Genomic DNA, 72,089 nt, shown 5'->3' on the forward strand with positions numbered 1-72,089 from the left:
AGATCTGTGAGGTGTAAAGTACGGTTCTCATGACTTATTTTGGAGGGGTGTGGTTTAAATGTGCTTTAAGGTACACAGCCTGGGATGGAAGTTTACGATGTAGCACCCCAGAGTGCTTACGATGTAGCACTGAAGTGTGAATGCCTGCTCAGACATTATCTAGAGTATGTACAGTATTTGGATTCCTTTGCTGAACATTCCTATTATATTTGGTATTAAACATTTGTGACCTCCTGGCCCCCAGCCTATTCTGAAGCCAGATAATAATAATAATTTATTATTATTAACTAGATGTTTCTAGTTTTGCTTGTTGAAAGGCTTATGGACTGCTGGAGGTTTTGGCAAGCCCAAAAGGACTACTCTATTGTCTCAGCAGCAGCAGCAGCATGTGAGGGGGATGGTGGAGAACACTCAAAATTACTGCCTGAGGCAGCCACTTCACTCTGCCTAATGGTGGGGCTGGCTCTGATTGCAATGCAATTAACTGATGTGAGGCCTTAAAAAATTGTGCTACGCTACACAATTGTTGTTGTTTATACATATATGTTTTAATTATTTGGAGTGTGTATATTCCCCCACCCATCCATGTGAGAGTCAGCTTGGGAGAGTAACCCCTATTCAGTGATAATGGCACAATGGCATCTATGTATTTAACAGATCGCAAGGCACAGGGCAAGGCACACTCTTAAGTGCTCAGAGGATGAAATAGACTAACGGCAAATTCTCAGGGCTTTCCATCACAGAAACTCTAGAAACAGCTGTTCGTTGAGTGTGCTGACAATTCTGAGACACCCCTGTTCCGAAGGGTTCTCAATGTCCTCTGGAGAGAGGGAAACAGTTTATCCAACAACTGCAGCTTGTATCAGCCCCAGCCAGCATGGCCAAAGGTCAAAGGTGATGGCAGTTGGAGCCCATCTGAAGAGTCACAGGCTCTCCCCTTGCCCTAGACTGTGCAGAAAAGACCAATTGGTCCAGGGGGTGGGGTGGGAATCTTGCATTAGTGCAAAGGGCAAGAACATGAGAGTTGCCATGCTGGATCAGACATGTGGTGAAGTAAGTCCCATGCCCAAGAGTCCATCTCATTTCATTGTCTTTTAAGGACAATTCATGGAAGCCTTAAGTTGGTGTATTTTTCTTAAGCAGCGATGGAGAATCTGTAGTTGTCCAGAAGATGTTGGACTTAACTCCCATCAGCCCCAGCCAGCAATGACCAATGGCCAGAACTGCAGTCCAGAAATGTTCGGAGGACCACAGTTTCCCCATCTCCACTCTTAAGGATCAGACCATTTGAAAATAATCATGTGCAAGCCTTGGTGTAGAATTAACAGTCACAATGAGTTAACTGCTCACCCTTGGGTTTGAAGAAGAAGAGGAGTTTGGATTTGATATCCCACTTTATCACTACCCTAAGGAGTCTCAAAGCGGCTAACAATCTCCTTTCCCTTCCTCCCCAACAAACACTCTGTGAGGTGAATGGGGCTGAGAGACTTCAGAGCCCAAGATCACCCAGCAGCTGCATGTGGAGGAGCGGATACGCGAACCCGGTTCACCAGATTACGAGTCCACCACTCTTAACCACTACACCACTTGGGTTACCTTACCTTACCTTACTATATGATGTTGCACTATATAGGCAGACTCAACAAACACAGAATGGTGACACTTATAACAAGGAACACATGTATAAAGATTAAATAAAACCACAAGACAGCATATTGGCAGCATACATTGTCATACAAATAATGCAGAGGAAAATTACAACAGGGATCCATCGGTACGTCGGAGAGTAAACAAGAGGATCTAGTATGATAAGGAGGAAAACGTTCACAAATCACTTTTCATAGCACCAAAAGCCTATTTTATAAAATACACAGTTAAATCATAGGTATTAATATTTATTATTTTATACAGTGCCATTTGGGGGGCGGGGGGTGAATGGCAGTTTTAACAGACAATTCAAATGATAAAACAGCTTCCTGCCCCCCCCCCCCAGGGACCCTACTGTTTAGAACAGGTTTGGAAGGGATGGAGTTGACTGGGCGAGAGTCAGCAAAGAGCTACATCCAATTGTTCCCTTACCTTCTGCTTACATAAGCGAATACCTAGGCTGCCCTTCCACTGCTCTTAATTTTCTACCTCCGGTTTACAACGGGCAAGATGATGTCCATACATAAGAGTTCTTTTGCTTTTTGCTTTTCATCCTTGCTTGGCTGTTTCTTTCTCACGTGTAATAAAATCTCTCTTGTCAAAAGTACATAGATAGATATGGATATATTAGACAGAGAGACAATCACTTTCTGTTTATGGAAAATATAACAGTCAGGCTTTTTCTCATTGCCATTAAAAAGAGAAAGAGAGAGAGAAGCCAAGAGATGTTATGGACTGAAATTCATGGGGTTGGAAAATTACATTCTGAAGTATATTGCTTAAAAAGGCTAACCAGTTTGTCTCTCTTCCAAAAATACTATCTTTTTCTGCTTTGAAAATTAACTTTAAAGTACATTTAGATTGTGTCATAGGATCATACTTTAATTCTGGATCAGCTTCAAATCTCAACTGCAAAGGTCATAGCTTTTGAATAAGGCTATTTTTAAGGAAGTGCTAATGCACTTTTGTCCTTATCTGATCATGTTGTTGTTGCTTAATATGTAAATATTAATAAAGTGGCTTGCTGGTAGGATTGCCAGCTTTTTTTCTTTCTTCTTTTAACAACACCTGGTCTTGTGTCTTTAAAGAACAGACTGATTGGCAAACACAATCAGGGGACAATGTTCATCTCCATGCCATGAAGAAACATGTCACCTGCTGATTTTTGCAGATCGACTGTCTACTGAAGGCACAGGAGCAATCAAGCCAGGTGCTACCCGCCCCCTCCTGGATCAGATGTCAATCTTGATGGAATTCAGACATTGCACCATTCAAAATCTGATCAGCATGAATTAAAAGGAAAAGAATGAAATGTTGATTGTGGCACCGAGCCAATCCTGGTGCTAACTCTGAAGCGGTTATCCTATGCACAAAGTTCATGAATAAATCCCATTCACTTCCATGGGAATTATTCAGCTATAACTGCCCATAGGGTCAAGGCCTTAATATGTGACTATGATTGTAATTCTATGCATATTTGATCCATACATGTGATTAAACCCTATAGAGCTCAGAGGGCCTGGAGTCTGAGCTAAAATGTATAGACTTGGCCAAAAATAATGATATATTCTCTCTCTCTCTCTCTCTCTCTCTCTCTCTCTCTCTCACACACACACACACACACACACACACAATGGGAGAATGTCTTAGGCCTCGTGAGATGTCTAGAAATGCATGTATCGACATATTCTTTTAATATATCTCATTTGGTTTTTGGTTACACTCGCTTTACGTATTCAAGCTTTGGCTAAATCTCATCGGAAAGACTCTCCTGTAATCTCATGACTCCTGGAGTTGGATCTGTGAGGGGGAGGAAACACTAGATAATACAAGACTCACGACAAAACAGTGAGCGTTGGAAACACTGTTGATATAATTCCAGAGAAACTCCAGCCTAGAGGAGTTAACAGCAGAGATAAGCAGGAATGATAGACAAGACTAGAATTTGACCCATAGTTAAGATTTTGCAGAATCTAGGCTATGTAATGCTGTGATCAAATGCATCTCCTAAGGACGTGGCTCTGAATGGATCATGCGGATACAATTCTGGACCTGGGTCCTGCAAGCACTTATGCACACATCATCTAGTGTTCTGAACAAAACAAGGACACGGTTACTCATGAGTGGTGCGTGAGCACAAAAGTGCTTGCAAATGCTAGAGATTTAAATTCTCACCTTAAGTACAAAAGATGGAAACAGACAGATTCAGTGCCATTTGATGGAATGTCCTCTGCAAGGCAGACAACAATTGTAAATCTCCAGAGCTATAAACGTGTATGAGCTTTTAACAGTCTTGATCTATTTAATATTTATTTTTTTCCCCCTGGGGAAATTAAAGATATTCCCTCCCCACCCCCGTCACAGTGTACATGATTTAAATTTGCCTGTCTATACTTCGGGGAGAGTGCTTGTGCACAACCGGCCTTCTATAGCTTTGCTGGCCTTTGCTATAGAAATCATAAAGCACTTCCACTCACTAATATGTACACGGGATGTAATTAAAGGAGACAGATGTAGTTCTCTTGGGTGCTATCATGTTCCGGTGCCAGTTTTTTCCTCATGGAGACAGAGCATTTCAGGTCTGCGGGAGGGGCTCTGTCACTTTGCTGATGCTCCTGCCGCCGTCGTCACTGCCGTCACCTGGGGGCTCCTGAGGGAAAAAGCAACAGAGACAACCCGCTAGCGTGATTCAGTTTTTTAGGTTTTCTATTGGACAGGGAAGGTAATGGGATGCAATGTCCCTGCAAGCTAAGGTGTGTAAAATACAGTGGTACCTCGGGTTACAGACGCTTCAGGTTACAGACACTTCAGGTTACAGACTCCGCTAACTCAGAAATAGTACCTCGGGTACTTCAGGATGAGAACAGAAATTGCGCGGCGGCGGCAGCGGGAGGCCCCATTAGCTAAAGTGGTACCTCAGGTTAAGAACAGTTTCAGGTTAAGAACGGACCTCCAGAATGAATTAAGTTCTTAACCCGAGGTACCACTGTACTTTAACACCTCAACACTCCATTAACACTTATAAATAAATGTTAATACCAAATCTCTGTCTGTCTGTCTGTCTGTCTGTGTATCTATATCCACACTCAATGCCAATCAATATAGGGCTGACAATATACTCTTACCATACGAAGAATCTATTATTGTCATTATTATCCATGTTATATCCATTTTTCATAAATTCAATCAATGGTGGCCATTAACTTCTAACATTTCCCCTCTTTTTTTCTTCCATCACATAGTCAAACCAACTCTGTTAGTTGATGCATTTCTGCCACTTTCTAAACTTGAACTAGCCAGTAGTTTTGTTCTTCCAGTTTTGGGCTACTAACATATGGGCAGGTTTTCAGTTCCATACCAATTCCTTAAGTTTAATTTGGCCATGTAAATAAACCCCAGGAAATTATTAAAGGGTCCCAAGTTATAACACAACGTCATTATACATTAACATATATTAGGGCTGCCATATGTCCAGAATTTCCTGGACATAGCCGGGATTTGTCCGTCAAAAACGGTGTCCAGGTGGAATTTTCAAAAGTGTTGGTTTTTGGGTGAATTGTTGCAAACTTTGGCAAAAAAAACTTAACAACTTTTGTTCCTGGATTTTCACTTTTCTAATTATGGCAACCCTATCATATATCACAGCGTGATTAATCTAGTCACTTCTTCCCAGCATTCCATTATTATCTAATGTCTTTTTTTCCTCATGGGGAAGGAGGGGTGAAGTTGGCCTGTGACTTAAGATCTGCTTTAGAGATCATCTTTTGGGCGGCCCTACGATCTAAGGCTGACCATGGTCCATGACTGAGGAGGACATCTCAGTTGTGGCACCACACTTGTGGCAAAGGGCTGCCTGACAGGAAAACCTATTCTTTCATTCATTCCTATCCCCACCCGCCGGCCCGGCTTTTAAACTTAAATATAATTTAAAGTTACATTTCTTTTTGTTGGGTGGTTTTTAATGCTGCCTTAATTTAGTTAATATTATGTTTCTCATGGCTTTCACATAAGAATGTAAGAAAAGCCCTGCTGGATTGGATCAAAGATCCACATAGTCTAGCAGTCTCTTCTGTGGTAAACTTTCCTTTTTTCTTAAATTGAAAGTTGGTATAAAACACTCTTAAAGCAAACAACATACTCTCCAATATTTCTCTGATGAAAATAGGAATAATAATAATAATAATACCCCACCCATCTGACTGGGTTGCCTCAACCTTCAGATGTCTTCTAAAGGTTGTATAGTTACCTATCTTCTTGGGTCAGGGGTTGCATAACTCCATACCCTCCAACATTTATCCCATGAAAATAGTGGAACACCCTCCCCTTCAGATGTCAAAGCGGGACATTCTGAGATCGAATCAGAAACCGGGACTTCTGTAAATCCGGGATTGTCCCTGGAAAATAGGGATAGTTAGAGGGTCTGAAACAAGGGTCTGCTACTGTTTTCAAAGAGAAATTCCCAAACTGTGAACTCAATCCATTAACAGCGCAGTCCTACACACGTCTACTCAGAAGCAAGACCCATTATATCTGTGGTGTTTTTTCTCCCAGATAAGCGGATAAAAGTTTGCAACTGTTTCCAGTGGCCTTCTCTAGATTTAGCACAGCTCATGTCCTATTTTACTCCTTCATAGTGAAATGCAGAATGTTACAAGTTCAGCTGGCCGATTTCTAGCATGGGAAGGAATGGCTTTAATCAACACATCATATATCTACAAATCATGAGGGCAAGTTTATTATTAATTCAAGCGAGAATATTTCCTTTTGGAAGGGAACTGGTGTGTGTGTGTGTGTGTGTGTGTGTGGTGAGGAGGAGGATTAAGGAACTCGCTGAGTCAATTAAAACTACAGGTTGATTGTTTTATTATATTTGGAGACTCTGGGATCCCTTGGGGGCTGTTGGCAAGAGATTTGCACAAGGGGAGAAATGGAATTTTCCATGCTGCGTCTCTCTGTGAAATGAGAAGATTGATGCTGTGTAATTTCTGGTCATTAACCCGCTTTCTCTGTTCAGGAGGACAGAACAGGAAGTGCGTAGCTACCCACGCGCCACACAAAAAATTAACATCTTTTTAGTGACTCTTAAAACAAACAAAAAAAAAAAAAAACCATTTCTAGAAATTTGAAAGCTGTCCCTGGATATTTGCCCCCCATATTTCAAATATATGCTTGCTTCCTGGTCTATACCCTTTGATTACCTTCCCCCCCTCTATTTAATCCATTTGCTGCCAAACATTGGGGAGCCTTCCATTGGGGAGTCGTTAAGAGTCGTCAACAGGCTCATCTCAGCTATCTGCCAATCTCCCATTCCCACCACCCTTCTGAGTAATACCCCTCCCCACCTTCTCACTATATAGAAGGATCTGGCAACTTCTGTTTCAGTGTATCTGAAGAAGTGTGCATGCACACGAAAGCTCATACCAAGAACTAACTTAGTTGGTCTTTAAGGTGCTACTGGAAGGAATTTTTTTATTTTAAACATTGGGGAATTAATCTTAGTCCAAGCTGACAGTTTATATTAAAGGCTTCTCAGATATACGATATTGCTCTGAGCAGACGAAGCCAGTTCACATTCCTGCCCTGGTATCACTGCAGAAAACCTTCCTTCCTTCCTTCCTTCCTTCCTTCCTTCCTTCCTTCCTTCCTTCCCTTTAAGAGGATGTCTGGGCGGGGGGGGGGGGAACGACCCATTGACGTAAGCTATTGAGCTCTGCTTTAATTGAGGAAGCCCAACCTATTCATGCTGGCTATGGGTCTGGTTTTTTACACCCCACCTTTTTCTCTAAGGAGCTTACACTGGCACACATGGTTCTTCCCCTCCTCTTTCAATCCCCACAAGACCCCTGTGAGGTAGGTAAGACTGAGAGGGTGCGCTTGGCCCCAGGTCACCCAGTGAGCTTCATGGCCGAGTGGAGATTCGAACCCTGATCCCTCAGGCTCTGGTCTGGCATGCCAACCACAATCCACATTGGCTCTCTATGGTTTTTTAAACTGCAGGGCCAACTCGCGGTGTATTTATCATTATGACTGAAATGCAGTGAGTGCAGGATTTCCATGGATGCCAATCAATAATTGACTGTCGGATGATCATGCTCATCCACTCATCTTAAACTTATGTCCTGCATAAATTAGCAATGAAGAGGGTGAAACTAATAATAATAATAATAATAATAATAATAATAATAATAATAAATAATTTATTATTTATTATTTATACCCAGCCACTCTGGGCGGCTTCCAACAAAATATTAAAATACAATAGTATTTCCCTAGACAGGGCTGCATTCAGAGGTCTTCTAAAAGTCTGGTAGTTGTTGTTCTCTTTGACATCTGGTGGGAGGGTGTTCCACAGGGCGGGTGCCACTACCGAGAAGGCCCTCTGCCTGGTTCTCTGTAACTTGGCTTCTTGCAGTGAGGGAACCGCAAGAAGGCAATTTGCAAGGTAAATCTAAATCTGCTGGGGGGGGGAGCAGCTGAGGAGAGTTTCAGGGGGGAACAGGCTGGCTTTTCCTGAGAGAAAGGCTTTGCACATGCATTTGTGTGTAACATGTAAAAAGGTAAAGGTAAAGGACCCCTGACAGTTAAGTCCAATCACGAATGACTCTGGGGTTGCGGCGCTCATCTCGCTTTACTGGCCGAGAGAACCAACGTTTGTCCACAGAGTTTTTCTGGGTCATGTGGCCAACTTGACTAAGCCGCTTCTGGCGAAACCAGAGCAGTGCACGGAAACACCATTTTCCTTCCCGCTGGAGCAGTACCTATTTATCTACTTGCACTTTGATGTGCTTTCAAACTGCTAGGTTAGCAGGAGCTGGAACCAAGCAACGGGAGCTCACCCCATCAAGCAGATTCGAACCGCCGACCTTCCAATCGGCAAGGCTAGTAGTTTGCCCTTAATTCCTCACAACCATTCTTTTGTGTCCGCCACCGTACAGTTCTTGGCAAATGTTCTGCAATCCAAACAAAGAACGCAAATTGGTATATTTATGCAATGCCATTTGCATGCTTTGTTTAATTTGCAGAATTTGGGTTTGCAGGTCAAACAGAAACAGCTATTTTTAGTTTAGATTCTAAGTACAAGCCTGAAGGCACTTGAATGTGACATTCTCTTACATGCCACAATCCCTCTATTATATGCAACCCATCCTGACTCTCACTTTTTAGTTTTGTTCTTACTTGTAAATGGCGTTTCTTCAAAGGAAAGCAAAATGGGTACACACAGCAGAAAGCTGATCCCCCAAACCACCCATAACTGATGTGTCTAAACTTGAGTCCTGGTGGAGTATTGATTATAACATCATTAGCAGACCCTCCAAGTATCCCTATTTCCCAGGGGCAGTCCCAGATTTACAGATGCCGTCCCAGTTCCTGATTTGACCCCAGATTCTCCTGCTTTTCCTTAGGATATCCCTGTTTTCCTTGGAGAATTGTTGGAGGTAATAATAATAATAATTTATTATTTATACCCCGCCCATCTGGCTGGGTTTCCCCAGCCACTCTGGGCCGCTTCCAACAGAATTTTAAAATACAATAGTCTATTAAACATTAAAAGCTTCCCTAAAGAGGGCTGCCTGCAGATGTCTTCTAAAAATCTGGTAAAGGTAAAGGTAAAGGTACCCCTGCCCGAACGGGCCAGTCTTGACAGACTCTGGGGTTTGTGCGCCCATCTCACATCTATAGGCCGGGGGCCAGCGCTGTCCGGAGACACTTCCGGGTCACGTGGCCAGCGTGACATCACTGCTCTGGCGAGCCAGAGCCGCACACGGAACGCCGTTTACCTTCCCGCTGGTAAGCGGTACCTATTTATCTACTTGCCCCCGGGGGTGCTTTCGAACTGCTAGGTTGGCAGGCGCTGGGACCGAGCAGCGGGAGCGCACCCCGCCGCGGGGATTCGAACCGCCGACCTTTCGATCGGCAAGCCCTAGGCGCTGAGGCTTTTACCCACAGCGCCACCCGCGTCCCCAAAAATCTGGTAGGATGTCCCTATTTTCATCAGAGAAATGTTGGAGGGTATGGAGTTATGCCCAAGCCAAGGAGATAAGTAACTATACCACCTTTATTAAACATCTGAAGGGAAGTGTAAAAAAAATGTTTTATTATATTTTTATATATGTTGGAAGTCACCCAGAGTGGCTGGGGCAACCTAGTCAGATGGGAGGGGTATAAATAATAAAGTTGTTGTTGTTGTTGTTGTTGTTGTTGAATAGGACGTTCCTATTTTCATCAGAGAAATGTTGGAGGGTATGCAGTAGGTTAACTATTTATTCTTCCCTTTAATTGGGGTTCTCAGCTTATGCTGTACTTGACTGAGGAAAGATGATTAAAAACACAACTGTCTTAGGGCCCCACAGGATTTCTTTTTCATTCATGGTGATTTGCATACGATTTGCCCATGACGGCACAGGGACACGTTTATATCCCATCCCATAACCCAAGCCATCTCTTGAGGATGCCCTAGCTTGGGACCTCCTGCAAAAAGCTATCCATTGAATAAGATGGTCTACAAATCCCCCTAATCCCAATAAACAGTGTAAATGCAAACTGGGTTTGTTTTATTAAATGAAGTGGTGGTCAATCAATCAATCAATCAATAAATCAGTCAATCTAAAAGTGTTGTAGGAGTTATGAATATCAGGCACCGGTCCAAATTTCAAAATGCTGTGCCTAATAATTAGATAATTTTGTGAACCATATGTGGTTCCAACCGAGATTGACGACTTGGATGACCATACTTGCTCTTGTCTCATGACAGGGTAGTGAAGCAAAAGAAAAAGAAAAAAAGGAGAGTGCCTGCATATATATTGGCTTTCTATAGGGTTGGTTTTTAAAGCAAAGAGCCCATCAGAAATGGCAAGCTGCCCTTGGACAGTAAATCAATAACAGTCCTGCAAACCAACATGACTACATAAAAGTGCTTTGGAGGGAGTGGGTGGAATGGAATGAACAACAACCTACGCAAAAAATGAAACAGAAGAGCTCAGTAAGAAATACATCACCCTGATCTTTTATTCCAGGGGTGCCCAAACTTTTTTCAAAGAGGGCCAGATTTGATGAAGTGAACATGCGTGAGGGCCGACCAAAGCTGTTGAAGTTGCTGAGGGTTTTTTTTACGATTTTACCCCAGGACATATACTACCATGGGGGCTGGATTTTAGATCGACTGGTGGGCCAGATTAGAAGAAGAAGAAGAAGAGTTTGGATTTGATATCCCGCTTTATCACTACCCGAAGGAGTCTCAAAGCAGCTAACATTCTCCTTTCCCTTCCTCCCCCACAACAAACACTCTGTGGGGTGAATGGGGCTGAGAGACTTCAGAGAAGTGTGACTAGCCCAAGGTCACCCAGCAGCCGCATGTGGAGGAGCGGGGAATCGAACCCGGTTCCCCAGATTACGAGTCCACTGCTCTTAACCACTACACCACACTGGCTCTCAGTGGCCCCTGAGATGGACTTTGGACATGCCTGTTTTATTCCCTGTCACTTAAGGAGGCCCACTTTACACCCTCTCTATTTATTGATCACAAATCAATCATCAGCTTAGCTTTTGGATGATTGGCTTTGCCAGTCCAGAGCATGGATGCACATCCCTTGTCTGTGAATCCTCTTCAGCCCACTCTCTGTGGTTAGCAGCTCTGGGGGATGTGGTGATGCGCACTAGTACATGCAGCATTGCTAGCCAATAGACAGGATGTCATGTGTGGTCAGAATATGCCTGGGATGCGGAATTTTGTGGCGGAGTTGATAACCGCGTGGAAACATGTGATGCGAATTGACCTGATCCTAGCTGGATTCAAACCAGGGCTTTATATGAGAACAATTTTCAAATTGCTAATACAGGCTCCCTGGAGCCTTCTTGTTCCCATCCATACAAAGGTCCTCCTGGCCACAGCCATTCGGGAGAGCTTTTGATGTTAATCTGCTTCCTCTTTGTGTTGAAACTATATACAGGATGTGGTGAGGACCCCAAGGATTGTGTCTGCATATTAAGCACATTCATGTATGGAAACGCTCCCCCCCCCCAGCCTTACAGGGATAAGTGAGAAATCAGGTTTAACTGGATAGTTACTAATGCTACACAGCTTTTTAAGCTTCCCTGATGGTTCCTTCAAGATGTTGTTGTTGACTCACTCACTTGTTTTGGCTGTACAATCTGTTATTGCATTTGCAGAAGACAAGATCGGGGACACATGGGGAAGGAGAACAAAACAAGCGATCACTTTTGAATTCCTTTGAGCCACTAAATCTCCTCTCCTTGCAAAAAAAAATACGGAGGGAATTCTGCTGCTGAAGGAATGTAACAGGAGCTCAGATCCTATCTGGATAAGATAGGAATGACTGGAGTGCTTTGGGGACGTGGCAGAGAACTCTTGACCAAAAGCTACCTTCATCCTAGAGACTAACACTTAAGGCAGGCATAGGCAAACTCGGCCCTCCAGATGTTTTGGGATTACAACTCCCATCATCCCTGACCACTGGTCCTGTTAGCTAGGGATGATGAGAGTTGTAGTCCCCAAACATCTGGAGGGCTGAGTTTGCCTATGCCCGACTTAAGGTTATAGAGTCACTGACTTGAGAAATTGTGTCCTCCTCCAAATCATGGAGAGCCACGTGTTGCAGTGAGATCACCAAACTGCCTTCTTGTTGCTGGGGTGGGCCCATTTGCATGACCTCCTTGCCTCATTGGTCGCCCCTTTGTTACTGGGGCAGATTTCTGTCGGTTGGGTTTTGATTGGCACATAAGGGGCTATTTAAGGGGCTGCATGTGGTGAAGCACTTCATCTTTTGCATCGTGCAGCGGATCTCCCACCCTCCCTCCCTATAATTTTAGGTTGTGTTTTTGACCTTGCTATGCCTGTCTAGGGGTCGTCTGTTTTTGGAGCAGGGGCCCAGTAGGAATTCTGCCATTTGGTGATTGGCTGGTGCCATTTGGTTTTTGCCTACCGTGTAGCAAATCGTCACAACTTCGTAAGGTTGGCAGTTAGGCATTGGTTCATTCTTTGGTGGAGGGGATTACGGATTGTCTGTGCCTGCCCCTCAATTTTTTTGCTGCTGCTAGGGAATTCCGTTAAAGGAATCCAGGGGCTCGATTTACTCTGTCTGATCCCCTCTCAGGGGTAGGGCCATGCCAGAGTTCCTGGGAACATCTGGGGTGAACTAAGAGGCAGAAATCCGCCTCTGTGCTCCCCCAGTATGTTCTCCCTTACTGACCTCTGGAGGTGCCAGTAGTCAGTCCTGTTCCTGCCAGGGCAGGTTCAGGTAGTCCGAACCAATGCCTAAGCAACCACTCACATGCTGTAAACAATAAAGTTGTGGCCAAATTAATGCCAAAAATCCTAAACAAATATTCTGTTTCCTGTGTGATTTATTTTGGAGGGGGTTTGGGGGTCTTCACACGCAAAAGGGTCAAAATGGCCATATACCTCATGCTGCCTTCAAGTTCATCCGTAACAATCCTAAGAACACAGGAAGTTTTGCTGGACCAGACCAAAGGCTCATCTACTTCAGAGCTCTGTTCCCAGGACTGTATCATATTGCTTCCTATACTGGACGTATTTATTTCTGATAGATTTTTTTTTACATAAAAAACCCATATACCGCTTGATTGTGAAACAGCAACAACCTCAAAGCAGTACACAGCCATCATGACTAGTTGCCATTGATAGAATTCTCCTCCATGAATTTCTCTAAATTCCTTTTTAAGGCCACCCAAATTGGTGGACATCACAGCCTCCCGTAGGAATGAGTTCCACAGTTTAACTGTGTGCTGGGGAAAGAAGTACTATCTAGTGTCTGTCTCGAATCTTACAACATTCAGCTTTGTTTGGGTTCTAGTATAATGAGAGATAGGGGCGGATTTGTCTATTTTATCAATATCTAGCTTTCCCTTCCTAAATTATAAAGGCCCAAATGTTGCTAACACTTCCTCATGGGGGAAAGAGATTCAACACGTGTTTCTGACCATTTTGACCAAAGAAAGGAACAAAATGGAAAACAGGATCTTTACAGCAACCTCTCGAGAAGCAGGAAAGAGCCTCATTCCTCTGAAAGGGGAAAGGGGAAACGGGATGGTGACAAACTTCTAGTGCACATTTGCACTTGGCTCCCTTTCTGAACATTCCCGAGACCTGTCTACAAATGGGCAAAGCCTGGGGTGTGAGTGAGTTGCACTAGGGCAGATTCCCACTCCTTGCATTCACTGTTCCTCTGATCTTTGTTCCACAGGGATTTCTCTGGTACTAACTTGGAATTTTGAGACATACATTGCTTGCATGCCCATCTGTTACTGCCTACAAAATCCATCTCGACATTCTGAAGCCTCTTTTTCATTTCTTCCCAGTGCACTTCTGCAAGGGACAAGGTGCAAGGAAAGGTGAATCGGGTTCCTTTTTCTATTTTCTTTCTTTTCTTTTCTTTTTCAGCTGAGGTGCTGATGAATAATATGTGAAAACAGATGGCGGTTGCCATGACTTGTCTAGTGGAGTTGGGAGGGGCAGAGGCTAATTTTGAAACCACAAAATTAGATTACTGCTTGATGCAAGGAGTTCTATGAGCACCAGAGGAGTCATCCTCGTTAGGTGAGGACTGAACCACAAGACCATAACCCCAGAGGGGCTACAAAGTATAATCTGACTCCTTTCCCTGGATCTCCAGCTAAGTCTACAGCCTTTTGTTTTTCAGAAATATAACCTAATATCAGTATTTCCCACCTTGCCCAATACACAGAAAGATATTGGGATGATTGGCATGTTCTCATTTTTCTAATTTTTTTAATGGCTTTTCATTCAATTGGGATTATTTAATACATTGCTATGACATTCAGGGCTCAGCCACACTTTTGATTATATCTGCTTTGTAGGCATGGATATGAGAGGTTTTTAATAATAATAATAATAATAATAATAATAATAATAATAATAATAATAATAATACTTTACTTATACCCTGCCCTGTGGGTGGCTCTCAACAGAATATTAAAAACATGATAAAACATCAAACATTAAAAACTTCCCTAAAAAGGGCTGCCTTCAGATGTCTTCTAAAAGTCTGGTTGTTGTTTATTTCTTTGGCATCTGATGGGAGTGGGCGCCACTACCAAGAAGGCCCTCTGCCTGGTTCCCTGTTATCTCACTTCTCGTAGGGAGGGAACCACCAAAGGCCCTCGGTGCTGGATCTCAGTGTCTGGGCTGAACGATGGGGGTGGAGACGCTCCTTCAGGTATACAGGACCCAGGCCGTTTAGGGCCTTAAAGGTCAGCACCAACACTTTGAATTGTGCTCGGAAACATACTGGGAGCCAATTTAGGCAGTTTAGGGCTTTATGTGGCCAGAGGGCTCTTGGACCCTGTCGGAGCATTGGCCTCCCTCTCTAAGCCAAGCAGAATCCTCTCAGGCTTTAGGAAGGAGGCACCAGGGGAACATTTAGGGGACTCGACTAGTCCCTCTATTCCACTGACTGCAACCACTACAGGGAAGTGTACTTCATCAACCTAAATTAGCCAAAGCATGCTGTATGCTAGATTGGCAAAGTGTTAAGGGGTCACTGAACACACTGTGGCACCCACATTGTGCTCTGCTTCAACTGTTCCCTATCCAGGGCTGTCTTAAGCATATGCAGCACTGGGGTCTAAAGATCCATCCAGCGCCCCCCACAGTTGCCCAGTCCCAGGCACTCAGGAGGGTGGAGCCGGCCAGCCGGCGCCTCAGCATCTCACTGGCTCAGTCGCCCCAGAACTCGTGGCATAGAGCCATCTGCAGCAGAAGAGCCCGCCGCGGCGCTATGACTCACAGGTGGGCTCTTCCCCGGACTCAACTCTTGGGTCCCAGACTCTCAGCCTGGCATCCCTGAGAGCCCACCGCCTGGGTGACCCGCACCCCTACTGCCTATGGGTAAGACGGCCCTGTCCTTATCTCCAACTCTATTGATCTTAACGAATACTTCCAACAACATGGGATATGTTTTGTTATGGCTTTTTGTGTGTGTGTCCCAGTTCATGACAACAAAAAGCAGTGTTACAGTGCACGGAGGATGCTTCATTTAGTATGCAGTTCATGTACAGAGGCTGTCATAGAGATCTGGGGGATTTCGGCAGAGCAAGAAAAGGCGTGTATATGTTTGCAGAGGCAGGGTGAATATCACTGGACTAGGTACCACACCACTGCGCACAACACATCACCAGTTACATTTCCATCATATTGCTCCTTCTTGGTATGAAATGTGCTTTAGCAGGTTCTACTACAATTAGGAATGAACCAAATATGTGTAAAAAATAATAAAAATGCCTCGCTGGGCAACTGGAGATGGACAGTGAACAGAGGTAAAAAGAATTTGCCCACTAAGAGTAAGGGCAGGAAGCAATGCCCTCACCCCGAACTGGCATTGTGGAATCATCATGTAGCTTGATCTGGTTAGCTACATGCCACTCCTGGCTAGAGGGACGCGGGTGGAGCTGTGAGTTAAATCACAGAGCCTAGGACTTGCTGATCAGAAGGCCGGCGGTTCGAATCCCCGTGACGGGGTGAGCTCCTGTTGCCCGGTCCCTGCTCCTGCCAACCTAGCAGTTCAAAAGCACGTCAAAGTGCAAGTAAATAACTCCGGCGGGAAGGTAAACAGCGTTTCCGTGCGCTGCTCTGGTTCACCAGAAGCGCCTTAGTCATGCTGGCCACATGACCCGGAAGCTGTACGCTGGCTACCTCGGCCAATAAAGCGAGATGAGCACCGCAACCCCAGAGTCTGTCACAGCTGGACCTAATGGTCAGGGGTCCCTTTATCTTTACTCCTGGCTAGCTACATGTCAGTGCAGGAAGAAGTGGCTGCCAGGCATTTTGGGGGTGTGGGGGTGTTATGACATCATTACATCAACTCCATGAACCCTGACTGGCTGGGATTGTGTAAAAATGGCACTAAAGAAACCATTGGTCATGCAGCAAACAGCCCTCAAACAAGAGCAAACAAATGAGGGTGGGGGAAACACATTACTTATATTTTTTAGTGCTGCCAACCTTTTCATTGTTTGTTTAAAAGCAGCTGCAATGTGTGAAAATATCCCAACCAAAGGAACAGGGTTTTGAAAACCCATGCAAAGCAATAAGGACAGCCTCTTTCAATGGATGCCAGACAGAACCTGGATATTAGCAATCCTGATGGCTGTCAACAATCACAGTTTGTGTATGCGTATGAAGGTTCTTAAAAAAGACGACTACCTATTTAACTACTCATTTCTAACAAAGTAAGATACTTCACCATCTCAGTACAGGTGATGTTTTGAGGAAATGTCTCAGCTAAGTAATTTGTCTCAGCAGGTAAGTAATTTTAGTTGCATTGCTGGAATTGAGTCACAGCACTGAACACCTGTTCAGAGGTGACAGTTCTGACTGAAAGCTGATTTGGAAGCCACCTTTTCCATTCGTAAATTCATGATGAGTGATCAATATTCAGCTCTGAAGATCAAGAGGGGGAAAGCTATAATGGGGATCTGCTTATAATTTTCAGCAACACGGATTGTTAAGCACTTTGCACAATAAAAATGCTCTGTAATTAATAAATGCAGGCATCCTTCAAGTTCTCTGACAGCAGTTTCATGGGGTACCAGACTTTTTGGCATTTTAACTCTAAAATTAAAGTTGTAGTTGTTTGTTTAAGTGTTTTGTTTACTTACTAGATCTATGTATCACTTTTTAAGCTTGGACAGTTTTCAAAAAGTGTATATTATACAGTTTCAATTATTAACATATCTGAAAAACATAAATAAAAGTAGATGTAAAAGCAAATCAAGCCACACAGGGAAAAAGAAAAAAAGCAGAACAAGCCATATCCTTAAAACTCCTAATCTCCGAAGGTCTGGTGAAAGAAAAACATACAACAATAATAATAATAATACGCACAAGGACATGACAGAGTCCAGAGGCTTTTGCTGAAAAAGTATTGCACTTTGAAGAAGACAACCTAGTGAAATTGTTGTCTGCATATCTCAGTGAATGGATCAAAATCAGTATTTTGAGCTGGGCTCAGAAATAAAACAGTAACCAGGGCAGATGTTCTAGATTCAGGTAGGTAGCTGTGTTGGTTCGACACGGTCTAAATAAATAAATACATAAATAGTCCAGTAGCACCTTAGAGACCAACTAAGTTTGTTCTTGGTATAAGCTTTTGTGTGCATGCACACGAAAGCTTATACCAAGGGCAGATGTTGAATATGATTCTAGTACCTAGTGCCCATCAATAGTCAACCAGCTTATCAGGGAACAACAGGTGACCTGTTGACCAATTTGTGAATCATGAATTCCCTAGAATATGTTACAAAATATGACAGAGTGGCTGAGGTTTTCTAAGGGATGCATAGAAAGTTGTTGGCAGATGAGTTAGGGCTGAAAGTGCTGAGAGTTTTAAAACCCGTTATGACATACCATTCTATAAGAGCTGCCAAATACTAAATCTTCTCTCATCTCATCTAATGCTGCCATATGTCAACCGTCAATTTCAAAGATTGAGATCAGATCTCTTTGGGCATCAAAGACACACAGGAAACATGTGGGGAATATATGGAAAACATTTGAGAATTCAAAGAGTTGGAATCCATCTGTCTCGAGAGACAACGGAGTCTGCCTCTGAGGGCGAAACCAAACCGGTGGAGAATCACAGCACCCGCTGTGGCTGCAGAGATCGGTAACTCATAATTGCTGACTCACATGTTATTTTTGCTGCATTAGCTGCACTGAAGTGATCTCTCTGGGATGCAAGCCTGGGCAGTGTGTATAGAGGTTCTGGGCTGCCCAGATGGCAAGACCACACACACACACACGCCTCACCAATGTGGTCCAAAGGAAAGCAGAGCAATACATTTGGCACCAGCTTGGCTGCCGGAATTGCTGGAAAGAGGCATACAAGGCACCGTCCGACTGTCCACTCCAGATTCATGTAGGGTTTACTCATTAGCCTTTTCTTCTCCCCAAGATATCCCGCAATTACAATTTCCAATTTAGCTAGGATTATATGCGCATGGTTCCTACCTTGGTCATGGCTGAACTGAATGAACGAAAACCCAACTTTGTTTTGCACAGTTAAAACACTAAAGAGAGTGTTCTCTAGCCTCCCGAGTGCAGTAATTTGCTTGAGTAATCACAGCCTATGGGTTCTTGGACAATCCAATTAGTTCAAGTCAAAGTGTGTTAGATTCATGCCACGAGAACTATGCAAGGCATTAAGCAGAGTAAACATGGCATGATGCAATCTATGACTTATCTACCGAGCACAGAGTGAAACAGAAGAGATAAATGGAATCTGGTTTCCAAGAATTTTCATTTTGAAATGTCTGTTGCTTATGATATGAGAAAGAGTAAGAGAAAGGGCTTAGGATCCAGATATTAGACCTGTATGAAACATGGAGCAGCTGTCTCTCACTGTGTGCGCTAAGGGAGTACCACAACTTGCGCCAAGGTTTTTTCGTCGTTTTTGCTCTTCCCCCCTACTTTTAATTCCACTGGGGTTTTTAAAAAATGCATTCCAATTTTTCAGTTTGACTTTTGTGTTTTCTTGATAAATCTGTGAATAAGTCATAAGTCTTTCAGACAGATTTGGAAAGGGAGGAGAACAGAAAAGAGGACAGCCCTTAATTTTCACCACACACACACACACACACACACACACACACACACACCAATTTTAATTTTGATAATGTAATATTTACAAACATGTTTTTGTACATGCATATGTTTTATCTTAGTGGTATCCTAGTGGCATGTGTTTTGCTTATTAGGTTGATACACAAGGGATGGCAGCTGTAGACATCTGGATTCTATTTAGTAACAATTAAGTCTGTAAAGTAATAAACCAGTATTATCATTTTTTTATAATGTGTTTTTGAAGGCTAGAATTTGCTGTAGCAACTTGGCCAGAAACAGAAAAAAAACAAAATGGTCAAGTCTGACAGGCTTACAATTATTTTTCTCCACCTGACTATTTATCTAATTCTGATGCCAATGTGCCTAATTTTTGAGATTCCTTGACGTCTCTCAGGCACCAAGTTTAAGTGGTAACAGATAATGTTGTTGCTATGTGTGCCTAACTGGTCAGCTGTGATGAATTCCTAAGTTTAATTTCAATGCTCTTATGTGGGAGCTTTCTATCCACAAATAAGCTGGCTAAACCGTACTACTGAAATGGACTTAGCAGTGCTTTGAAGCCATCTCAGAAACTTCAACTGGTACAGCCACCAGGATGCTAACAGAGGGCAGAAGGTCTGAATCCATGATACCAGTTTTGTGCTAGTTGCATTTGGCTATATCAGAATGCTGATACAAGCTTTGAAGGCCCTAAATGGTTTGGTTCTGGATTACCCAAGGGAACACCTGCAGCCATATAACCCTGCCCATAATCTAAGAACCTCATCTGAGGTCCTGCTTGTGTGTCCCCCGGTATAGTCAGTTAGGCTGGTAAGCACATGGGGCAGGGTCTTTTCATTAGTGGCCCAGTAATTGTGGAACTCTTCCAGTTCACATTTGTTCTGTCATTCAAGAAGGTATTAAAAATTACAATTTTCTTATTTCCTTAAAGAATGTTGGCGATCTAATTCAGTACCTCTCTTGCCTGTATCTACTCCATGTTCCATACACTGCCTGAGGTTCTGTTGTTCTGCGTATGGCTTTGTGGGGGCTCAGCCTGAAAAGCGATTAATAAATAACTGGAATTGTAAATACCGTAAAGAATGTTCAAATGACTTGGTCATAGGGCCCATTGGGCAGGTCATTCCCACAAAACCAGCCCCCTCCTTCTAGTGCATTGCTAATTCCATGGGAAAGACCTACACAGTTGTTCCCCTCAAATACAGCTGGGTCTCACATCTAATGGGTACCCAAATCTCAGCTACTCTTGGATTCTGGAACCCTGCTGAAAAGCTACAGGGGTCTTCTGGCAACACTCAATATTCTCTTTACTTAAAACTTAACATGTCAATAACTTCCCGGGTGATGGATGAAATGTCTTGGAGGTCCTACATGTCAAGATAAACTTAGTGTGTGAACATTTGAGGGAGCCTGCAGAGATCCTTGATATCCCGTTGTTTCAAACCCTTCTATCCCTGCTGTGAGTTTGGATGGAATTATAACAGGTTTTCACTCCACAGTTTTTCTTGGAAACATCTCAGCAGTGCAAACAAATATTCCATGAGAATATGGCGTTGGTTCAGAAGCTCACTGAGATTCCCAACTAAATCCCCATAATGTTTTGGGCTGGGATCCTTTGCCCTTCTCTTAGTTCTTTATGGATTCTCTTGATATAAGCCTGGATTGGATAGTCTTTGAAGGAGTTGTTCTTGCGTCTGAAGATTGCAACTCTGCCTTTTAACTGGTGGCAGAGAACCCTAGAAAAGGACAGTCCCTATTTGCACTGGAGTCCATCGTTAGCTAAGTCAAGATGTTTAGAATTCCAGATGGCTTGCTGTCAGGGTTCAGGTTTTCTCAGAGAATGAGCAAGGGGAGCAGGACTATCTCCACACTGCCAGTGACTCTGAACAGCCAATGGACCCAGATATCCCTGCCCTAACATTGAAGGTTCCCATACTACCTGCCAGGGTTCCTGGACATGTCCCGCCTTCTCTCCCATAGTCACAGGAGCAGAGGTGATGAGGAGCCAAGCAGAAGCTTCAGCACCAACACCAAAGTGCCCCGCATGTGAAGCTATTCAGGAGGAAGAAAGGAATCACTTGTCTGGATAAGGGCCTGGCTAAGAGCCAGGAAGGGGTGGAGCCTCCACTTCCCACTCGTGAGCTGCTTCCTTGCTGAAACAACAGCTCTCATCCAACAGATCACCTTCAGAACCCAGGGGAATGGACAGTTGAACACAGCTTTTCATTCTTTTTCATATACAGGAATATAAAAATGGCAAAGCGAGGTCTTCTGCATCAGTATTCTGTTTGCTGTGATGGTCACTTACACATTGCCAAAATAGAAGAAAGGCATTGCCAGAAAAAGAGGGAGGACAGAGATTTGCATAAATAGAATATATGCATTGCCAAAAAAGGGAGGGGGGGACAAAGGAGGACAGAGATTTGCATAAAATTTGCATTTGCTAATGTGCAAATTTAGAAATAATTACTATAATTTGAATAAAAATGAGATGACAAATCTGTGTTGTTAAGAACATAGGAAGAGCTGTGCTGGAGGCAGACCAAGGGCCTATCTAGTCTTAGCATCCTGTTTCTCACAGTGGCCAACAAGAGGTCTATGGGAAGCCTCTGGGCAAGACAACAGGACTCCAGACCCCAGGACCAGGTATTCAGAGACATGCTGCTTCTGATTCTGGAGGCAATACAAGGACCTCATGAATGGTAGCCACTGGTAGCTTTGTCCTCCACAAACTTTTGATGAAGGAGCACTCAGGCATGTGAACCCCTGACCCATCTGCCACCTGCAGTGACATACCACCCAAATACAGATTTTCCTCTTCATAAGCTGTTTGAAATAAAAATAAAAACAGCTTATGAAACAGCTGTCTTTCAGTTGTCAAATTTACTTTAATAATCTCCTGAGGACTGGAAATTTACTTAGAATTAAAAGATGGCATTTACTTCCCTCAAGAAAATCAGGAGAACCTTCATAAATACCCTGAAGACTGCATGCTCCATATTTTTGCCTGAACTGGGAGAGGCAAAATCTTTCATAAATATTCTCTCAGAACTGCTGGCTGAAATCAGTTGTGGTGTTAATGACTTAAGTTAGGAATTTCTGGCTCTTTGCCTCATAGAGAAGAGAGCACTTCCAGATATCATTGCTTCATTTATCACAGACTTCCATATCGTTCTGAATTGGAGCGCATGCCCTATTCTGGCTCAATGTCCTTCAGCTCACTAGACTATTTTATGTAAGCTAGCACTGGCCTCTCAGTGCCCTTGTCAGGCTGAAATTGTAAAGCTGCCTTTTTCTTCCTCTTCCTGCAGTTGCTCCCTGCTATGCCCAAGCTCCTCTAAGAGAACCATTTCCTTCCAGGGATACGACACCGACAAATGCTCACTATACGACCGCTACTTTGCAATCTAGACACTGGATCTAAATTTTCAAGGTTGCCTTCAGATGACCCGTTTGTTCAACATTCATCCTGATTCATTTGCACAAAGTTTGCAGGGTGGTTAGATGATGTTGACCAGTTATTGAGCATTCAGCCGGATTTGTTTGTAGAGAGGTTATAAGATGTTGCGTCAACACAAACTTTCCAGTGCATTTTCCCATCACAGAACAAGTCCACTAATTTGCGGAAGCGTTTTCTGAGTGTGCAAAACCCTTCCGAGCATTTTAGTCTATAATGCATCCTTGATAGCATAACTATGAAAGCCAGTTTGTTTCTGTACTAGCAAAAGGGGATGAGATCAGTGGATTCCAACCAGATTGATGGTATGGTTCCTTCTGACTTGAGCTGCTCTTGAAGCAACCCAGGTCAGTGGAAACACTTCACACTTCCATTAGATGATGCCTTGGAAGCAAGCACCATGTTTCCATGCACTCAGTGTCAGCCTGCAAGGTCAGCCGGACTTAGGTCACTTGAGGCGCTTTGAGTGGACAAAAGTTAATGCAAGTGGAACAGTCCCCACACTCTTAGTTAATCTGCTGGAAGGACATTCTGTCAAACATTTGTCCTTCTGTTGCCTGTTTTGCTGCTAGAGATATAATTACAGTAAACAACCTTTCTTCCCTACTACTTTATCCATCCAGATCAATATTTGTATGAATGTTGATGAGGATTATGGTCATTGACCATAATAAAACGACTTGTACTTGTATGCCACTCAACTGTAAATAAAACCCTGTGTGTGTGTGTCATTAAAATAGTTAATTAAGGTCAAGGTTAAATCAAGGTGTGTTTTTTAAAAAATAATAAATATATGAATAAAAACAACCGCTAAAATATATATTATAAACTAAAATTACAGATTAAAATGCACTTTAGCTTTATGGGTTATATTCAACACTCAACACAGTATGACTTATTTATTATTAATATTAATATGCCTTTTCTCCTGGGTGGGACTGAAGCAAAAATATTTTGGGGCAAAGGTAGAGAGAACCAAGGGTTCTTTATCTCCATAGAGAAAAAAAGCCCGTTGTTCTGTACATTCTCTCCAAGGTATTACTGCTTTGCACACATCTTTGTAGCATAACCGTGTAACATGTGAACTCGGAAGTAAGTCCTACTGTGTTGAGTGCTGTTTACTTCCAAGTAAGTGCAGACAGGACTGCAGCCTTAATCTAGCTTTGGCTGTGAGTAAGGAATGGCAGGATTGTTATTCAAGACATAATAACCCAACTAATGTAGTAGATGCAGAAACGCAGAAACACTATTTTGGTATCTCCTGCTTGTGTGACAATGTCTGTGTGCATTCAAGGTATCCTTGCCATTCCTATAGAACTGTAAGAACAAGCAACACCTTATTGCCTTGCTGTCTTTTTTTACTTTGGACTCATCCACACTTCTTCTTGTCCCTCCTCTTTCCCCATGGAAAACCCGCAGTTTACCACTGAATCACAGCAAACATCATCCAGGTTTTCTGCAGAACGATGTCTGTCCTGATTCAACAGTAAAAAGCAGATTTCCTGTGGAAAACGGGGGGGGGGGGGCAAATGAAAAACCTCTCAGACCCATGCTAGACTTCCTTTAAAGCCTAGCACTTACTCACCCATATTATAGTACAATGAAATGCCTTGCATGCTCATTTTATTGTTCCCGGGGAGGGGAGATAGTGCTTCACTATTACAGTGGTACCTCAGGTTAAGTACTTAATTCGTTTCGGAGGTCTGTTCTTAACCTGAAACTGGTCTTAACCTGAAGCACCACTTTAGCCAATGGGGCCTCCAGGGGCCGCCGTGCCGCCAGAGCACGATTTCTGTTCTCATCCTGAAGCAAAGTTCTTAACCCGAGGTACTATTTCTGGGTTAGCGGAGTCTGTAACCTGAAGCATCTGTAACCCGAGGTACCACTGTATTGCTAAGGGAATGGCAGTCTTGTGTGGCCATCTGGTTCTGTCAACAAGTAAACAGAAGAGACTTCTGTTGGGTCGTTAAGTTGGCAGCAATTGCTCTCTTACAGCACAACATCTACACAGATATTGGTGAAGGAAGTCTCCTGGCCTGTGATTTCCTTCCCTTGGAATCAGCCAGAAAATGACACACACCACCATTACAAACTTCGTCCCTAATTCCTGCAGCTGCTTTACATACTTGCCTGGCTAAACACCGAGTTTGCCTACTATGAGCTGCTGAGTCATTGCTGAGGCTGGGTTGCCTCTGGGAGAATATCCAGAGCCTTGGCAAATCCCTTTCTGCATCAATCTGTCTGACTAAGCCTTTGTTCTAACCCAGTATGAATCAAGATCGGAGAGGGAATCCCAGCACGCTCTTCTAATATCCCTGAGCTCTTTATGAAAATAGGCCAGAACTGACACTCTTCGCCACCTAGACAGAGAGCTGAGGTGAATCACAGGCTTCAACAATTATGCAAGCAAATCACCGCCAATGAAGAAGAACAAAAATATCTCTGGGCTTGGAGAGAGACGAGGCTGGATGATTCAACAACGTGCAGGAGCTGCCTTATTATCTATGATTTACAGGCTAGGAGGAGTTTTGCTGTTGTTGAAAGGATGATTTAATATTGAGCTAGGGATCTATCAGAGGAAAACTCAAGAATTTTAGCATCAACCTAGGTATGATTTATATGCTTTCTTCATAATTAGAGACCAGAGACAGCACTTCCTCCTGGGTAGCCTGTGATCAGTGGAAGCCTCGCAAGATGTTTTAGTGGTACCGTGCCTGAGCTTTGGAAGCTCTGCAACTCTGTGGGATCAAACTGAAACCGAAGAGGGCCGTAGCTTACTGCTGGGACATCTGCCTTGCACGCAAAATGTCCTAAGTTCAATTCCCAGCATCTCCGCATACGACTAGGAGAGATTCCACCTGAAATCCTATAGAGCTGCTGTCGCTGAGTGCAGACAATACTGTGGTAGATGGACGATGGTCTGACTCTGTTTGAGGCAGCTTCCTATTGTGGCAGCTTCCAAGGGGTAGCTATGCTGCTGAGGATGCAGACGGGAGCCCACAAATGTTTATGCTGCAATAAATCTGTTTGTCCTTAAGGTGCCACAAGACTCCTTCTTGTTTTATGGATTTGGACATCCTAGCAGCTTGCCATCAATAGCAAAATGGTGGGGTCTAAAAGCCACCGCTGCACTACAGCTTCCCAGTCTGTTGACGTGCCTTCCCAGTGCTATACTAAGTGCTGATTTCGTACAGCAGTGGGAAAGCTGAAGCACAGAGAACATATGGAAAGAGTCCCTCATTAAAACAGTTCAAATATCAGAAGGGACAGTGAGGGAAACTGGCTAGCCTCCCTATGAGGACTGCCAAGGATGAAAGGTTAAGCATCATACTCCTCAGAGCATGTGCAGTTCACAGTCCTTGGGAGTGCATCAAAGCACTTCTGAATTCTTTAGATAACTGCATGCCTTATGGGTAGTCAGTACCAGATTACGTTCAATCTTCTGCAATTAGGTTGCTCACAGGCGAGTTAGACCACATTGTCAAATCATCTCTGAACTACAAAGTGTTTCCCCAACTTTCCCCTCTTCCCCTTATTGCTGTGGCAGAATCCTCATCGTTAAGACTACCGAGCCTAGGCTTACGAATCTACTGGGAGCGCAGAGAGGGGTGGCATGTAGTGAGAGCGCAAAGCCTCAGAGGAAACCCCAAGCCCTCCCCAGCCCTGTTTCCCTGGTCTGCTCACATGGTGGAGTTTGGATACTGCACCCAGCCCACCTCCTTGTACGCGGCAGTCACGTGAGTGCAGATGAGGCTCTTCATCTTGGCCCAGGCTCTCTGGACCTCTGGGGAGGTGAATTCATTGGCGTAGTCTTCGGCAAGCACTTCCAGTATGACACCAATGAGAATCTGGGAGGAGAAGAAGTGGCAGTAATAAGTTAAGACAGAGTCCCCCATATTTTCCCCTAACAAGAAACTAGTATCTATCTTTGTTGTGTCTCCCTGCCAGCACAATTCCAATTTCTTCATTGGGGTCTATGCTGTCCTTCCATATGTTGCTGACCAGGGCATCTTACCACATTTTTATTTCTTGTTTGCTTATTATTTGTTTTGCTGATCATGTGTTCATTTATTAATTGCCTTCCACATGCACATTGCAAAGCGCTGTACAAAATATAATAAAATGAGCAAATAGATCGTTCTGGCTCACTTCCATTCTGCCTCTCAAATACCTCCCACCTTGATACCTCAAGTGAATTCATCTTAATCTATGTATGCATCCATGTATACAAAGTGGAAGGGACCACCTCTGAAGATGAAAGCAGGACAGTTCAAAACAGGCACAACTGGCATGAAAATAAGAACTTAGTGTCCAAAGTCCATGTGAACATTTAAAAAGGAAATAGCTCCTGAGCGTTAGTGGAGAGAAACCTTAATCAAATGCTGATGACCACAGAACATAATTATAAATTTCTTCCATGATTGGAACTAGAATGGAATTTTGGAACCCCAAAAGAGTTAGATCAACAAACTGGGACTATCCCAAATTCTTATGCTTCTGAGAACCCACAACAGACTGTATCTGTGAATTTGTCTCAGTTGTTTTTGATTTGTATCTTCAGATGCAGTGTTGCACTGAGTCCTATTTTTATGTTTCTTCTACAAGTGTTTTTCTTCAATTTTTATGTTTATATTTAATTATTGAATTTATTACATTTTTCTATATGTATACCTTTATTGAGGCATGCTCTTTGCAATACAAGTATTTCTATAAATACATTTCCCCTGCCTATTTGCCAGAATTTTATATAGGCCACATCTGCACAGCAGTTTAATGTGCATTCAGAGCTCACTTGTGCCTGTATGCTTTTTCCTGGAGTTCACATGATATCCTCCTCATCCACATGCCAGCGCACTTTTTTTTTTTTTGGCCACTGAATTAGCATTTCCCAATCGCTGATAATACGACAAGGGAAATAAAGTCTTGCAGAATTTCACACTTTGCCCAATGGTGGACATTAACAAGCACATTGTGGCTTCAGATGAACTCATGAAGGGATGGAATGTCCTGGCTGTCGACATAAGAACATAAAAAAGCCTGTGGGGTCAGGCCAGTGGTTCACCAGGTCAGGCATCCTGTTCACACTGAAGCCAGCCAGATACCTGCCGGAAACCCACAAGCAAGTTCCAAGCATAAGAGCACTCTCCCCACCTATGGTCTCCAGCAGCTGGCATTCAAAAGCATTATTCCTCTAGCTGTGGAAGCAGAGCAGAGCCAACGTGGCTAGTAGCCACTGATGACCTTCTCCTTCATTACCACAACCACCACCACTACTACTACTACTAATAATTTTTATTTATACCCCTCCCCCCCGGCCAAAGGGCAGCTAACACCAGTAAAATTACAATGGAAACATAATGGGGGGGGGGTGGACACAAATAAAAAAACCTCAATTTAAAATACTGGTTAAAATACAATTTAAAAAGCAGCCTCATTTAAAAAGTAGCCCATAAATCAAAACTGTAAGGGGAGGGAAGACATAATAATAATAATAATAATAATAATAATAATAATAATAAATTTTATTTATATCCCGCCCTCCCCAGCCGAAGCCGGGCTCAGGGCGGCTAACAACACTAAAATAGTGCAACATTATAAAAACATCATAAGAATTAATTAAAATCAGAATTGATGGCAACCATAAACTAAAGTATTGTAAGGATTGCCAAAGGAGGGAGTCAGGCTGTGCCCTAACCAAAGGCCTGGTGGAACAGCTCTGTCTTGCAGGCCCTGCGGAAAGATGTCAAGTCCTGCAGGGCCCTTGTCTCTTGTGACAGAGCGTTCCACCAGGTTGGAGCCGCAGCCGAAAAAGCCCTGGCTCTAGTTGAGGCCAGCCTAACCTCTCTGAGGCCTGGGACCTTCAAGATGTTTTTATTTGAGGACCGTAAGTTCCTCTGTGGGGCATACCAGGAGAGGCGGTCCCGTAGATACGAGGGTCCTAGGCCGTATAGGGCTTTGAAGGTTAAAACCAGCACCTTAAACCTGATCCTGTACTCCACCGGGAGCCAGTGCAGCTGGTATAGCACCGGATGAATGTGATCTCGCAGCGAGGACCCCGTAAGGAGTCTCGCTGCGGCATTCTGCACCCGCTGGAGTTTCTGGGTCAGTCTCAAGGGCAGCCCCACGTAGAGCGAGTTACAATAATCCAGTCTGGAGGTGACCGTCGCATGGATCACAGTGGCTAGGTCAGGGCGAGAGAGGTAAGGGGCCAACTGCTTAGCTTGGCGGAGATGAAAAAATGCCGCCTTTGTTATAGCTATAATCTGCGCCTCCATAGAGAGGGAGGTATCGAAGATTACACCCAAACTCTTGACGGACGGTGCTGGCACTAATTGCACCCCCGCAAGAGATGGGAGTTGCCCCCCCAATCCCATATCGTCCCGTCCCAGCCAGAGGACCTCTGTCTTCGAAGGATTTAACTTCAACCGGCTCCCACGTAACCATCCAGCCACAGCTTCCAAGCATCTGATCAGTGTGTCTGGGGCCGAGTCAGGATGGCCATCCATCAACAGATAGAGTTGGGTGTCATCAGCATACTGATGGCAGCCCAGCCCAAAACTCCGGACAAGCTGGGCGAGGGAGCGCATAAAGATGTTAAAAAGCATCGGGGAGAGAATCGCACCCTGAGGCACTCCACACACCAAGGAGTGGCGGGATGACAGTTCCCCCCCCAAGCGCCACCCTCTGTCCCCGACCAGAGAGAAACGAGCGCAGCCATTGAAGGACTGTGCCCTGGATCCCCACGTCGGCGAGGCGGTGGTCCAGAAGTTCGTGATCGACCATGTCAAAAGCTGCTGACAGATCTAGAAGAATCAGCAGCCCCGACCCGCCTCGATCCAGCTGTCTACGAAGATCATCTGTTAGGGCGACCAGAGCCGTCTCGGTCCCATGACCAGCGCGGAAGCCGGACTGGAATGGATCCAGAGCCGATGTTTCATCCAGAAACCTACCAAGCTGTTCAGCAACCGCTCTCTCAATCACCTTACCCAGGAATGGAAGATTCGAAACTGGGCGGTAATTGGATAGATCTAAGGGATCTAATGATGTTTTCTTTAAGATGTCTCAACATCTTTTTTTAAAGCCATCACGGCCTCTGGTGTGAGTGGGCTTCATCGTTTAAGTATGCACTTTATTTTTCAATTTTTATTTATGTAAATTTGATCCTTTGCAAATGGATGTATTTAATTTAAAAACAAAAAAGGTGTGTTTGTGTGTGTGTGGGGGGGGAATCACGAGCTGGCCAGAATCATAGCTGTCCACTTTCCCCCCTTTTAAAGGGAAATTCCCTTATTTCGAATAGGATTCCTCGCAAGAAAAGGGAAAAGTTGACAGCTATGGCCAGAATGGGCAACCGGCACAGAATCACTGCTTTTTATCTGCCCTATTTGAAGTATTTCCCTGTTATCCATGAATGAACAAAGACTTGGCTTTCTCTTTACCTTAAAGTAGAATGGTTCGACTTTGTGCTTGACAGCATGCGCCTTGCCCACCAAGGCTAGAACGGAGGAGACCTTTTCTGGGTCGTAGATGTTCTCCACCACACTATTAATAGCCCCCATGACCCGCATGCCATGTTTACGCAGCTGCGGACTCCTCTCCATCTCTAGCGGGTCCTCCATGTGCTTGAATTGGCTGAAGTACTGCTTGGCAGATGGGAAGTTGACAAAAAACCTGCACGGCGCAGTTAAGAAGAGAAAGAAAATGGGAAAGCTAAGTCAACCTAAGAGAGATATGTTGAGTGTAATTGGGCCCCGTCAGCACTATATGCTTAAAGCAGTATCATATCCGTTTAAACAGTCATGGCTTCCCCTCAAAGAATCCCAGGAACTGTTGTCTATTAATGGGACTACCTGCATACCAGGGCAGTGCACCGTATTTTTCGCTCTATAGAACACACCCGACCATAAGACGTGCCTAGTTTTAGAGGGGGAGAACAAGAAAAAAAATCTCTCCCTCTCTGCGCAGCGCCCCTTCAGCAAAGCGACAGGAGAAATGGAGCCCCTTCCATTTCTCCTCCCACTTTGCTGAAGGGGCGCTGCGCAGAGAAGGAAAGCTGCGCAGCGCCTCTCCAGCAAAGTGAAGCCAGGAGAGCAAGAGGGATCGGTGCTCACTGATCCCACTTGCTCTCCTGGCTTCAGGGATAGCTGCCTAAAGTCTCCGGAGCACAGCGTTGGTTTCGCTGAAGCCATGGAGCCTGCATTTGCTCCATAAGACGCACATTTCCCCTTAATTTTGGGAGGGGGAAAAGTGTGTCTTACAGAGCGAAAAATACGGTATTTCAAAAACACATATAGCAGAAATTTCAATGCATATCACTTATTTCATTACCTTTTAGAACAAAGAAAAAGAGAACAAAAAAGAGGAAAACATATACTAAGAATCCACAAGTACATGGACATATAACATCAAAATAAATATAAACATTTAGCTCAATTTATCTCTCTCTTTGTGTATGTCTGTCTACTCAATAGAGAGATTTAGAATATAATTGACATAACCAAGGGAGGCAGTTATGAGTAAATAAATGATTTATAAATAAATGATATACTGGGATACAATTTTTATTTAAATCACTTATCATATGATTAATAAATGGCTACCTCAACATCAGCTTTACTTCTTTGTACTTTTAAGTGATATGTGTCCCCCCGATACCGCTATAAATAAAAGCTTTTTATACTGTTCATCTAGAGTGAGATGATGTGCATCCTTCCAATTCTGAGTAATAACCAAACATGCAGCAACAAACATGAAAAGAACTAAACCCTTTGGGCATAAATTACATGTTTGGCCAGAAGATAGAGAAAAGAAACACATCCCAGGTTCATAAGGGACACCAGGCCCCCAAATAATATTCATTTCTCATAAAACCCATTTCTAGTATTTCGCCATCAGGAGTAAAACCACCATAGATGCAGAACTCTGTAGAAATATAACCGGATTTTGAGGCCAGTAGGAGTCAGGTGAAAAGAGAATTCAACAGGTGTTTTTAGAGAGTCCTAAGAGTCACCTAACTCAGAGACTAACTCAGTCGCAAGTGTGTGTTCATGTGTGCATAATTATTTCTACTGCCATTACATGAGATAAAAAGTTATAACAAACAAATTAGCATTATGACCCTTGTCCCATCCTTTTTCCAGAGGGTCCAAAGTCTTATTTATTTATTATATGACTCTGGGCTTTCTGGAAATGGCTTTATAGCTGCCTTACATATCACTACTGTATTTGGGTATATTTTTAGTGCATTTTATCAAGCACTTGTTGCACATAACAGACTTATAGTCGCTGTAAGTCTGAAGGCAGTACGTATGCAAAATTGCCCAGGATCCAATATGAAAGAACCACAGCTCAGTAGCTATTTAATCACATATTGGCAACTTTGGATTGCACATTTAAAGTTGATTGGGAGGTTTTGTGCAACAAACCTGCTTCCCCGAAAGACTGGACTTGTTGTGATAAGGGAATTGATGGGGAAATGCGTTTGAAAGTGTGGGAGAGCACTGGCTTCGATGCAAAGTCCTCCCCACACAAACAAATCAAGAGGAAAGCTCAATAAGCAGGTCACATTGAAGTGCCTATCGCCTAACCATCTAATCACAATCAATGCTGAATAAACAGGTCTCCTCTGGAGGAGCCCTGTGTGTTGCATAGGAAGGCAACCCAGAAAATGTTAACCATTTGTCCCCTGAAACCTGCACTGTTTGCACATCAAACACCTGCCTCAGCTCGTTTCACCCTGGCACAGACCGAAACAGATGTCTACACAGGCCATGAATCACCCTTCCAATGTCACCTCAGCCCTCTGAGATCCTGGCTCACTGCTCCAGCCCCCTTGTACACACACAACACTACCGAGAAGCAGACTCATTCCCCCTTTTCTTCTGCTCTTCCCACTTGGCTGAATCTCACGCAGGAGGTTGCCAGGAAAACCGTGTGAAGCCGCGAATGGAATAACCATCATCCTTGCTGCCTTCCCTAGACATCTGGGATTTATCAGCCAGCCTAAAATAGGTTTTGATGTGTGAAGAGTGTGTGGCAACAAAAAAAGGAAGAAAAAGTCTAGAGGGGGGGTGGGGAGGAGGAAGTCATTTGTAAGATGAAACAGAAAGGGAACCACTTCTTTTCCATCTTCTTTTCCCTCTTGTGTTCTCTTTAGCCTTTCTCAAATTAAATCCAAATGCCAAGTCTACCAAGTTTGCTTTTGACAGGGAAATGGGTGCATGCGTTAAGAGTCTGTTTGCTCTTGGGCTGCTTTTAAACTCCCAGGTGCTTCTACATGGGGGCAAAGTGCTCAGTACAAGCCTGCCCAGTAAACAGCCTGGGAGACTTTGGTCAACAGGCGGTCTAGAAAAAAAATTACCGATTAATCATATCCTGCAAGCAAGGACTCCAGTTCGACAGCCTACCTCAGGGAGCTAGGCAGCCCTGATTCGGAACCCTCAGAGTTGGCCATTATTCAGGGGGAAACAGGTAACCAAGCAATACAGTGGTACCTCAGGTTACATACGCTTCAGTTTACGGACTCCGCTAACCCAGAAATAGTACCTCAGGTTAAGAACTTTGTTTCAGGATGAGAACAGAAATCGTGCTCTGTCGGCGCGGCGGCAGCAGGAGGCCCCATTAGCTAAAGCGGTGCTTCAGGTTAAGAACAGTTTCAGGTTAAGAACAGACCTCCGGAACGAATTAAGTACTTAACCCAAGGTACCACTGTATAGGCATACTCCTTCACAAAATGAATGCCTAATTTATACCTTTCTGAGAACCAAAAGGGCATTAAAAGAATGAGCAGTGGGCGGGAAGATGCCTTTCTTCACTATTGAGGATGGGCATAAACAATTCTGGATTGAAGAAAAACTGCATCTTTGTGCTACAAATGGGTCATTGCGTATGTAGTTTATGAGAGGTGGTGGGTGGATGTGTTCTAATTGTCTACAACTGAGACCTGGAACAAAACGCTGCAGCACGGGAGATGTTGACCACTCCATTCCATTCCTGCTCTCTCCTTGCTTCCAGTTTTCCATTTCCCTCCTAAATAGCTAGCCAGCATTCTGTGTCTAGTGAGCATACGTGGTCCCTATTGAGCTGCTTTGAGGGCTCCATCCTTACGAGTTATGTGAATTTGGTAGCACTCCCAAGCCTCCTAATACCCCTCCTCCCCTTGTGCTGGGGTTATTTTGGATACATAAGCACTCATGGCCTGAATGGTGGAAATCTGACCCCTTCATCAGAATCCTTGCTGTACAGGCATACTTTGCAATAATAATAATAATGGCTTTTCATTCAATTGGGATTATTTAATACATTGCCATGACATTCAGGGCTCATCCACACTTTTGCTTATCTCTGCTTTCTAGGCATGGGTATGAGAGGTTCTTCTTCTTCTTCATCATCATCATCATCATTATCATCACTATCACTATCACCATCACCATCACCATCACCATCACCATCACCATCATTTATTTATACCCTGCCCATCTGGCTGGGTTTCCCCAGCCACTCTGAGTGGCTTTCAACAGAACATTAAAAACAGAATAAAACTTCAAACATTAAAAACTTCCCTAAACAGGGTTGCCTTCAGATGTCTTCTAAAAGTCTGATAGTTGTTTATTTCCTTGACATCTGATGGGAGGGCGTTCCATAGGGAGGGCGCCACTAGCGAGAAGGCCCTCTGCCTGGTTCCCTGTAACTTGGCTTCTCGCAGTGAGAGAACCACCAGAAGGCCCTCGGAGCTGGACCTCAGTGTCCAGGCTGAATGATGGGGGTATACCTTCAGGTATACTGGACCGAGGCCGTTTACGGCTTTAAAGGTCAGCACCAACACTTTGAATTGTGCTAGGAAACATACTGGGAGCCAATGTAGATCTTTCAGGACCAGTGTTATGTGGTCTTGGCGGCTGCTTCCAGTCACCAGTCTAGCTGCCGCATTCTGATTTTGCTCTTCCTGAAGCCCAGATATATCTGCATCAGCATGCTGAATGATGGCCATGTTGATTTCAACTTGGGGTGGATAGGAGGCTTTTAAAAAAAGAATAATCTCATGGTGGGAGAAAACAGCCACGTGAAATCAAGCTTCAGAAAAAATATATTATTGTATATTGCTGCAAGCTTTTGCAAATCTAATATTTGCTATGGCATAACATGCACAGTTTAAACTGATAAAAAGCAGATGCCGGAATACTGATTCCACTGAATTCTTTCTCTGATTAATTCCATTCTAAGCCTCCTCTTTTGTGTTTCAGGACATACATCTGGACAAACATGGACAATATGTCCTTTAAGGCTATTCTGACTTCCCCTGGGCCCTTTCCTCTCTAAGCATTTTGGGAACGTGATTTTTAGGCCCAGTCCATTGAGAAACTCTTTGACCAAGGCACTTTGAAATGAATGGGGCTTAAAGAAAAACTTTGCTGTTGCACAACAAGAGTGTATGTGTGAGGGGGATTTGTTCAGGAGATGTAGATTTGTGGACTATGCTCCTAATCAACAGCAGAAGTTGGGAAATAATCTCATTAAGGTGCAAGATTGCCGCAGGCATTGGGAATGTGTTACGGGGTTCTCTTTTTGAATCAGATATTTGTTCAATATGCTGGAGGAGTGAACTCATTATCTAATGTTTTGTCAGGGACTGTAGTTTGACATCACAATCATCTCTCCAGCATTATCCCAACGCTTCCAAGTTTATAAATGGGTGAACTATATTTGGCAATCTTGTTTCTTCTGTCAGTGCATCTGGAACCATTTAGGATGGATCCTAACAAGTGTGTAACCTGAGGAAAATTTAATCCATGAGGCTTTCAAAACAAAGGTCCATAAAACATTTTCAAAAGCTGGAGGCATTTTATGATTCTGACCGCTATGTGGAACTGGGCACTTGTTACAAAATAAAACGTCTGAACATATTAGCTTTAATAGATAGATACAGTGCTTTTTTCCTTAAAAAATATGTTTAGGGGTACTCTCATCTTCACTCAAGAAAATCACCATCTTATAGTTCAAATCGGGGAAAATAAATACAGTAAATGGACAAAAGTACAAAGATTCACAAAATGTTTAGGGGTATGCGTACCCCTGCATCCGCCCAGAAAAAAAGCACTGGATGGATAGATAGATAGAAGATAGATAGAGTAGATAGATGATAAATAGATAGATAGATATAGATAGATAACAAGTTTCTAGTCCATAAAGGACTGTGAAGATAACTTTGGCAATGCCTGGTGAAATCATAGAGCATGGGATATATGTATACACAGAGCTGGCTTTCTAGTGGTCAGGGGTAAGTCTTTCGTGATTTGCAAATTTCTTATCAAGGCTTTTCGAGACTTGTCCATGAATAAAATTTTGCAAAACAAAGAAATAGATGCACATTGGTTAATTAGTTATCACAAAATTCAGCTCCCTCTTTGGCACAAAATCTGAGTAACGTTGGCACAGAACTGTTGCTTTGTTTATTGATTTATATTTAGCATCACAACCCTGCCTATATCAAGCTAACAGGACATGTGTGTCGTGAAAAACTTATCCAGCTTCAGATACACTGCTGGGATAAGCCTCCAGGATGCTACAATAGCTTTATTACTGGCAACTCTAAATCAAGGTAGTCAGAAAAAAGATCTAGAACTACTGGTAGATTTCTAGGTGATTGCCAGCAGATTGCCAGGGATTTTTTCCCCACAATGAATTGACAGCTGCAACAAACTGACCCCCTCCAAAAAAACCACAAAAAACCCCTGTAATGATGTTAGTGTGCATTAAACTGCTTTTGTAAACCACCTTGTGAGGGCAATATGCCCCTTAAAAGAGGGCAAGTAATAGGTTCCATTAACTATTCTGGAGGATCCGATTTTGGAAAGCACAGCATAGATTTTCCAGGTTATAGTGAGAAAGCCCACTGACCTTTGGGAGTTGGTGCCAGTCTAAGCACCCATTTCTTACCTCTCCCATAGATGCCAAGTTAAGGTGTACCCTTGTCATTTGTTTGAGCCACATTTACCTGTTCTGTTGGGTACCTATCCAAGTGCATTCGGTACTTAAAATTGAAAAAGCAGAGCGATGGTATCCCATCTAATCCATCCACCCACCCACCATCTTTCCTAGTATGAATGCATAAGCTTGCTCTACCTCTTGCTGTGTGATATGTGGAAGTGAAGTACCTAACTTGCCTTTTAATGTGGATTTTCTAGGGACCCGCTAGCCAGTCTGAATATACGACAAAGTGCAATGGATTCTCCCTTGCATCCCCATCCTTCCTCTGTCTATCCATCTCTTGTGTGAGCTCTCCTAAAGCCTGGCACCAAAGAAAAATGTGGACCGTCTAGCAACAGAAGGGCTGTTTCTGTTTCTGCCAGAGTGCTAAGCCATTTCAGTTGACCTATTCTAGACAGATGTTCGTCCTTTTCATAACACTGTTATCGTGATTTCAGCAGCCTGGGCTGCTTTGATTTATCAAAGGCTTTCAGAGACGCTCGTCTCAAAGAGCAGAGGCCACCGCTGTGCTCTGAAGTAATTACCAGCCTTACAGAATTTTGTCCTGTGTAGTCATTTCACCACCATGGGCAACACATCCCACTAGACAGCATAATGGCCCTCGAATTCACTCTGTGGCCGTTTCCAGAAGCCCAAACATCCCTTGATTCATAAATCTAACTTTTCACTCTGTGGCTCTGCAATCCCTGCATTCTGACTATCTGTTTAGTGTTCAGGGATGTGAATTGTGCCTGCGGTGCAAAAGACTTTACAGCAATTTCTGTAGCCTAAGCCAAAAATGATCTGATCTCATATTCAGAAATCCCCATCCCTGCTCCCCAAAGATTTTGCTGGAAGTCTGATTGCATTTTGCACATTCTCCCCTTTTCTATCCAGTTTCTTTTGGGCAATATTTTTATGTGCTGGTTCTCACAGGTTGGTACAACAACCCGCCTGCAAAGACACAGAGCTGGAACAGATATGGTACCTCCTTTTGTGCTTCCTTTCTGGCCTCCAAGATAACCCTGGAGAAATCTCTGCTAGAGATTCCAAGACTCTCCACAGGAGTTACAGTTCCCAGAGCTCCTTAGATAAGACCCATGGGAGGAACTAAGCAGGTTTGAAATTTATTCACAATTACATATATAGTGCAGACGTTGGCTGAATCACAAGACAAGAAGACGGTAAAAAATTCAAGCAAACCCTTGAAACACGTTCTATGTGCGAGAGAGTTGCTCTCCTACAAAACAATGGCTGTTCATCAAGTTCACAAGTACCACAACTCTCTTCAGATTTCTACTACTTCTTTCTAAATCAGCCAATTTCATGTCAGGTGTATGAAAGACAAATAAACCTTGCTAAAATACCTAGATAGTGGGATGGTAGTAAAATTAACTCTATTGTTTTGTGGGCTTGTTTTTTTAATGTCTGTCCTTGACTGTGCACTACTTCTGTGTTTTCTTTCTTTCACTCTGCTAACTCATTCACCTCCAGGTCCAATGTTTACTCCACCCCCTTCACAATACTTTGGACAAGCTTTTGGCGTTTTCTGTGTGTGTGTGGGGGGGGAAGCTTATCTGTTTAAATGTATAAACATTTTCTTTTTTAAAAAAAAATCCTGCCGATCATTTTCTTTATTTCTTTTCACTGGAGGCATGCTCCTGGCTGGCGATGAGTGGCTTTGGGACTGCCGCAAGGGCCAACCAATCAGTGCTTTGCACAGCCAGATGAGCAGGGGCGGGGTGAGAAGGTGGCATTGTCAAAGCAGCCAATCAGCACTCTCTGCCATTGACTTCTGTGGGAAACAGGAAGAACTTTAGATGTTTTCAGTTTTAGGGAAAAGGAGCAAGTACAGACCCACTCAACATATTCGTTTTTGTAATTTCTTCCCATATCCCAGATGACATGAGATCAACTTTGGCCTGTGAAAACCTGATCTAGAGCTGATTTTAGCCTTATGAGAATTAGATTGGATCGGGTGTCATACTCATGACTGAATATAGTATCTTTAAAATATTCATTGCTTCCTTAGTGGTTTTCCTTCCTTTCATGGAATGGTTTTGCAAAGTTAAGGGAAAGATTAACCTCCTAATACACACTAAATTAAGTCAAAATTAATATAGGTTTGTCATGTTCCACTGTTACGAAAACTGCCTGGTATTTAAACACAAACTCCACAAAGATTATATAATCTAAAAAATGCTGGGTGCTTAACACTTAAAATACACACCAACTATATTCTTCCGTTATCCATGTAAGGTTTCTCAGTCCTGTATAGCATTTGCTTTTGCAAAATTAAATTTAAGATATTGAAATCCAAGTTTGCTTGCTATATTGGCCGGGCAATTATTGTTTGGCATTCCAGAATTATATGAGACACTGCAGGCTGTGATTTAGAGAAATTAGAAGCCATCCCTGTTAAGTTTGTAGAAGAATGGCTCCCATTCTTAACACGCCTTAGCTCTTAGAAAACATTTTGCAAACTGCCTCTAAAATTTACTTGCATACATTTGTATTAAGTATTAATGAAGTTTCTATTCTTAACAAAGAACACCCAACCCAACTTCATGGTATGTTTTATATGTTATATTTCTGCTAACCAGTGCTGAATACAAGAATCTGGTAACTTTATAGATCTCATTTTTTTTACTGTATAACAGTTTTGCACATGCAAAAAAAAAGCAGAAACTTTTTCTTTTGTAACTTTATTATGAAACCACAACACAAATCCCCAAATAAAGCAAACTTGAAATAAGAAAGAAAAAACCCAGAAGCCATTCTAGAGCCCAAATAAGCCAACAGTCATCTTTACTAGTAAACCTTTTTGGTCAAAGTTCAGTCACATAAGTTTCTGGTGCTTTGCTTTCTGCAACAGTGAGATCCTTCTCCACCCATGGAGCCCTTCAGTCAGATTCCCAAGTACAAATCTGGCCTGTATTGTCAGGGGTTAAATTATTGTGAGATGAAATTAATGCAAAATGCAGAGACTTTCAGTTTCCCCAAGGGAGGAGGTGTTATGCTTTCTCACAGTGAAGGTTTTCCTACATAAAGCTACCAATTACATATTTCCTCATGGATACATAGCAATGAAGTTCAGGGTTTATCGCTGCCTGGACCATCATAGCTTCTGAGTGAATGTGTGCACAAGTCAACCACTTGTGTGCAAGACCGTCACAGAGCACACACATATTAATTCCTAGGTAGAAGTGCCTTCCATGTAGGGGTGTCCTTAATGCTTAAAGCAACAGTTATTACTCTGTGATCACGGGCAAGTCGCTGTCTTTCTCAGCTTAACCTACTTCTTATCCAAGGTTGAAGAGGTTTTAATGACGGGATAATGGATTGGATAACAGATTGGATAACTTCTCTCTCTCTCTCTCTCTCTCTCTCTCTCTCTCTCAGCAATTCATCATGAGCCTCTGAGGTGCTACAGTATTTGGGGCATCCATGTTGCCACAACTTGAATAAAATGGTCACCATTTGGCAATTTGACTCAATTCAATTGCTGTGAGGATGGATGAGATAGTGAAGTCCTAAAAAAATGCTGTTTAAATATCCTAGAATACTGATAATATACACAAAGAACTTTGCGTATCCCACAAGCATTTATTACTGAGGTGATATAATACAATCGCACAACCTTGCTGGGAGTTTTTGCCCATGATGGAAAGATTTGTATCCCAACTTTGCCATTTTAGGTACTGCCTGTGATTTTAGTTCTAAGACTCAACTCCTTAGGCAGCTCTTCCACCAATGAGCTCCTCTTACAGTCACAGACCACAAACTAGCATTGAAATCAATGGTCTTAAGTGCATCTAGCTCTGAGCTTGGATTGCTGCCAAAATGTTCTTCCTAATGTTTAATTTAAAACTACTGCCCTCTAATTCAAACCTGCTGCCTGGAATATCCATTCCTTGTATGTGATGAACAGTTGTTCCCTCTCCACCTTCAGATTTTGAATGTTTTCTTAAGGCTGCAGTGTTCAGTTCATATGACGTTGCCTCTATGATAACGTCTGCATATGGTGTTCATCACTGTAAGTGTGTGATAAGCTCCCTAAAGAATGAGCCTGGAGTGCTAGGCCCTTATTGGCTAAAGGAGTTTTAAGGTACAACTCAGGAAGGCGTCTCTAGCTAATCAGGAACGGCATGTAGCTAAGCAGATTAAGCTACATGGTGATGCCACAAAGCCAATTCTGGGTGAGGGCATTGCTTCCTGCCCTCACTCTGAGTGGGCAAATCCTTTTTACTTCTGTAAAATAAAAAAGTCCCATATTTTGGTTCATTCCTAATTGTAGTAGCCACCTGTCATGTATGCTTTAGATAAGACGTCTGCATTGAAGGGTATTGAACTATAATAATAATATAATAATAAATTATTATTTGTACCCCACCCATCTGGCTACGTTTCCCCAGCCACTCTGGGTGGCTTTCAACAAAAGATACATTAAAATGTAAAATAAAAATAAAAAAATACATTAAAATGTCAGACATTAAAAACTTCCCTAAACAGGGCTGCCTTCAGATGACCCTTGGGGTCCCTTCCAACTTGACAATTCTATTACGTATTCTATTTAAGAGGGCACATCTGAGCCAGGATGGTACAGCAGATAGGATGTTGGACTGAAGAGTGGGGAGAACTGGGTTCAAATTTCCATTTAACCACAGGAACGTAGGAATGTGTTTTACACTAGGTCAGACTAGTGGCCCATCTAGCTCAGAACTGCCTGCATTGATTGACACCAGGGTCTTTCTCAGCCTTACCTGGAGCTTGAACCCAGGACATTTTCCATTTAAAGCAGATCCTCTGCCACTGAGCTACAGCCTTTAGGTAAGCCATGAAGCATACTAGACAATAATACACAGGTCATATTCTTCAAATGCTGATTCTATTTCCCAGGGACAGTCCCTGTTTTCTGGAACCTGACCCTGGATTAACCATTGCCCATATTATGTTCTTATATTCCTTTTGCCATGCGGAGAAATGCTCTTAAATAGTGACCTTGTCACTATCTGGATAATCGTGGTTTCTTACAGATACCTTGAAACTTCTGTTCCTTTAATAACTTTGTGTATGGGTTTGTTTGTTGCTGCTGCTTCTGGGGAATATTTTATAAGCCACTAGCCTTTACAGCAGCCTTTCTCAACCTGTGGGTCCCCAGATGTTGTTGAACTACAACTCCCATCACCCCTAGCTAGCAAGGCCAGAGCTCAGGGATGATGGGAGTTGTAGTCCAACAACATCTGGCGACCCACAAGTTGAGTACCGCTGCTTTAGAGGCTAGGAAAATGAGATAAAAGTCAGGGAGCTATAGCGCAACAAGATTTGGACAGACCTCAAGTAACTCTGTGGCTTATAAGGATTTGAACCCAGGGCCTTAGCACAGCACCATGCTGCTTCTCTTGTGATCACTTACGGCATGCTCAAATGCAGATGATACAGCGAGTGACATGGACCACAAATTCTTCCAAAATTTGTACATCAGTGGAGCTGTTGAATTATTTACTGGTGAGAGAGGCAAGCTGCAAAAGCCAGCCGAATACAATTCTGAGTACTGCTTTTCTTCTCGACATGCCTTCACAACAGCCTCTCCACATGACCTAGTTCTCCAGGAGGGAAGCAATGATCAATTATCCAGCTGCAAAATGTGCAGGCATGAGACGAGTGAGGGAGCCAGCTGGGTGAGAGAGCTGCTATCACACAGGTACTATTCGTTTCAAACCACATGCATCCTGCTTTGAGAGCACACATGCGTTGACCAGAGTAGCTCCAAAGTGAAGGGGAAAGGGGAGGGGAGGTTAGGAAGGGATCTGGGAAGTGTTCCCTAATTAGGATTTATTTGTGCTCTTTCCTTTCCCTCCCTCTCCCTCTCCCACTCTCCTCCACCTCAGTCTCCTTCATTGGCCTCTTCCTGTCATACAGTGACTTATTAGGACTGCATGGGTGTGTGAAAGGACCCTTTACAAAACCCCTCCAGCATCTTGGAGGAAAACAAACGGGATCTTAAAGAAATAAATAAGTGATAAATGATGTACGCAAGACCAAAGCAGAAAAGAAAATCAAAGCAGCCAGAGGCAGGTTTATAGTCCAATGTACTGGTTTCAAAAATTGCCATTTCAGGGGAACAAGACGAGCATCCAAGAAGTTGGCTGAGCAGGACATCCCTTTGCAGAAGCTAAGCTGATTCTTCCTCAACAGGGCTTCTTCTTCCATGTATTGAATCCTTCTGGCTTTAATAATGCTTTCTACCAATTACCTGGGACGCAAGGTTGGGCAACAGATCTATCTATACCTGACTCCTCTATTTAAATAATGTTGCTATCTTGGCTCCTCTCCGGTCTGTGAAACATGGCTACATTTGACATATGCGTGAAGTGTCGCTGGGGCTGGATCTAGACATATAAAAAAAAAGTTTCGGGAACACACATTGTAAACCTCTTAATGGGAAATCACGTTGGCGGAAGACGGAACTCTACAGCGCCATCTGGTGTCACAGTGTTATAACACATTTAAAATGCTTTTCCTTTACAGTGGTGCCTCGCAAGACGAAATTAATCCGTTCCGCGAGTCTCTTCGTCTAGCGGTTTTTTCGTCTTGCGAAGCAACCCTATTAGCGGCTTAGCGTATTAGCGCTATTAGCGGTTTAGCGGCTATTAAAGGCTTAGCGGCTATTAAAGGCTTAGCGGATTAGCGGCTAAAAGGCTATTAGTGGCTTAGCGACTTAGAAAAAGGGGGGGGAGCAAAAAAAAATCGGAACACTCGCAAGACGTTTTCGTCTTACAAAGCAAGCCCATAAGGAAAATCATCTTGTGAAGCAGCTCAAAAACGGAAAACCCTTTCATCTAGCGGGTTTTCCGTCTTGCGAGGCATTCGTCTTGCAGGGCACCACTGTACTAAGGTAGCTGAGTCCCGGGTCTCCTTCAGGAGATGATGGTGCAGTTTAGTTGCAGAGAATGCACAGGGTTGCCATTGTGGGGGCAAGCAGAGCAGTTGCCTTCTGCTTCCCATTTACGCCACAGTACCAATTCCGTTTCTAGTTGATATAAAATAATTCCAACCAATATCCTTATAAAATAATATATCATGCAGCTCTTTTTTGATTTAAAATTACATCTGTAAAAAGCAGGAGTTTGGGATGTTACTGAAAGTATTCCAATGAATTCAAGAACATCAGGAGTCAAAGACGCATTCAGTGAGCTCATTCACAGAATTGTAGAGTTGGAAAGGACCCTAAGGGTCATTTAGTCCAACCCCTGGCAATGCATAAACCTACCATGAACAAATAAATGGCTCCCACTTCGCTCTACTGTGCTCCCCCTGGCTCATGCTGTGGGAAAACAAGCTGTGATCCCTGACTTGGCTTTATGTCTGAACTAGGGGTTGTGATTTGTTTTGCTCCAAACAACCTTCAATCTGCAGCCAAAGTTTGTTGAGAGATAATAATAAGTGAGGGATTGTGCTTCATTCCTCCCCAGAGCAAGGCTTGGTGTGTGGATGATAAAATAGTAACTATGGTTTACTGTGATGTGCTAACTAGGCCAGTGACTATAGGTATAATGCCCTAGTCCAGTCCTTTCATAGTATGAGTGATGGGTGGGAGGATTTCAAGGCAGTACGAAAAGCAGGAATGCCAAGTAAAAAAAGTTTGGAAAGAGAAAGGGTGTGAGAGAAAAGAAGACATTTTCTCAGTCGCATGGATGCCTGCAAGACATTTTCCGGAGGTGGGCAAAAGTGGAACACTGAAAGCAGCTTCAACAAACAATGAAAAGAATAGTGCCTGTTCTATAACTGCTACAAACTTACTACAGTGGTATCTTGGTTCTCGAACGGCTTAGTTGTCGAACAAATTGGCTCCCGAACGCCACAAACCTGAAAGTAAGTGTTCCGGTTTGCAAACATTTTTCGGAAGCTGAACGTCTGACGCAGCTTCCACTTGGGTGCAGTAAGCTGCTGCAGCCAATCGGAAGCCACACCTTGGTCTTCGAACAATTTTGGGAGTTGAACGGACTCCTGGAACGGATTAAGCTTGAGAACCAAGGTACCACTGTATGTGGATGCCCATGCTCAGTCGTGTTCTTAGGATTTTTATCAGTATTAACATGTTATAGGATGCATTGGTTAATAAGACAACACCTGCTTATTGTCTATTTCTTTTCCATTATTCTCTACAAGCTCTTTGATAAGAAGTGTCTCTGCTGCTTCCATGCGCAAGAAGTAGAATTACAAAGTGAGCCTGACTTAACACACTGAGTGTGCGACCCTGTACTCTCTATAAGGCCAGTTCAGGGCCCTTAGCATTGTGGCATGAGCACTGCTCCACCGGCAGAGATGAAGGTATGCTAGCAGGACGACAGTTATTCCACCGGAAATCTCCTGTGCTGGCATAGATGTTCTGCTGGCAACGTGTTGCTAGCAGAGTTGGAGGAAAGATGCATGCCGGGGGTGAGTGCAGACACATCTCATCCAAAGCCTCTTCGTTTCCTTGTTGTGCCCACAGAAAGTGCACAGCTCTACACCAGCCCTGGGTCTGCCATATTTTGTTCCCTCTCATTGTCGGCGCGAAGGAAGGAGAGGAAAACTGGCTCCAGCAACATCTCTCATCTTGCCAACAGTGAAACAGGAGGCCATCAATGCATGGTAGGATCACTTCACCCTGCCTGTTTCCCCTTGCAAACAAACGGTGCTGTTTGGCAGCAGGCTTTTGTTAAATTTCATGGAAAGATATATTGGTTACATTGCCAGATGCATTCTTTTCAGTCTGTAGACTGAATGGCCTTGCTGCACCATTCACACATCAATTCCTGCCTTCATCTATTTTGAAGGTTGTTTTTGAAGGCCACTGTAGTCTTCAAGTTGTTTGCTCTGGCGTAATCCCTATCTAGCTTTACTTCAGAGCAACTAGTCTAAAGATATCAACCTACGTTTTCATCCAAGTATTAGTTTATTAAGACCATTCAGACTGAAATACTGTTTAATAATATTAATAGTATTGTGAATTCATTGAACATGGTGCCAGAACACAATTCATGTGTTAATATGTTTTACTGTATAATAATAATAATAATAATAATAATAATAATAATAATAATAATTTATATGTTCAGTTTATAACCCTGCCTTTCATCAGATTGATCTCAGAGAAGATTACAACATGAAACCAACAATAAAAACCTCAAATGCTACAATTAAAAGTATCCAATTAAACCTCCCCCTCAAGCAAAAGTATGCAGCGGGGAATAAAATCTGGTACCTCAACTCAACACTCATGAAAAGCCTGGGCAAATAGGCGTGTTTTAACTGGTGCGGATTTACTACCCAGGAAAGATGTGAAAGGCAACGGGACTACTGCAGGTCTAAATGTTTTATAGATAGTAGCCATGCCCAGTGCCATAGTGTGGCATTTTCCTACTTGAAGTGGAGGCCCTGTTCCTGCAGCACCAACATTATAAAAAGCCTTGCTGCACCAGTCACACATCAATTCCTGCCTTCATCTATTATCCAGTGTGCACACATACAGACATTCATGATGCCACCAGAAGCAGGTTTCTTCACCCTGCTACCTGGCAGGGCCAGCTCAGTGTATTCCTTGAGATGTTTTTGACTGGTTGCGAGGCCTGCATTGGAATCGCTGCTCGCTCAGCCTTCTTCAGCTAGATGAAAAAGCCCTTCAGTATCAAACTACAGTGGTACCTCCGGTTACATACACTTCAGGTTACATACACTTCAGGTTACAGACTCCGCTAACCCAGAAATAATACCTCGGGTTAAGAACTTTGCTTCAGGATGAGAACAGAAATTGTGTGGCGGCGGCGCAGCAGCAGCGGGAGGCCCCATTAGCTAAAGTGGTGTTTCAGGTTAAGAACAGTTTCAGGTTAAGAACAGACCTCCAGAACGAATTAAGTTCTTAACCTGAGGTACCACTGTACAGCATTTGATCAGCAGAGGTAACGGTTTCTCTCCACCCCAAACCAACCAGAAGACGAATCTTTTGCAGTTGCCATTTGGCAAATGTTCAGGTATACCCTGATATTGTGCATGGCTCGTCATATGTTCAGTCTGTGCTTCAGCCAGGGTTTGGAAGCCTTGAACTGTGAAGACACCTCAACACTTCTTGCATTCGCAAGACCAAGATGCACACACAGAGCTTCCTGAAGAAACCGTTAAAATGGTTGGCCTTAGTTGTGGAACACACACAACTTCAGCTTTCTTAGAATGTTGTCACTTGGAATTAATGGGCCTCACTTTGTAACAATAGCTATATTTGGAATTGGATAGTAGGTCTCTCAAACTTGAGAAAACGTATCTGTTTTTAGCAGGATTTATTATATTTTGATCCATTTCTACTGTGATTTTCAGTGTCAAAGGTACAAGTCTTGTGAGGTAAGCTTGGCTGAGGAGTACTGGTTCAGCTCAAATGTTGTGGCTGAGCACCCAAACATCTCTCTGCTCTGTCACATTGCCGCATTTAGCACCTAGCCGTACATTGGAAAGCAGAAAATCCTTCTTTCCTGACTTTTGGTTTCTAGTTAAGAATGGTTTTCCTGTTGACACAATGACCCAGAAATAACATTGCTGCTGTATGTAGGAGTTAGTCTTGTGAGAGGTAAAGGAGAAAATTATTTTTTAAAGCTCCTCTTCTATATCTGAGAAATCTAAACTAAGAGCAGATTATCCCCTGACGCAAATTTTTGTTCCTTCTCCTTTCCCCACTAAGTGATGTTTAGATCTGTTGAGCGATATCACGAACAGCAGTTGATGATCACTTAATCTTTCTTAAAACGCTGCCGTGTGGACCCCTGCTTGGAAATTTCAGCTTGAGCGCTGTAAGAAACAAGGTACGCGACAATGCTTCTGTCTTCCAGCTCCATGGCTCACTCTTTTGTACCATTATTCCTTTTCTCCGACTGCCTCAGCTAAGTTGTGATAACATTTTGCAGCTGTTTTGTACAGGCACTCAACGAATCCACTGTCAATTCTCTACAGGTATCAACTGTTACCTGTACGTGCATTAGGAATCTAATTGCCATTGGTTTGACATAACCGCAAAACCAGAGAGGTAGGGACACTGCAGCAATCTGCCATATTCAATTTCTCATGCGGATATCATTGTGCCACTGGTGTGGACACTAATCCTGGACCTTCCTGGTGTGGCATTTTATCTCCTTTACTTTCCTGTGGGGGGATTATGACTAAATAATTGGCATATGGATGTTCAAGCAATGGAGAGGGGAAACACAAGAGGCCAGATGAGCATCTGGGTACAGATATCCATCAACGCTGCATTCTGATACGCATTCCGATACACAAATAGCTCAACTAGTTACGTGTAACTACATGCAGCTAGAGCAGGATTGGGCCATATATGGGTTATGAATCACAAACAAGCAAAACAATGTTTTTTTTCCCACGTATGGCTCGTACTTTCCAGGATGAACCAGGTGCATGTGTTTGCTTGCAGACCCACCTTTGATTTCCTTCTCATATGCACTTATGGTTTCTCACATGCACTTATGATTCGAGGCAAAGCAGCAACATGGAATGGAAATTGCATGTATCTGTGCATCCACATGTGCCAGCTCACTCTATAAAGTGCCCTCGTTCGCATGACGGTTTTTTCAAAAGGAGGAAAAAGGGAAGGAGAAGTAATTCAGAAAAGCAAGAATATCTAAACAAAATAAAAAAAATTCCTTCCAGTAGCACCTTAGAGACCAACTAAGAATATCTAAGATACTACTGATACTTTCTCTAGGCAACTGAGAGTGTGAGGTCTTCAAGGTGCACACAAACGAACGACCTCTCAAAATTCTCCATCCTTATTTGTGGAAAATGTTCAGGGAGAAATATTGGCTCAGATCTAGTACGGGGAGGAGAAAAAGAACAGAAGTTTCACACATTCCCTAGCATTCCCTCCACTGTTCCTTTTGAAAGAGCCTTTAAGGGGAGCTCAGTGTGTTTGCTCTCCACAGGGCAGCTGCGTTTACTCTTTCTCGCTGCTCCTTGCACATGGCAGGCGGGTAATCTGACATCTTTACTAGGAGCATATGCTTCGGTTTTGCACTCCACTACAAACCACACTTCTCGTGGCCAGAGGGGATCTGTATTGCTTCCTTTGCCGTCTGTCACACATGGATCTGCATTTAATGTCGACCTGCCATATTGAAATATAAAGTTGACCGGCTGCTGCTGTAACTGACTTCAGGTCAGTGAAAACCAGCTGCCTGATAAGAATCTAGGAATCCAGAATCTAGGAATTTGGAAATGGAATACTGGGTCTGCCCTACTCTTGCTAGGTTGCGCCAGCAGGTTAGTGTTATGTATTTTATGGCCTATGGATCATAGCCCCAAATCGGTAGAGCATGAGACTCTTAATGTCAGGGTTGTGGGTTCGAGCCCCACATTGGGCAAAATATTCCAGCATTGCAGGGGGCTGGACTAGATGACCCTCATGGTCCCTCCCAACTTTACAATTCAGTGATTCCATGTTTGAAAGATGGCTGTTATGCATACCCAGGTATCTGTGTAAATTAAAAAGCTGGCATGTCATTTTCTGCTACCAGTATGGGATATACTGGTATGTATGAATGGGCAAATATATCTTCCTGTAATCTGATGGTGCTTGGTGTTTTCATAAGGCGGGAACCTGAGGCTGTGAGTCAGCGAGTCAGCAGCCCAGAACCTTGGACCCTGGACAACTGCACAACAAGAGGGTTAAGAACGACACTGCTAGACACACACACACATTCCATTTTGTCGAGATGCAAGGCCACCGCTGGCCCTCCTCGATCCTGTTGCTGCTGCTGCACTGCACTATGCTGTCTCTTCCTCCCACCTCAGGTGTACTTTTTACACTCCTGCGTCAGAACCTTGCCATGGGCTGCCCCATGTATGCCCACTATGGCATATATGGATGACCAACCCATTGCTTACTATGACAGCGATACACAAGAGGAAAGAGCTTGCAGTGCCCTGGATGCAAAAAGTGGAAAGGTTGTTTAAAAAGAGAGAGTAGGATTTGTTTTTCTCAGGAAGAGCTCTACCCGAGAAGTTATCAGAGGGAAATGATTTAAAATTATTGATTAATGATTATTATAGACAGATAAAAAAGGATCTGCTCTACCTGATTATTTTGTGGATAGGTTATAATAACATATAAGCGTCTTTGCAGAAATTGGTACTTGTACAGCTGATGTGCAGGGAGACGGGAGATGAAATATTATTGTAATATGATTGGGTTTAATTTTATTGAATAATGAAATGAAAGTTGGAAAAGCTAATGTGCTTGGAGCAGCAATGGACGGAGGGAAAAAGAAGGAACATCTGGGAGGGAGTGGGAAGCTAGCTTTTAAATTTGTATTAATTTGATGGCAATTTTAAATGGAAAATCAACAAAAAATAATTGGCAAAAAGTGGAGCAGGATGATGCCCAGTACTGGGAAAGATATACCCAAATGTTGTACGGCTGGGAGCTGTGGTTCAAAGCCAGCCTGGAGAATTTGCGGAATAGTTACAACCAGAGCAAAGGGTTCCACACTCTGCAGCTCATGTACGGCTGAGGCGAGATGGGAGCAAAAGAGAGTTTTGACAGTATGCCCATGACGGGGTGGGGTGGGGGGGTCTCATCAGCTCTGACAAGGACACCCTCACCTGGACAGCAGCTGATACGGAGGCCCAGATCACCAAGCGGTCCTTGGATACAGAGTTTGCTTCTAACAAGTACAGGAAGGGCTACCTGGAAGAGACCTGCGTTGAGTGACTGCAGAAATACTTGGACTATGGGAAGTAGGTTCTGCTCAGGACAGAGCCCCCAGTGGGGAAGATGACACAGTAGGCCCTTCCGGGTGGAAATTCCTCATCTGCCAAACCCCTAAAGAGATCGACACCACCTGGAGGAAGGATGTAGAGGCCATGGAGAACGGCCCCTTTTCCAGGGACATCGGTCCCAATTGTGACGGGACCTACCATGCCTGGGTCAGCATTGACCCCCAGATCAGAGACTGCTACCGGTGCCACATAGAGCTTGCTGGCCTGCCGAAGCCACTGGTCTTGTCCTGGGAGAAACCTGCCCACGTGGGGCTCACTGTGGGAACTACTTTGGGGGTCTTGGCTGCTGTCCTAGTGATCATCATCATCATCATCACCGTCAGGAATCAGAAGGCATCAACAAGTAGCCAGGGACCCGAGAATTTCACCAGGGCATGGCATCAAGTTGGTGTGTGAAGTGAGTCTGGAGGGTTTGCTGTAGGGGAGAAATTAGGCTTTCTTTCACCAGGGTGTTATATGTGTGACAGAGGCTACTACATAGGGTTGCTCTGTAAGAGAGCAAGTGATAGGAAAAAGCACGGTGACAAATTTTCAAGGCTGTGAGGGTGTTTTAAAAACAAAACAAAAACAAAAATAGGGTAGTTTTTCTATTTTATGAAGCTGTAGATTTTGTAAATGTTAGCTATATTATTATTATTATTAGAATTTATATATCACCCTATACCCAGGGGTCTCAGGGCAGGTCACATAATAAAACCATCAGCATTTTATATAAACATCAACAGTGCATTTAACTTAAGATATTTAACAGGCAAAACTTTTCATGTCATGGATATGAAGGGATATTCTTTGTTTCAAACAATGTAACTTGCATAATGTATTTATTTTTATGATAAATAAATAGAAAAGGGTAATTCTGTGTGAATTCAAGGGAGCCATTTCTGGATATATGGGTATTTTGCTTCAAAGAGAACTTGCGTAAAGGTTTGGGATGCAGTTCTGTTTTTATCCCATTTGGTCAATTGCAATGACACCGTTTATCTCTGTAAAATATTGTAGACCTTGGAGGGTGTTTTTTTTAGCGAAGGACTATTCTAACATCATCTCCAGTTTCCTACAGAAAAACTCTGATAGGAAACTTTAAAGGAGGGGAAAGGTGAAAAGGAAACATCAGCACACATTTGAATAGATATGTGCAGCTGTCGGGCAAAGGTCTAAAATCTTCCTCATTCTTCATCAAGCTCAAGTCAATTAATTACTAGACTATTCCTTTAAGAAGTTCTGCAAACATTTCAAGCAGCTCAGAAGACAGTAGGGTTAGAGCGAATCAGTATTATAAATGGGTGGGTGAGTGACTATCTCTGGGGGCAGGTTCACTTACCTACACGTGATATGGCAGATCTATGATTGGATCTCCCAATGTTTGCCTTTTTAAACTTAAAAGCAGCCATGAGAGGCCTTGAATTAGACTGGAACACAGTGTTGCAAGAGGGGGTTAATCATTCCCCCTGTATCACTTCCCCACTTAACTCTCTCCCCCAAGCCAAACTATTACAGGCCTCAAGGAGGAGAAAATATTGGTGCCCCTGCTGTGTTTTGAAGAGGGAGTTCTGAACCCAAGCCCAAAGAGGCATTTTCAATCAGCTCCAAAATTGCTTGTTGCTGTTGCCTCCCGTCTCTAACCAGCATCTCAGGCCTGATTTCCCTTCTTACCTGCAATGATTTCTCTCTCTCTCTCTCTCTCTCTCTCTCTCTCTCTCTCTCTCTGCATTTGTGACATGCCCAGGAGAGTCCTGGGCAGTTTCAGAATAACAAAACAAGGCCAATTATGGAAATAACACTGAAGAGACATTATAGCTGGGGGAAAGCTACAAACCACATGGCACTTACCTGGGGGCTATTTACAAATAAGGTTTATCACTGAAGTAAAATAAGCTAAATACAAATGAATGGTTTTCCTGGCTTGGGCAATCACACCGGTGAGAACCCACCTCCGTTTTAAACCTATGCTTCTCGTCTTATGCGTTCCACCTGGATAGCCCCATATAAACACACCTGCCTTTCGGATAGATTTCTGTGACTCTCAATATCCTCTGCTGTGTAACCATTCACAATATTGTGCAGCCACCTTGCATTTAAATGTTCCTGGACCTCCATCCCTCTGGACCGGCAACCTTCACGCCAGCCCCAGGAGACAAGTTCAACATTATCTTTTATACTGACATTGCAGCCCAGCTGATGAGCAGATGGTACTGACAAGCTTCGGCAGCCCTGTTTCGGATTTATCTTGGCTCGCAAGTTGCTTTATTTCACCCAGGAATCTGGTGTATGCTTAATTCCATTAGCAAAAAGCTAAATCAGAACCACAGAACAGAATCCCTTTCTTCGACCCCCCTCCCCTTTGCACCCACAAGGATAAGGTGACTTTTCTGGCTGAAATATTGATTCTCAATCAACTACAGCAACAGAGGTATTCCTCCTGCTGCTATTCCCCCTTCTCTGGTATCTTGAAATCAAAAAGGCAGTGAAATCATTCCCAGCCAGAACTGATCAACTGGAGGGAAACAGTTGCTGCCATCCAGCCCTTGATCGATTTTGCTTGCATATTTATTTATTTTTTGGCTTCTTGTGTGCCATTGTAAATACCTGATCAGAACGGAGACCCCAACGTCCTCGCAGTTGGCGTAGACTCTGCTCCATGTCTCCTGAATCACCTTTTTCTCTGCGTCTGACATCTCTTCGCTTCTTTCCCATCTCTCAATCTCCATTTCTCCTTGGACTTTCTCCATGAAAAACAGCCAGCAAAATCTTCCAGGGAAGCCAGGAGGAAAGAGAGGGGTTTGTGAGAGTCTCTCTTTCTCTCCGTGTGTGTGTGTCCTTTTTGTGTGTGTGCGTGCGTGCGGGTGTGTGTGTGTGTATCCAGCAAAAAGAGATAAGGTGTTCTGTTTGTGGGTGGTGTGGCTGATACTGTTCCTGGCTTCCTCTCACTCTCTCTCTCTGTGTATGTGTGTCTGTCTATATAGAAAGAGAGGTATGTAATAAGAGATAATCAGGGGGAGAGAGAGATTGTGTGTGATCAGATTTCAGATCTTCCAGTGCAGCCCCTTGCTGTGGTTCACTTCAGCTCAGCGTGTGTGTGTGTGTGTGTGTGTGTGTGTGTGTGTGTGTGTGACTCTGAAGGGAAACTGACAAAAAGTAAAATATTCAAAGGCATTGCAAGACCAGCCTTTTTTTACCAGTGTGTGAACGTGAGCTCACTTTTCTCTCTCCTCCCCCCGCCCTCCCTCTCCCTCCTCCTCCTCCTCAGTGTGTGTGTGTGTGTGTGTGTGTGTGTGAGAGAGAGAGAGAGAGAGAGAGAGAGAGAGAGAGAGAGAGAGAGAGGTGCTCTTCAGTGTCAAATTCTCCTGTTTTGAGTATTTTATGACTTGAGATTTCTCTTTTCCCCCCCTCCTTCACCATTTGTAAACAGCTCAGAGAAAATGGAGCATCTGAAGTGAGCAGTTAAACTTATCCCAACAGCTGGCTTAGCTGAGATAGAGCTTTCTGATTCCCACCATATTCCTTAGGAGATTGTTTTTATCAACAGCAGCAAAAATCCTTGCTACCCTGTGTCTTTTTGGAAGGGGCTAGGGCTGGGAGAAGGCGCTATTAAATAAATGTTTATCTTCCACAGAATCTGAATTATACCTGGCTTCCAAGGAAATGTTTCTAATTATAAAATATTTCCCTGCCTTCATCTGAACTGTGAATCAGATATCGGAGGAATAATATGATTTTAAGCACGTGTGAGGCAAACATATTTGCGGATTCACTTATTGACTTTAATAATAATAATAATAATAATAATTAATAATAATAATAAAGATTGGAAAGCATGGGGGGTTTCCAGGCAAGGGTGGAAGAGTGTGTTTAGAAGCAAGGACAAACATTTCCGCTGTTTGGTGGTGGTGAAAATGCTGTGTAGATTTTTTTGGTTTAATTCAGCCTGCACGTGTGACATTTCAACTCATTTGAGGTAAAAATAGTGGTGTTCAGTCCCCTTGCAAGTGTGTAGGAATAGACAATACATCAGAAGTTGGAAAGAAATAGATAGAAAAGGTGCAAAAACAAAACCCTCCCAAAAGGGATAGATATGTTAGTCTTTTGCAGCAAAAACAACAGAGAGTCTTGTGGCACCTTAAAGAGAGTCAGTGGGGTTTAGTGTTAGAGTGGGTTCTGGGAGACCTGGGTTCAAATCTCCACCTGGTGACCTTGGGCAAGTAGCTCTCTCTCAGCCTAACCTTCCTCACAGGGCTGTTGTGAGGATAAAATGGGGAGGAGAATTATGTACACCATCTTGGGCTCCTTGGAGGAAAGGTGAGGTATAAACAAACAAACACTTAAAAATATTGTGGCATATTCTTTCGTGGATTACAGTCCACTTCATCAGATGCGTAAAGTTATCCTAAGCAGCAGTCAGAAGGAAATAAAATGTAGAAAAGCACTGTTGCAGAAAAATGCAGATGATGATTATATCGTTAGGAGGAACCACTCCAATAATTTTAAGATCCAGTTAACTGTTAACAGACATCCTGGCATTGGTATATGCATCAATAAATGAGCCCGTGCATGTTATTAATGGACTTCACTTCCACATAGCAGAGGAAAAGTACAGCTTTCTTCCCTCCACATCACCAGTTACAATGTCTGGGGTAAGAAGAACCTAGTGTGGAGTTCCAAGTCCGGAAATAATCTAGGCCTGTTGGATTATTCCAACAAGACTACTGGATGCCCACAAAACCACCACTGTCACCATTGGTCTGCATTATCTCCAGACTGGAATTTAGCCAGTTCACAGATTACTAGGAAGCACACACAGTTTAAGGCTAAACATTACTATTAATCCTAAAATTATATTAAATTCAAACTCACTGTTCACAAAATGGAATGGGAATGGGAATTGCACAGCCCCATCACTAATGATTGTCACAATATTCAATGTGTACTTAGGGCATTCAAATATTCTTACCACACAGCAGTCAAAACAGAGATTAATGTCATCTGGAGCAAGGATTGTATTAATCAGGTACAAACACAGCAATTTAGTTTGCAATTCTATTCACACTTACCTGGGAGTAAGTCTCATTGAGTCCAGTGGGACTTACTTCTGAGTAGTGACTTATGCAGTTTCGAAGGCTTGCTATCCTAGTAACTAGAAAACCATTTTAAAGGAATAATATCATGCTGTGTGAAACAAATATGAATTTACTGAGCAAAAGACTGCCAGTGAAGGACATTCAGGAGTTGACTGTTCATATTTTGGATAATCTGATGTTTGACTAAATATTAGTTGCATGGCTCTACAAGAAAATGCAGGCAACATTCTGGAGTGGAAAGCAGGTTCAAATCCCTTCTCAAGACTAAGGGGTCTCACCATCTCTCACCCTGTCCAATTTACAGGACGAAATCTACATGTTCATTCCCAGTACCATCCTAAGCATGTTTACTCAAGAAGTTAAACCCTATTGAATTCAATCTGGCTTTCTCCCATTGTGTAGACTTTCTAAATCCCAACAGCATAACTTTGACTAAAATCACAAACCTTGCTAAATTAAAGGGGTGTGGGGATAATCCCATTTGCTTCCTTAGATGATGAATTTGACCCATAAAATGAATGACCCAGGAAGTTCTTCTATCAAGATAAGTATCTTACAATAATACTATAATAGTTTTAAAAACAGAGGCGAACTATATCTATTGCTAATAATAATAATAATAATAATAATAATAATAATAATAATAATAATTAAACCCAAGAATCTGGAAACCTAGATTGTACCATTTTACGTTTTTAGTAGCCACAATTCTAAGGAGGCACTACCAACCTTGAAATGTGTTCTCCAGCCCACTATGGCTATCTCAGCAAATATTTTATTTTATTTTCACAGAACAAAACTGTGGAACACCTGCTTTTGAGATAAATACACTGGGGGAACCACAATGCTCTTTGCCACTAGGCTTTTGGTGTCCATTTAGATTTGAGGAGAACCTCCAAGCTATACACCTTTTCATTCAAGGGGAGCACTACCCCAATACCCCACCCAGAACAGGCTGTCCCTCCAGTTCCTGAATTTGGAAACTACCTACCCACAGTACCTCTGTCTTAGCAGGACCCAGTCTCAGTTTGTTGGTCTTCCTCTAGCCTCCAGGCTCTGGTCCAGCAGCTGCCCAGCTTATTCTGATTCAGATGCAAAGATAAAGCTGGGAGTAATGTGTATACAGTATTGGTGAAACCACACTCCAAATCCCTGGGTGTCTCCCCTCAGTGGTTCTGCATAGCATGGGGGACTGGGGGATGATGGAACCTGGCAGGACCCCACAGCAGGACTGCCAAGTGGTCAAGCCAAAGTCCTCCCAAGATACTCTCTGGTAGAAGTCCAGTAAGTAGGAGTGGAACTACCGGGTTCCACTGAATGGAAGCACTGAGTCTCACAGAGACTCTCTCTAGGAGAATACCATGGTTATTGGTACCAATCGTCTTCAAGAGGTTTTCCGAGATCAACAGTGCAGTTGTCTCCCCACCAGGTAAGATAAAGGAGCCCTGGATGGTTAAGTCCAGCCCAAGGTGACTATAGGGTGTTGTGCTCATTTTGCTTTTCAGGCCAAGGGAGTAGGTGTTTGTCCACAGACAGCTTTCCAGGTAATGTGGTCAGCATGACTTAACCGCTACTGGCACACAGAGGACTATGATGAGTGCCAGAGTGCACGAAAACGCCGTTTACCTTCCCGCCACAATGGTACTTATTTATCTACTTGCACTGCCATGCTTTCGAACTGCTAGGTTGGCAGAAGAACAGAGCAATGGGAGCTCACCCCGTTGCAGGGATTCGAACCACCTACCTTCTGACTGGCAAGCCCAAGAGGCTCGGTGGTTTAGACCACAGCACCACCTGCTGTCTCCTACCAAAGGTCACCCATCAGGGTAACTAAAGCTGTTTCAGTTCTGTACTGAGGCATGAGGCCAGATTGGAATGGGCTCACCCAGCCAGACATCCCTGCAACTGGCCAGCCACCACCCTCTCAATCACCTTGAATCAGCTAAAGGATATTTGCAACAGGGTGGCAGCTGTCCACAACCTTGGGGTCCAGGGAGGGCCTATTGAGAACGGAATCAGTCAATGAGAAACTAGATGGGGGAAGAACCTGGGGGAAACAGCATCTTTCAGATAACCTTTCAGATCAAAGCAGGTGTCTGCATAAATCTCTGTCTTTAAACAACCATCAGCAAATGCAGGTGAGTCCTTGGTGAGTTTGAGAAATGAATGATGTGAGATATTCTCCCTGCACCACCACACACACAGAGACACACACAGAGAGCAAGACGGTCTTAAAGAATTAAAGTGACATCTTGGAAACACAAGGTTTAACAAATGAGTCTGTGGGATTACCCAGCCAGCAAAATTTGATCCAACGGAGGAGGAAATAGCACAAGAGGCTGGGCGTTCTATGAAAGCCCAGGCAAATCCAGGGTGATAGGAAATAATTGAGGAAATCCTTCATGCAGTTGATTGCCATGACAATAGAGCAAAAGCATTTCTTATGCTCCAGAGGGCTGTGGGAAAACTTTTATTTCTCAAACTTTAATAGGAGGAATAGATGTCTTGCAATGGGAACTGAAGCAACTGTATGGGGAGGGAGGCAGAGAGAGAAAGTTGCACATACTCCCTGTAAGTTGCCCCTTACAATGAGGGGGTGGAGAGTGCCATCATTATTTGCCAACACTGCAGCAACAAAATGCATGCAAAATGAAGCACTAATTGTTTTGGATGGGTGCTCCTGCCAGGGCTCTCATGGCAACTGACAGACTTTCAGGAGACTTAATGAAATCAGAGATCACTTTTGAAAGAAATTTTCTCTTCACTTGCAGGATATTGTTGCTGGCAAATATTACCAGTTGTACCTCTTTCCTCATATCAAGCCACAGTCAACAGTTGTTTGAACAAAAGGCCACTTGGGCCAATATTCAAAAATGCAAGTTGACACAAGCTATGAGTAGATGATTTGCACAGAATGAGCCCTGTGACAACATTATTAGCAATTCTAAAAATCCACATTTAGGCGTTAACTTTATCAGGCCAACCAAAATGTTATAAGATAGCATGCGATGTTTCAAGTTCTCCTGAATTCTTTATCAGGATAGATGGTAAACAAAACAGGGCACTCCACCCATAACTTCAACATCAGCCAACTTTTCCCCTCACTCCTCTCTGTCGTTATGTTTACCATCTAGCACAAGGAAGAAATCTGGAGAACTCTAGAACTTGCACACTATATTTTGTAACATTTTGGCTGGCTTACTCAAGACACTGCTAACATGTGAATTTTGGAATTTTCCTTGTGGGCCAACTTGGCAACCTTTTCTTTTTGAGTTAACATTAGTAATGGTATCATTTTAAAAACAGGAGGGTCAACAGATACTTGTGGCGGAATAGATAAATGACAGAGGATCTTGACAAACAAAATATTGCAAATGATTTCTCAGTATTTTAGAAGATGTGCACTAGTTACTCCCTTAGAAATTTGTGTTGAAAAAGTATTAAGGGCACATATTGAACCCTAAAGTGATTTAATAAATCAGATTGCAAGTTTGGCTCTCAAGCTGACTGAAGGAGAATCAGCTGGTAACTGGGTACTTTCCTGAAAAGGATTGATACTTTTATGAATATCGTTTTCTTTCAAAATGGAAATTCAGTGGTACTTTGATTTACAACCATAATCCGTTCCGGAGGTCTGCTTGTAAACCAAAACAGGTTGTAACCCAAGGTGAGCTTTCGCCAATGAGGCCTCCCCCCAAAAATTGGTTGTACAGTGGTACCTCGGGTTTCATACGCTTCAGGTTACATACGCTTCAGGTTACATATGCTTCAGGTTACAGACTCCCCTAACCCAGAAATAGTACCTCGGGTTAAGAACTTTGCTTCAGGATGAGAACAGAAATCATGCTCCGGTGGCGTGGCAGCAGCAGGAGGCCCCATTAGCTAAAGTGGTGCTTCAGGTTAAGAACAGTTTCAGGTTAAGAACGGACCTCTGGAACAAATTAAGTACTTAACCCGAGGTACCACTGTAATCCCTCAAAAATGGGTTGTAATCCAAAAAAAAGGGATACGCACTTCCAGGCTTGATGTGGTTGTAATCCAAAACGGTTGTAATCCAAAGCAGTTGCAAACCAAGGTATCACTGTAAGACAATTTCAAGTGAGACTATTTTCTGCTGTGAGTATCGAAACAACATTTGAGATGAACACTTTATATGATTGGGCTCTACTTTCCTCAACAAATATTGTGCAAAAATACGTAGGTATGTCCACAGTAAGATCTGTTGATGTTCTAAACAGTCACTTGGGCCAGACAGCCAAATGAGGAGATGTGAATGCCAAGGAAAGGGCATTTGGAGGGTAGGACTGAAACCAATGGATTCAAGTTACAAGGAAGGAGATTCCAACTAAACATCAGCAAGAACTTTCTAACAGCAAGAGCTGTTCAACAGTGGAACAGGCTCCCTAGTGGGGTTGTGGACTCTCTTTCATGGGAGGATGGATGGCCATCTGTCATGGATGCTTTAGTTGAGATTCCTGCACTGCAGGAGGTTGGACTAGATGAGCACTGGGATTTCTTGCAACTCTATGATTTTGCAACTCTATGAACATGCCATTATGACTGGCTGCCCATTCCTTCAGTGTTCTGAACAGGAAAGCCATTGGAAGAGGACACAGCCAAGCTAAAGCGAGCAGTTTGGAAGGAGACAGGGACCCTATTTTGTAATGAATCATAGAATTACAGAGTTGGAAGGGACCAGGAGGGCCATCTTGTCCAATCCCCTGCAATGCAGGAATCTTTTGCCGAACATGGGGCTTGAACTCACAACCCTGAGATTAGGAGTCTCACGCTCTAATGACTGAGCCACTGCATAAGGGGGAGAAGAGAGCTGTGCTGAATATATTTGGGTGGGTTTCCTAATACAGTGGTACCTCGGGTTAAGTATTTAATGCGTTCTGGAGGTCCGTGCTTAACCTGAAACTGTTCTTAACCTGAAGCACCACTTCGTGCGCCGCCAGAGCACGATTTCTGTTCTCATCCTGAAGCAAAGTTCTTAACCCGAGGTACTATTTCTGGGTTAGCGGAGTCTGTAACCTGAAGCGTATGTAACCCGAGGTACCGCTGTAAATGGATAGATCCTATGCAGTAGTAGATCAGATGCCCTCTACAGATAGCTTTGTCCTGAGAAGGGGGTGGCAGTGGGCAGAGCGCCACTCTCTCCTTCACATTATTGGTAATCATGATGAGGGATAATGCCAGACAAGAGCAGACAGATGCAGAGAAAGAGAGAGATCTGTGAGTTTGTTGAAGAATGGAAGCTATTGCAGGGTGCAGGGCCTCTTCCTGGGGAATCTGTCATAGGATAACAAATCTGTTGCCTTTTAAGAATATCTGAGGGTTGCCTCCATCCGTGCTCCACTTGGATATTTGTAAGAAAAGCCATTATTTCAAAAACACAGCAAGTCCTGAAATCTGAGAGAAATAGTACCATTCAAAATTTAAGTGGTTCCAGGAAGGGGACCCACAACTTTAGAAATTACTGGAGGGAACGGAAAGGTTAGGCTCCATTTCCAGTTCAGAAAAACACTGAGAATCGAAACCCAAAATATTGTTTTACAAACTATTTTAAGAGGCTCTATTTGCATTCCTTGTAATGCCTCATAATAACTACAGCAGTATGGGCCATTGTGCCCTGGCATGACTATTGAATCCACAGTCCATTTCAATTTCATTTCTCACAGGAACCCCATTGTGAGTAAAAGCCACACCTGGAAAGAACTACAGGTGCTTCTGGGAAACAACTGGATGTCCCTGACGACAAAGCAGAGTTTCCACAACTGTTAAGAACCCTTCGGTGGATGAAGGATATGAGACCATCAGAGTGATGGAAAGTTGGCTCTCTCTCTGGAGTTTTGGCGAGGAAGCGACGGAGCAGCAGTCTGCCTGCTTGGTATGTGCGTGGCATAGCCTGGACGTGCACTCCGCTAGGTACAAGGCACCGATGAGGCACACTGATAAAACAGCATCGGGATTTATTCATCTATAACCTCATTTGAAGGAAATCCACAACTGGGTTTGTTTTGGTCCTGCTCGCTCTGTTCAGTGGGATTGAGGAGGGGAGGGAGTCAGTGGGCAAAAAGGAAATGAGGCGAGAATGTGTACCTGAGAATGTACACACAGGTGTCCGATGTCTGTCAGACTTGGCAAGGAAAAGACAGGTGCACTAATGCCCATTTCGACTCTGGTTCTTCATCCACCAGTCCATCTTGTTAGTTTTCTTTCCCCTGGAATGCTTCCTCTCAGTTTTTGTTAACTTCCCCTTTGCTGCCTCGTTTATCTCCTTTCCCTATTTGTCTCACTTGTTCCTTTTCTATGGGTTTTTAATTAAGGCCCCCTGCCTGTTTCTGTCACTCTCCATTCCCCTCGTCTCTCATCTCCATTTCCCTGTATTCCTCCCTCCGCCTCCCTGCCCGCTTTCCGTCTCTGGCTTCCATGTCTTGCCCCTTTTAAAAGCAACCCGAGCCTATTCTGCCAAGGTTGAGCCTAGAGTGGATTGGAAATGACAGGAGCCTGACCTGCTGCTTGTCAGGGAGCAAAGGGATCAGAGTCTTGTCAGTTTCAAACTGCTTCGGAAGCAGACAAGAGCGCCTTCCAGCTTTAGCACAGTAGTAACAGATCAAGTGCATTACAGGACAACCTCCATTTTCGCTCGCTGCTGCAGAAGGTGCTGAAATAGGCTTGTGGGTGATTGCAGTCCTGCTGCATACCTGTAACAAGCTCCTTTTGCCAGGCTTTTGGGGCCAGACTGTCACTGTTTTCAGGGGGAAATCGAGCACATGCGAGAAGCCAAGTTACAGGGAAGCAGGCAGGGGTCCTTCTCGGTAGTGGCGTCCTCCCTGTGGAACGCCCTCCCACCAGATGTCAAAGAGAACAACAACTACCAGACTTTTAGAAGATATCTGAAGGCAGCCCTGTTTAGGAAAGCTTTTAATGTTTGATGTATTAAGGTATTTTAATGTTTTGTTGGCAGCTGCCCAGAGTGGCTGGGGAAGCCCAGCCAGATGGGCGGGGTATAACTAAATTATTAATAAATTATTATTATTATTATTATTATTATTATTATTATTATTATTATTATTATTATTCCATCAAATCCAGGTTGCCTAATGAAAGCATTCATCTTGATTTCTTTGCAGTGGGATACCTGTCCACATCTAAGCATTAGTTAGCTCTTCCCCCCATGTGAATTAGACTGGAGCAGTCCACACCGGTGTGGATTTGAATTTTTATATGTGGAGCAACTTTGGTTTTTCCCGTTCATGCCAATAGGCATCCCCTTGTGTGTTTGTCAGTACACAGCTTTGCAGTTTTCTGGTTTTGTGCAAATCTGAGGGATCCAAAGAGAAAAAATAAGCAGAAGGCTATGCTCCTCCATTGCAGAGGAAATAGTTATGAGTGCAGTGGGAAAAGAAATGAAAGCAACTGTAACTTCTCAGTGCACACTTTTCCAATAGCTGCATAACATCTGGGGTGGAAATTTGGTGATATGGTTTGCTGGAGCTGCTTTCTGGCTTTGTGCAAATCTGAAGGATCAGAAGAAAAACATACCTCTACACACCTCGCGCAGAAAGCATTTATGAGCATGGCTGGAAATGAAAGCATTGGGTAAGTGATGGGTGTGCCAAAGGGGCTTAGCAGAAAGTGATGATTGACCCACCCACTCCAAAACACTGAAACAAATCAAGCTGACATTTTGGAGTCTGATTTCCCACAGCTTATTGCATGGGTAGGCAAACTAAGGCCCAGGGGCCGGATCTGGCCCAATCTCCTTCTAAATCTGGCCCATGGACGGTCCGGGAATCAGTGTGTTTTTACATGAGTAGTGTTATGTACTGAGTTGAATAGGATCCAAACTGAAGCAGTCTGATTGGTCCTAGAACAATAGGATTCAGAATGCAGCAGTCTGATTGGTCCTAGAACAATAGGATTCAGAATGCAGCAGTCTGATTGGTCCTAGAACAATGCAGCAGTATGATTGGTCGGCAGGAGCCACCCAATCCAGCTCCAGATAGAAGTGAATCCACAATCTGATTGGCCTACAGGAGAATTCCGGAATTAGCCAATCACGTGCAGCCCATTGTGTAAATAATGTATATAAAACAGATACTTTGAGGGGACCTCCATTCCCTCCTCACCACTATGAGCTGAATAAAGAGCATGAAATCCACTCTCGACTCTGAGTATATTTCAAGTTGAATGTATCCTTTTATTTAAAATGTATCTCTGGGTTATTTGTGGGGCATAGGAATTCGTTCTTTTCTCCCCTTCAAAATATAGTCTGACCCACCACATGGTCTGAGGGACGGTGTACCGGCACACGGCTGAAAAAGGTTGCTGACCCCTGGATTATCCCATAGCCCTGATTTTACATGAGTAAAGCACTGAGCCTGGTGGTGTTTGAGGGCAACACCATGTGAACTATGCAAAGTAAATGGGAGCACAAAAGTTACAAACACAAGTGTGGATAAGCCCAAAGTTAGATGGTGTTGCATTAAACCAAGTGTTATCCTACATTGCAATGCATTCTCCCATCACTTTCCTTATCACAAAAGTCTAATATTTTGGGGAAGCAGGTTCGTCGCAAAAGACCTCCCGGTAAACTATAATTTCACAACTTGAATTTGCCGGTATGTAATTGAATCCCACCTGATAATAGTGACAGTCTGGAAACACCCTTTGTGAAAATGAGTCAGGTTGAATGATCAATAAACACATCTTCTGGAAGTGACCTTGAGCTCTGCTTTCATTTCTTATCTCATGCTCCCCTTTCCCTCCTATGTTTCTTCACGGTTTGCTTGCTGCTCAGGTTGCTTTTAAACATGATGTCTCTGGTTAAAGGAGAGCTGCCATCTTTTTACTCTGGCTCATCTTCTGGGTCTTTAACCACTGTATGAAAAATTCAAGATTTATACCCCTTTGCTGTATCCTCATGGCAAGAAAATCTGTACCTGTTGATTTTTGCTAATCATATATCTGTTATAAAGGGACAGAGCCCTACTGAGCAATCCTTATGCACGTTTTTACATTTGTATACCCCCCTTCCTCTGAAAATCACAGGGCAATTCACAACATAAAAATACAAAATGAGAACACAAATTACATTATAAAAACAAGAACAACAAAAACCCCTCCCACAAACACATTTAAAAGGATGTAGAATGCTAATCAGTCAAAGGCCTGGTTCAAGAGGAACAATTTTGCCTGGCACCTAAAGATATGTAATGAAAGTGCCAGGAGAGCCTCCCTGGGGGACAATCCACAAATGGGGAGCCAACTCAGAAAAGTCCCTGTCCTTGTGTTGCCACCCTCTGGACCGCTTGTGGAGGAGGCACACAAAGAAGGGCTTCCAATCAGGACCAGATTTAGGTTTGATGAGGCCCTAAGCTACTGAAGGTAATAGGGCCCTTTATATGTCGAGCTGTCCTTTGTCAACAACAAATTGCCACCATTTTTTGTGCTGAATACCGTGGTACCTTGGGTTACAGACGCTTCAGGTTACAGACTCTGCCGCAGGAGGAGAACAGAAATCATGCTCTGAGGGCGCGGCGGCAGCAGCGGGAGGTCCCATTAGCTAAGGTGGTGCTTCAGGTTAAGAACAGTTTCAGGTTAAGAACGGACCTCCAGAATGAATTAAGTTCTTAACCCAAGGTACCACTGTATATGCTATATGGTAATTTATGGACCTAATAGGTATCCAAAGCCATTTGCACATAACAAAATATATTTTTTATCAAAGTAATTGTTGAACTGAAATACAATTAAGAAGAAGTATATTTTAGGGGGGGCCAAGAGAGTGGGGCCCTAAACTATAGCTTGTTTAGCTTATACATAAATCTGGCACTGTCTCCGATGATGATTGCAGAGTCTGGGTCTGCAGAAAAATGCAAAGACTGTTTCTTCCTGTGCCCAGCAGCTGCGGGGTCAGACACCACCATTCAAAGGGTTTTTGGCCAGAGAATGGAAAGGAGTGCTGTCTGTTGCTGTTTCCTAGCAAGACCCGGCATTTACCCTATTTTACCTTTGTCCTGAGAAACCGGCTGGGTCTTAAGTTTCATGAAACGCTTCAAAGCACATAGAGCAAATAAAAGTAATCAGAAAATGAAAACAATACAACACCTTCCTTGTTTATTTTTTAATAGCCGTCCTCCTGTCTCTGATCCCATTTGAGTTTCACAGAACCCCTTTGTAAGGCAGAGTAAATACAAGGCAAAACAAACAGAAATTCGTTTTGAGGAGGGCATCCCAGGTCAGGAGTGGCCAAACATCTTGTTCTTTAAGTCACATAGGATCAACTGTGTTGACAAGCTGACTTGTGCTGTATTAAGATAGCACACCAAGTTGACCTGAAAATCCAGCGCAGTTTTAAACTCTTTCAAAACTTTCCCCCTCCTTGTAAACAGCAAGCATATTCTGGGCCCTCTTTTTTGGGTGCCTGTCTCCCAGGGTGGTTTCTTGGAGAAGGTAAAGGGCAAGGAGAGAACAAACATCCCTATCTGAAAGGAAGAAGATGGAGGCAGGGGCAGCAGGAGGGCAGCTGCAAGGCTTTGGCATTTTCCTAATCTCCCTCTTCACAACGGTGTTGTCAGAAGATCATTTGATATCCAGACCCCCATCCTTGTTCCAGCTTGACTGCAGTAAGACGATAAGCAATTTCCATTCCCAGGCTCTGTACCTTGGCGGAAAGCTGACACTCCCCCCCCCCCCATGAAACTTTACTTTTTAATGAATTGGGTCTGAACATGGTAGGGGTTGTTCTGAGAAGCCAGATGGCTAATATCATATTCATGTCATCTTGCGTTTGGCCCTGGCACTTGAAGCAAACACTGTCAAGGATCCTCGCTCAGGTTCAAAGCCTGGCCTCACTTCATATTCAGATCATGCACCTGATGCTCCCATAAAGATCCATTGATTCATATCTTAAAAGCAAAAAAACCCCACAACCCCTCAGAAGCCATTAAGTCTGGCTTTCCGTGTGCTTTTTGGTCTCTCAAGGTCTAGTGCAGGCAGCATTAGCTAGGCGGCTCACATTGTGAGCCTTTGAACTCAGGGTGCCTCTGTGTCAGTCAAGCCTGTTTGGAATTGATATGCTCTCTATCCAGGCTCAAAAGTGTTTCATAAAGTTAAGTTTACTGAATGTCAATGAGACCGAAATATAGAAGCCCATCTCTGTCTCTCTAAAATGTCCAGCTGAGAGCAGAAGAGGTGATGGGCTTTATTTTCATTCTAACCCATCTCCAGCAACCCACCTCTGCCCCTCCAATACCTTGTTCTTTTAGTTCCTGCAATTTTGATTGTTATTATTAAAACCATACGTAAGGAAAACGCAGGCTTGTCAGGAACCCAGGCACCACATGGCATGCGAAACTGTATAGTCAACCCACAAGCATATATTCCCAAACCCTGCTATGGATTAGAACTAAGGAATAGATCCATTGAAACTTTAGTTTTTAATGTAAAGTCCACCCAAACTGACCCACAACCCAAATAATACCAATAATTTGTCTCGATGTGGGTGGGTGGTGAGAGATTGAATGGGATCAATCCAAGTACTTGATCAACCAGACCCTACTGATACCAGGAATAATCTACTTGAGGACAGATCTAGAAGAGAACATGTCATCTACAGTGTCTAGCTGAAATAATCAAGGATCTACAGCCCATTTGATACTTGCCTCTCTGTGACCTTGGGTGGTCCTTATTTCAATATGGCCTCCTAAATGTAAATAGCTGCTCACCAGCAAAAACAGATCATGCAACAGACACACAAATACATATAGACCCAGATGCAAACAGTGTCCTCACATGTACTCAGAAATCACAAATACAGCACCTAATAATGTCAGCCACAACATCAACGGTTCATTCACCTGGTCACTTTCCAAAATGATATATACAAACTGTCAGCAATGCCCTTCTGCATTCCACATAGGACAAACAAACCAGTACCTACATAAACGACTAAAAGAGCACAAATCTGACATCAGAAATGGTAATATTCAGAAGGGGAACATGTCATCCTACTAGGTTGCTCTGCTTCTCCCCTTAAGGTGGTCATCCTTGAACTAAGGAACTTGAAAGAGAAGCTACAGCAAGAATCTGCTGAATTGCAAGTCATCAAGAAGTTCACTTCTATTCATTTAGATCTTAATAAGGACAGTGGTTTTCTGTCCCACTACAAAGGTTGATTTATTCAGCACTGCTAAATTTATTGCATTATCCTCAATTACTACAACTGTAAAGAGTCAATGTGTTTATTTTGTATGCATTCAGAGTCCAATTGAATGAGAAGGTAGCTGGTTCTTCTGAACTGAGAGAACTGGTGAGGGGTCCTGGAAATAAGGAGCAGTGCAAGAGAAACTAGGAGGGCAGAACAGGGTGCTGAGAAAGCAGGTAAAGTGGGGGCAGAGGGATGCAGATCAAAAAGCCCATCTATACAAGACAATGAAAAAACAAAGCTTGCAAGCATTTGGTCCATGGAAAAGCGAGTGAGCAGCATTTTTCTGCCTGTGATTTAATTTGAGCGCCCTGTAAGCCACATTGATAGGAGTATCAGTATTTTCCTGTCATGGGGCTGTAGACTGGCAGTGCAAGCAAATATCAGATTGTTGAGTGTTTTGTCCTTTCTCTGAAGACTTGTTGGTTTTTTGTTCAGCTTCTTCTTCCACAAGTGTTTGTTTTGGGGATACAGGCAGCAATGTGTGGGATACAATGTAGGTGTGGGAACAGCAAGGGTCCGTGGCCTTGTGAGGAATCACAACAGCAGGTGCTAGGCAAAAGGAAGAGGCAAGGAGAGGCAATGAAACAGTGTCTAAAAGATCAGCTGGCTGGCACAGCACCAGAAGGATTTGCAGATTAAAATGTGCATGTGTGTGTGTGTGTGGGGGGGTATTAGAGGAGGGGAGAATAGAATGCATTGTGTAGTGTGGAGAGTAAAGCTGGTTTATTTGTTTTTAAGACTTGTGCTCACCCCAAGAGAAGAAACCACATATCCAAGTAGAGAGGGGACAGGACAGGTGCTGTAATAGATTATGGAGGATTTCCTAAAACACAGGCAGAGAAGCAAACCAAACAAACAAACAAAACCCAGTCCCAGAGGGTGGGGTTGGGGGATTCTCTTGTGCGTGCAGAATAACTTCCCAGTGGATAACGTTGATAGAAAAGTGATTACCAGATGACTTTAGGCTTGTTTTAATGGAACCCTCCTCTCACCTGGAAGTCTCACCTGTCCCTTATTCTGGAGCATCACCACTTTACAGGACATGATGCTCTTATAGTAGCTCTGATTTCCTGAGATGTCAAACTCCCAGCTGCAGCTCTGTGAAGAACTGAGTATATTCCAGGCATGTCAGAAGAGCTGGGAAGGCGTTACCAGAATCTGGAGTCTGCAAGCAGAATAAAGAGGGGAAATGCAGAAGGCCATTTCCTTTCTCTGCTCATAATTCAGGAGGGGGACCTGTGGCAGATCCCATTCTGTGCATACAGAAAGTTCTCGGGTTCAATATCTGGCATCTTCAGGGAAAACTCCACAGGTGAAATCCCTAGAAAGCTGCAGCTAATATCAAGCAAGATGGACTAATGTTCTCATTCCTTGCAAGGCGGTTTCGTAGCCTCGTCTTGCACAAAAACAGCAGGAAAAGTCCCTAGACTCAGGCAGTCCACGGACAGACTGACTTGCCCACTTCTCTCCTAGAGGTTTGTGTCCTTATTTGTGCCTTGCCTATTAATTACGTCTTATCCCACTCTAATCTTCTCTGAAAGCAGTCATGAGTGCCTGCAGGTGACCGGGTAGAAAGGAGCCCTCCCACAGTGGCTTTGCATGCCAATCTCCACCCCACAGCACTGGTGAGTCAGAGTCAGGCGGAGGGCAGTGGAGCTATTCTGCCCTTATGCTCCCGCGATAGTGATGCCCCTGGTTTGGTAATGGGGGAAGAATCATGTGCACCACCATCTTGGTCCTCAGCACCTTGGCATTTCTGCTGCGCCGACGCTTCTTCAACAAAGTCGAACCGTATGTCCTTCCTCCCTTCTTGTACTGTAGAGAAGCTAAGGTAGTAGATGGTCAGATCTCAGGGAGAGTGTCTGTAGGAAGGATGCCTGGCTCGTAGTGATATATGCCTGTTTTGTGCTTTTGTTTTGCTCTGATAATTGCTCTGTGACTACAAAGAGGAGTGATTCACAAGTTTTTAATTTAAACTTTCCTTTTTACCTCTGTATCCTGTTTGTTGAGGCTGCAGTCTTAGCCCCACTTACCGGGTGGAGTAAGCCCCAGTGCAGCTAAAATTATTCTATTTATTGTGGAGCTTCCCTGAAGGTACTTTGCACCTATTTGAAGGATCTCACTTACATGAGTAAAAGGTCCGTGAGATGTGGGAATAATTCCGCCAAAAGGATATCTGTGTGGCTGTTATGTAACACATCTGAAACTGAATTCAGGTTCTACTGCCCTGGGGGGACTCAGTGGCAGGGGTCCTGTGGAAATTTGTCCTCAGCCCACCACACCCCGACTTTAAATGCATAGGATCAAGATCTTGAATTTCCTGGTGGGCATTCTAAACAGACTTTGGTCTGTTGGTTCAGGACTGTATTATCCATCACCTTTGGGTCCTTTTCATGAGAGTGTAGGTTATGCCTTTCATTTCATTTCAAAAACATGTGGAACAAAGAAGTTAGGAAGATACGTTAAGGTGAACAGTTTGACCGCAAAGCATCTTTACACCCTTGAACTGGTCAATAAAAAATATGATTCGGTTTTTCTTTGTTTATAAATAATGTGAATTGGACTGGGGGAGAAATAGCACCGTTTGAGCAAGGCTGGATGCGGTACTCTATGGATGAAGACACTTAATCGCCCCATACCTAAGATGGAATGTTCTGCAAGGCCTTTCCTCCTGTGCCAAAACATCAAGTAAAACCCTCCAGATCCCACTAAAGATAGCAAGGCCTTAGAGTTCTCTGTCAGACCAGAGGAACACATCCTAAAATGGGCCTCCACTTTTAAGTAGTTACCTTCCAAGATTCTTCAGCGGCTGGCAGACCTTGCCTTTTCAGTAAGAGATGGGGGTTTCTTTATTTATTTTGCCTTGTTTCAATTGTACGTATTTACTTTCAAATATGTAATCAGCCTTTCCAACGTAATTTGAGCCTCGGGTCTTCATGCCACACAGTAAGGAATAGTATATGTTGCATCCTCTTCAGGATCCCAACCACTCTGTTCTATTGCCCACTCCCAATTTTTCATTTTCGCCCCCCTCCACTGGCAGAGGAAGAGGGTGTGGGGTGTGTGGATCTCCCCAGGTGTCATCCCTGAGGGGGGTGACATCGCTGCCCCACCCCCTGGGATGCTTGTCGCCCCGCCCCCCTGGGCAGATTGCCCCGCCTCCAGGTTCACAGCATGTGACTGCTCCAGGGGCCGGATCAGCTAGCTCTGCCTCTGCCCCCCTCCCCAGTCAAATCAGTGTCTTGTGCCCACTGACATTGCTCAGTCCTCTGTTTTGGAACATTGCTCCGTTCTTTCTTTCTTTTTTACAAAAGCTTGGAATTCCTACAAGCCTGCTGATTCCGCCTTCTTCTACATAGATGGTGCCATTTTGGCTGCATGAAGATGAGATCTCAGAGAACTGGGTTTGCTATTAGTAAATCATTTTGCAAGTCAAAGGAGGGGCAGGATAGGGAAATGTGCCAATTGTTGAATTAATCTTTTCCCCCCCTCCTAGCAACCTTGTACCTAGCATCACTTAGGAATTTTAGGAATTCTAAGAAGCCAAAAAACCAGAGCAGTTTTGTAATCAATGGTTAAAATCACTGCGGTTTTGAAATGTTTGGTCCGCCATCTTGATTCAAAATGGCATCCAAACACAGGCAAAAACTGGCTCCTCAAACCATCATGCAAAATTTGGCTAAAAGCACGGCTGTTTTGAAAGGTCCAGCCCACCTTTTTGATTCAAATTGGCATTCAGTTGTCTCCAAACACTTATGAAAATCTGCTCCTTGATATCAGGAAACACCCTGCAGAATTTGTTTACGATATCTTAAGAGGTTTCCAAGTGCACGGCAAAGAAGCAATGTTTCAATATAGTAGATTTTATTTCTGTTCGCTGGGATGTATCATTACAAGATTTCAATATTTCCAGGAAAAAATAACAGATTCATTAAAAGCACATTTAAATTACATTTTCAAAGAATCCTGTAATTTATTAAGTGTGCTGGGAAGTGTAACTCAGTGAGGAATAAACTATATTTCTCAGGGATCTTTGGGGGGTGGTTAAATGTGTTTAAAATGTCTGGTGTGTATGCAGCCTAGATTGGAGCTGGGGAAGCTGTGGCCCACTAAATGTTCTTGGACTCCAACTCCCATCAGACATAGACAGCATGGCCAATTGTCAGGGATGATGGGAGTTGGAGTCCATCAAATTCTGGAAGCTTTCCTGCCTCTGTGGGCAGGATGAAGTAGCACAAAATGCTGTGTAATTTTCTTAAAATTCTCCCTTGAAGTTCTGACTTTGGTATC

General features: G+C 43.5%; 1 protein-coding gene and 2 long non-coding RNA genes across 4 annotated transcripts in view; 2 read left to right on the top strand and 1 right to left on the bottom strand.

Annotated features, from left to right (window-relative positions):
* Positions 1-1,657: 1,657 nt before the first annotated feature.
* On the bottom strand, positions 1,658-53,685 carry CYGB (cytoglobin). 2 transcript variants are annotated; one of them, XM_082204966.1, is made up of 4 exons: positions 53,094-53,685; positions 30,161-30,392; positions 26,438-26,569; positions 1,658-4,297 (listed from the first exon to the last, which is right to left on the bottom strand). In XM_082204966.1, the coding sequence occupies exons 1-4, from the start codon at positions 53,234-53,236 to the stop codon at positions 4,223-4,225; spliced, it is 582 nt and encodes a 193-aa protein (XP_082061092.1). In that variant the 5' UTR covers positions 53,237-53,685; the 3' UTR covers positions 1,658-4,222. The 2 variants fall into 2 exon arrangements, with proteins under 2 accessions (XP_082061092.1, XP_082061091.1); XM_082204965.1 differs by having other exon boundaries at positions 26,406-26,569; positions 53,094-53,684.
* A 6,585-nt stretch (positions 53,686-60,270) lies between these two features.
* LOC309522068 lies at positions 60,271-61,596 on the top strand. The gene is made up of 2 exons (XR_014214826.1): positions 60,271-60,429; positions 61,264-61,596. It is a non-coding gene; the product is annotated as an uncharacterized lncRNA (long non-coding RNA).
* Positions 61,597-69,444: 7,848 nt separating this feature from the next.
* LOC309527006 overlaps positions 69,445-72,089 on the top strand; it is a 20,219-nt gene continuing 17,574 nt past the window's right edge. Inside the window, exon 1 of the long non-coding RNA XR_014217045.1 lies at positions 69,445-69,590. This is a non-coding gene — a long non-coding RNA (uncharacterized lncRNA). The remainder of the gene's footprint in view (positions 69,591-72,089) is intronic.

The sequence above is a fragment of the Podarcis vaucheri genome, assembly GCF_965113315.1.
Source record: "Podarcis vaucheri genome assembly, chromosome: 2".
Taxonomy (NCBI): domain Eukaryota; kingdom Metazoa; phylum Chordata; class Lepidosauria; order Squamata; family Lacertidae; genus Podarcis; species Podarcis vaucheri.

What these genes read in the sequence shown, in the direction of transcription:
- CYGB (XM_082204965.1), bottom strand. Translation starts at nt 53,236, where the DNA reads ATGGAGAAAGTCCAAGGAGAAATGGAGATTGAGAGATGGGAAAGAAGC. An exon ending in GGGGTCTCCGTTCTGATCAG is followed by an intron (nt 30,393 to 53,093) that starts GTATTTACAATG and finishes TGCGCCGTGCAG; the next exon opens with GTTTTTTGTCAACTTCCCAT. An exon ending in TCGAACCATTCTACTTTAAG is followed by an intron (nt 26,570 to 30,160) that starts GTAAAGAGAAAG and finishes TTCTCCTCCCAG; the next exon opens with ATTCTCATTGGTGTCATACT.